The 72,089-nt window shown below is 37.7% G+C and overlaps 4 protein-coding genes across 6 annotated transcripts; 2 read left to right on the top strand and 2 right to left on the bottom strand.

The window, feature by feature from the left end:
• Positions 1-18,887: 18,887 nt before the first annotated feature.
• On the bottom strand, positions 18,888-22,490 carry LOC143636852 (leucine aminopeptidase-like). The gene is made up of 4 exons (XM_077104339.1): positions 21,461-22,490; positions 20,515-20,748; positions 20,113-20,439; positions 18,888-19,315 (listed from the first exon to the last, which is right to left on the bottom strand). The coding sequence occupies exons 1-4, from the start codon at positions 22,439-22,441 to the stop codon at positions 19,025-19,027; spliced, it is 1,833 nt and encodes a 610-aa protein (XP_076960454.1). The 5' UTR covers positions 22,442-22,490; the 3' UTR covers positions 18,888-19,024.
• Positions 22,491-27,440: 4,950 nt separating this feature from the next.
• Positions 27,441-31,247, top strand: LOC143636834 (protein TONNEAU 1b-like). 2 transcript variants are annotated; one of them, XM_077104327.1, is made up of 8 exons: positions 27,441-27,561; positions 28,817-28,949; positions 29,063-29,151; positions 29,480-29,602; positions 29,737-29,867; positions 30,735-30,760; positions 30,837-30,996; positions 31,104-31,247. In XM_077104327.1, the coding sequence occupies exons 1-8, from the start codon at positions 27,475-27,477 to the stop codon at positions 31,135-31,137; spliced, it is 783 nt and encodes a 260-aa protein (XP_076960442.1). In that variant the 5' UTR covers positions 27,441-27,474; the 3' UTR covers positions 31,138-31,247. The 2 variants fall into 2 exon arrangements, with proteins under 2 accessions (XP_076960442.1, XP_076960443.1); XM_077104328.1 differs by lacking the exons at positions 30,735-30,760; positions 31,104-31,247 and having other exon boundaries at positions 30,837-31,026.
• An 11,292-nt stretch (positions 31,248-42,539) lies between these two features.
• Positions 42,540-45,795, bottom strand: LOC143636851 (leucine aminopeptidase-like). The gene is made up of 4 exons (XM_077104338.1): positions 45,108-45,795; positions 44,162-44,395; positions 43,760-44,086; positions 42,540-42,962 (listed from the first exon to the last, which is right to left on the bottom strand). Exons 1-4 carry the CDS (start codon positions 45,597-45,599, stop codon positions 42,672-42,674), a joined length of 1,344 nt encoding a protein of 447 aa, XP_076960453.1. The 5' UTR covers positions 45,600-45,795; the 3' UTR covers positions 42,540-42,671.
• Positions 45,796-51,070: 5,275 nt separating this feature from the next.
• Positions 51,071-54,870, top strand: LOC143636833 (protein TONNEAU 1b-like). Of its 2 annotated transcripts, XM_077104325.1 has the most exons (8): positions 51,071-51,191; positions 52,448-52,580; positions 52,694-52,782; positions 53,111-53,233; positions 53,368-53,498; positions 54,356-54,381; positions 54,458-54,617; positions 54,725-54,870. In XM_077104325.1, exons 1-8 carry the CDS (start codon positions 51,105-51,107, stop codon positions 54,756-54,758), a joined length of 783 nt encoding a protein of 260 aa, XP_076960440.1. In that variant the 5' UTR covers positions 51,071-51,104; the 3' UTR covers positions 54,759-54,870. The 2 variants fall into 2 exon arrangements, with proteins under 2 accessions (XP_076960440.1, XP_076960441.1); XM_077104326.1 differs by lacking the exons at positions 54,356-54,381; positions 54,725-54,870 and having other exon boundaries at positions 54,458-54,647.
• Positions 54,871-72,089: the final 17,219 nt, after the last annotated feature.

The following is a 72,089-nucleotide window of genomic DNA, read 5'->3' as shown; positions in this document are numbered from 1 at the left end:
GGATAACTTTTAAACCAGGTTATAACATCTCTTTTATTTGTGAACTTTTTTATCATCAAATTATAAGTATATTATTAACTTTCTTACAATAAATAAATTAAAATCCAAAAAAATATATAAATATTATAAACGAATAATATAAAACAACTCCGTAACGCGAGAGATTAAAACTAGTAATATAATATTACATGTTGTTTAATGCTCCGTAAAAATTGAACACTTTTTTTGGTATGGGATTTCGAAATAAATGTCATTGGGGTCTACGCCTTGTTCAATGATCCAGAGTTTTGTGAATTCCATGTTATCTTTGAATCTCCCGAGTGTATCGACTAAACCTTTCCAACTTATTTCCTCCGTCCCATTATAATTGTCCTAGTTTGACTTTTCAAGTCTTTCTTTTGCAACCTTAACCGTAAATATTTTTGTTCGTGTCATATAATACTTGATGAAAATTATATCAATTTAAAATACATTTAATACCAATTCATTCATATATTTTACATCAAGTATTATATAACACAAACAAAAATATTGTTGGTCAAAGTTAAATAAGGAAGACTTAAAAAATCAAACTAGGACACTTATAATGGGACGGATGTAGTATAATGTTTAATGTGGCTATGTCTTCACCTTGTGCACCCTCAACTATTAAAAGCAAATAGTTTTTGTTGCAAAATTGACTATAAAAAGGTTTTACAAGCTCTTAAGCATGTCATGACAATAGGGTAATGCATAAATCATTTGCTCCATGGTGATATTTTGGTGTAACAAACAGACGTAAGCGTCATCTAGTGTTACGAGATTGTTCTTCCATCACTCCGACCTCCCATGAATTTCTACCCACGCTCTCAGCCTCTCACTCTCTCTGGGTCGTCTGTGATATATATACCGACATCAAGTGTTGCCGCTTTAGGCCTCGTCGTATTAGAATGAATTTCTTGAAGTAAAACAACAAAAGCTAAACAATCAAAGTTCACAATTTTCCACTAGGGGTGTTCAAAACTATCCGAATCCGAATCCGTATCCGAATTATCCGACTATCCGTATCCGAACTATCCGAAATTTCGGAATCCGAATCCGAATCCGTATCCGAATTATCCGACTATCCGTATCCGAACTATCCGAAATTTCGGATATCCGAAATTTCGGATATCCGAATCCCGGATATCCGAAAATTCGTATTCGGATTCGGATAGTAGTTTTCTGATTTTTCGGATATCCGAATTATCCGGTATTTTAATTTTAATATTTTATAATTTATTTTATATTATACACAAACCCTAACTTAATATATCACATAACATTAACATATCATCTCTCTCATTCAAACATAGCGGCACCTCATCTCTCTCACAAAAACATAGCAGTGGCGCCGGCCACCGTCTCCGGCCACCATCCCCGGCCTCTGTAACACAAACCCGTCACCATCAATCATCGTCACAGCCTCCCGTCCATCATCACAGCCTCCCGTCTCAGATTCTCAGTTCCACCCGTCGCCATCAATCATCATCACAGCTTCCCGTCCACTATCACAGGTTCACCCTCTCCACTCAGCGGCGCCACCATCTTCCACTCAGCTAGACAGCCACCATCACAGCCTCACAGTCAGACAGCCACCATCAAACTTGTTATTTGGTTGTATGTTTGGTTTGTTGGATTAGAAACTTGTTATTTGGTAGTTGTATTTTGGATTTGGAAACTTGAATTATGAAGATGATGTATGGTTTTTATTAGTAAATCAAGTTTTTTTTATTTCCTGATATTCGGATATCCGGTTTCGGATATCCGAAAATTTCGGATATCCGCATCCGGATATCCGAAATTTCGGATTCGGATTCGGATAGTGATTTTCACTATCCGAAATGTTCGGATATCCGGTTTTGAACAGCCCTACTTTCCACCCCTAATTTCATCGGCCAGCTAGACCTAATAAGCCCCAATATTCCAATTAAGGTTTGTATTGCCGCATTTGTTTTATCGAATCTAGCTCAATTTGTTTTAAAAAATTTATATTAATTTGTGCATGTATTGTTATATGCTTCCAGCATTATCGTTGGGTATTTGATGATCACCTCTCATATATTGGTCAAGCGAACCTATCGAACAAATTTTCCAAACTCATTGTGTGCAGTCGATGGTACCAAGCATCCCCGAAAAGCCATGTCTATCTTCATGTGGTTATATAATAGTGCAACGTATGTGGCTAGTTGATGCACTTCAAAACTCTCACTCGTATAAAATAATAGCCAAATTACAAAAACATTGATAGGTTTTATCTTAAGAACGTCTTGACAAACGTAGCTAGACGTTCATAGTATGCGTCAAGAACATTTCTGATTCCACGTTGTTTAATCATTGACATGCATTTCTGTTTTTCTATCTCACATCTATTCGGTTTCATAAAATACAAATAAATTTAAAAAAAAAATCTTCAGCCAATTTTCAACCAAAGTTATAGGAGGAATCCAAAGTATTTGAACAATTAACAAACAAAAGATAATGATAAAGACTTAACATCCTCATAGAATATTAACCAACTTTCAAAAGTGTTCTAATTAGGTCACTCATGCATATGTTTTTCAAATCGGGTCACTAAATCTTCAAATCGAGTCTCATTGATTTATTTGTGCGTCAAGAAAGAAATGGGGGTCAGAATTTGCAATATATGTATTTATATTTAAAAAAAATTAATAAACATTAATTATATTAAAATTCAAAAATAAAAAATAAAATTCAAGTCGTTACTCAACATCAACATAAAAAAAAAGATAAAAAGATTCATATGTGAAACAAAAAAGAAAAACACTAAAAAAACATGTTGAAACCTTTAATTTAATAAAATATAAATGTTGAGTGACCTAATTGAAACATTTTTTAAAGTTGAGTGACTTAATTGAAACAATTTCGAAACTAAATTCAAACTCAATATAGTACTTCTACACGAGATGCTAAAAGTTAATAGAGAGAAGGAAAGAAAAAAAAGTTAAGGATTTGATTTTTATGAAAATATATTTTGTTAATTTGTAGTAAATCCTAGTATAAAAATAGGACCCTTCTTCTCCAAGAAACAGGAGGATATAAAAACATCTTCTAATCGTGACTCCCTAACTTTACATTGATCCACTATGGCTTCCATGATCTGCCTCAGTACTTTCAACCTCGTCGTCGTTTCGTTCCACAGTTGTCTCCGCATCTCGTTGTCTTAGCATCCATGCTTGAAGAAACACTAAGTGACCCCGGGCAGATTATAGGTAATCTGGGGGCTAAGTAATGTTTCCCACGAAGGTTAGGTCCAGCAGAGTAAGTTGTACTTCAGGGAACCTGCAAAACAGACACCGTAAGCTCGTCACTGAGAAGGGGGGGGTTCCTCCTTGTGACCACCCTCCGGCGTGAGAATCAGTCTATATTGCTCTTTGAATATAAAAGTATGTGAATACTATTAGAGCAGTTATCAAGTAAGTTATACGAGATAGTAGATGATGAAATGATAATACCATTTGCTGTCTTTTATAGCCGAAGGTGGGTTTCCAAGGGGTTTAGCCGGCCCAACACGCTACCAACTGTAACCTATGCACGTGCCCTACCTGTGAGTGGTGGATAGGTAGCGGCTGACACAGAGCAGGCGTGCCGTGCACTCTTCGTCTTCTACCAACTGCAGGCTAGGCACGTGGTCTGGCAGGAGTTGGTGGGCAGGCGGCGGCTATTGGTCACAGTGCTGTGGCGTGCTGTCTGCCACGCTGCTGTCAGTGAGCTGTCGCATTCTTGGTCAGATCTTTTGTCTTTACCTCGTCAGGTATCACGCAAAAGATCCTCCATCATACGGACTGGCCCATTTTGGCGGGAGTTTTCCCCCTCCCGCCTTTGCTCATTCTTTCAGGTGACACTGAATATTAAGTGTTAAGCCTTATGCGTGTAGCTATGCTGTGCGGGTAGCCTTCCCTGATGGCTTGTATCCGCAACTGCGGGAACAGGCGGGTTACTTTACCATTGGGAGGCTTTTCCCTGCGTATGCAGCTTGCATACTGCGCGTAGGCTTCTCTGAGCATGGTGGGTCCTGCGGGAGTAGATGGTCTTTGCGCAGGCATCCCTGTTCAAGGTGAGTCATGCGGGACCAACTGAGCCCTGCTGGGACCTACCTCTTCAAGTCCCCCCAGTCCAATGTTCTTCTCACGAATGTCTAATAAAGTGAGGTGAACTTTTGGACTTAAGCAAAGGGTTTTGAAAAGGGGTTTTTGTAAGGTTTTCCATGGGGGTTCTTCCCGCGGAAGTCCTTGTCACTTGCAGAAATTCCCGAGTTTCCTGCTTGGTCTTTGGGTATGATGCGGGTAGGTCTGTAACCTCCTCGCAAGTCAGGAGCATTGAGTCTTAGTTGTGCGGATTCTCCCTGTGGTTCTGGTAGTTTTTGAACATAGTGATCAATTATGTTTAAACCACCAATTCCATCTTGGAGCCTCAAACAACGTAGTACTCGATGTTCCCGCAATGCGGGGATATTACTTCCGTTTTCACAAGCATTGCCCAGAAGATCCTTCCTGGTTTCAATTCTCAGCGGGTGCTAGGTATGTGAAGGGTTTTGCCTTTACACTGTACCTGCGTCCGTCTTACGGTTACTTTACTTCCAAGGTATTCCTGGCGTCCATTCCCTGCGGGTGCTAGGTATGTGAAGGGTTTTGCCTTTACACTGTACCCGCACCCGTCTTATGGTTACTTGGTTGCCAAATATTTTGGCTTCAATTCCCTGCGGGTGTTAGGTATGTGAAGGGTTTTGCCTTTACACTGTACCCACACCCGGCTTATGGTTACTTGTTTGCCAAGGTAAGGGATATTTTCCCGCTTACTTTTTTGAACCTTGGTCTTCAAATTTTTTTAAATTTTGAAATTTGAAGAGTTGGATGGATAACAACCCAATACCTCAAACGTCGTGCGACGGTTTCTTCTGACTGTGTCAGGACGTGCCAGAAGTTATGGCGACATGACATTATGTGGTCATTCCAGTTGCTTTTTCAGGCGCGTGGGCACGGGATTTCGGGCGCGTAGCCGCGAAATCTCTGGCACACGTCCTTTTTGACAGCTGTTGCCAGTTTGCTTTTGCCACGCGTCATAGTTTCATTGCACCTTTGATTTCTCTCTCTTCCGTATTAAATTCATCGCATTAATTGCGATTGCTATATAAAGGGGGAGAAGGTTATTTGCAATTCACACTTTCCACTTTCATCTCTTCTTCTCCAGTAATTTCCGGCGAATTTCTCTTTTTCAGTAAAGCATTGCTCTGAAATCTCTTCTTTCTTCCACCATGTCTTCTCACGATGCTGATGATCAGAAGACTGCTGGCGAATGCCAGTGTTATCTTCCTGTCGAGCTGTACCAGTATATCGTCAGGAAGTTCATGCTCGAGTCTCTCGAGCCTGAGTTTCCTGAGCCCCACCATACTGTGTACGATGCCCCTAGTGGCAAAATCGGGGTTTATGCTGCATTCTTTGTCTACGGCAAAATCGGCCGTGAGTGCAATTTTTACAGCATCTTTCACGGAGCCGGCGGTTACTGTTGCTGAGGAGACGGCGCCAACAATGGCTACCACGGCGGCTGCCACTATACCTGCGCCACCGGCACCGACGGCCGGACCATCAGGTACGCGCCGGGCTTCCCGCCGATCTACGCCACCTTCCCGTCTGCCTGACCTGTTGGATGGATTTCCTTTAGGTTCAGGTGATGGGTTTGGCGGCTATCGGCCTGTTATTGACCCTACAGGTACGTAGGGTTCTTTTTTCTTTGTATATTTTTGTCATCTTTTCCTAACTGCCTTTGTTTCTTTTGCAGTGTCGGATTCCAATGAAGTGTATGTTCCAAGATGGAACATACGCCGAGGAACAACCCTTCGCACCCCTGTGGAGTGCGTGGACTGGGCTCGCCACGCTGCTCCTCATGGTGCGTTGGGGGAAGCCATGGCTAGCTACCAAGAGGGTAGGCTAACCAATGAGCTTCGGGTTCTCCAGGCCCGAACGCAGCCCCGCGTCGAGCTGCTTTGTCGTGAAAACGACAAGTTAAAAGCAGCTCGCGCCAAAGATGTATCTGAAGCGCGGGCTCTTCGGGAGGAGAACCGGCAGTTGGCCGCTGCCGCAGCCGAGAAGGAGAAGGCATTCAAGGCCCTCGAGGTTGAAGTCCAGGCCGACTCGAGGCCCGCTCCAAGGCTGCCCAAGCTGTGAATGAACAGCTTCGGCTGGCCAAGGAGACTGCGCGAAACTCAACTGAGAGGGCTGCCAAGGCTGAAGCTGTTGCTGAGCCACTTCGCGAAGAGAATGAGCAGCTTAAATGCAAATTAAAGGCTCTTCAGCATGCTCATGACGCCTTGGCAATGGAAGATGCCAAGAAGCTGCAGGAGATCCTTGACCAGAGGGGGATGCTTGACCGTACTGAAAGGAAACTCAAAAGCGTCGAAGAAGCTGCCGCCAAGGAAGTTCAACTTGCCAACCTTGATAAAAGCGGAGCCGAACGTGCTTACAAAGAAAGTCAAGCTACCCTCCAATGGCTGCTTCGAGAAGCGTTGCCTGAGGTATCTTTATCTTTTTCTTTACGCTTTCCGCTCGTAATTAGAAAATGTTCTAACTTGTAATATTCTTTTGTAGGTTGTGCGTCGGGTCCTTTCAGAGACCTCTTACGACGATGCGATGAGCGCAGCCCTCAACGCTTCTCATGAGGATGGGCAGAAGACTGGCTTCCTGCTTGGTCTAGGGTTTGCTGAGAGAGGCTTTCCGCCCTCCAACTTCCCTTTATTCAATGTTAATACTGAAGCTGCTTATGACCAAGCTGTGAATCAGTACGCTGCCTTCCCGCATCCAGTGGTGGAGAAGGTGAATGAAGCTGCTGCTGCTGATGATGGGCTAAGCATCCTTAAGGCTTTCCTTGGGCAGCCGCGCTCTGACGGTGCTGGTCCAAGCGGAGGTGGCCCTGAAGCCTGATCTTGAAGATCCCTTCCCCCTGCTAGGATAGACAGCCTTGTATAGATTTCTTTTAGGCGGGTAGTTACCCAGCCATTCTTGTAATTGATTGTGAAATATTAATCTCTTTGCGTATAAGATTGTTATTTCCTTGGGTTCTTTGCTTTATAAACTTATGACTTGCATACTTAGTTTAAATTAGCAATTTCCCAAGTGTTTAGAATAAGAACCTTTGAACGTGGTTGATGATGGGTTAAAGTTTCGCCTCCTCCTTCGTGATTGTGCGGGTAAAACCGTCACTTGCACTTGGTAGGATGGCTAATCTTTACCCTCTATCTGACCTGCGTGTAGGTTTTCCTTTTCGAAATTTCTAAGGCATTAAGTTAAACCTTTGAACGTGGTTGATAATGGACTAAAGTTTTCGCTTCCTCTTTCGTGATTGTGCGGGTGTAACCGTCACTTGCACTTAGTAGGATGGCTTTAACTTTAGACCTATATCTGACCTGCGTGTAGGTTTTTCTTATCCTTTTAAGTGTTCATAAGTTAACCTTTTAACGTGGTAGACGGTAAGTTAAGTTTGGCTTCCTTGTTCGTGATTGTGCGGGTAAGACCGTCACTTGCACTTACAAGGATGGCTAAACTTTACCTACATCTGACCTGCGTGTAGGTTTTTCTTAGAACTTTTTAACATTTTGGCGTTGTGTTTATGCGGGTATTGCCGCCTTCCACACGCAACTACTTCTTCCCGTAAGGGAAGTTCATAGGTTACAAGCTATTAATACATCATGAAAGGAGAATCATTTCCATTAGAAGTGGCTCTAGGCCTTTTCTTTACAAGTTGGAATTGATCTACATATAACATTTGCGTAATTGAGCTCCATTCCATGTTCTAGGGATGGGAGTGCCATCGAGCCTTTCGAGCCGGTACGCGCCCTTTCCCAGAACTTCTTTGATAATGTATGGCCCTTCCCAAATCGGGGCCAACTTTCCTGGGCGTTGTTGGTTCGAAGCCTCGTTGTTACGCAGTATGTAGTCTCCTTCCTTGAAGTTGCAGAGTTTTACCCGCGTGTTGTAGTATTTTTGCATTTGTCGTTTGTAGTTTTCTTCACGCACGGCGGCTAAGTCTCTGCGCTCTTCGGTTAGCATAAGGTCTAACCGTCTTTCCGCATCATTGTCTTCTGGTTGGATTAAGACCCTTGGTGAGGGTAAACCGATTTCGACTGGGATCATGGCTTCAGTGCCATAAGTGAGACTGAACGGGGTTTCTCCCGTACTGGTCTTCTTCAGCGTTCTGTTTGCCCAAAGGACGTGTGGAAGCTCGTCCACCCAACCGGATCTATGTTCCAAGAGTCTTCTCTTTATGCCTTCGACGATGCTCTTATTTGCTCTTTCCACCTCACCGTTACCTTGCGGGTGTGCCACTGAGGTAAAGGTGTGGGTGATTTGAAGTTCTTTCAGCCAATGCTGTAGCTTCTTGTCAGCAAAGTTGGTGCCATTGTCGCTTACCAAATTCTGTGGAAGTCCAAAACGACAAATAATAAATTCCCAAATAAATTTTTTGATATGCTTTGCGGTTGTTTGGGCTAAAGGTTTCGCTTCTATCCATTTGGTGAAGTAGTCAATGGCTACCACTAGGAACTGAACATTCCCAGCTGCTGTTGGAAATGGGCCTGTCACATCAATGGCCCACTTCTGAAATGGCCACGAGGAAGTGACAGGAACAAGTTCATTTTTCGGGCGATGCGTGTTGGGTGCGTAAAGCTGGCAAGATCTGCATTTTCTGATGTATGCCAACGCGTCCATATGCATCCCCGGCCAGAAGTATCCCGCGTTGTTTAGCTTGGCTACCACAGCGCGGGGGCCTGCGTGTACTCCACAGATGCCTTCGTGAACCTCCCTTAGGAGGTAGTCAGCATCTTGGTTGTCCACGCATCTTAACAATGGGCCAAGAAAGTTACGTCTGTAAAGGGTGTCATTGACCAGCTGATAATTCAGTGCTTTACAGCGTAGTTTTCTTGCCTGTGACTTCGACTCTGGTAACGTTCCTGCTTCAAGGTATTTTATTATTGGGGTCATCCATGTTTCTGTACCGGTTTGGATGACACAAATTTCCTTGTGCGGGACTGATGGTGTTTCGAGGAGTTCCACGCGGATGTCCTTCCCCAAGTGGGTGAAGGCCAGTGATGCAAGCTTGCTTAACGCATCCGCAGATTTGTTTTCGCTGCGCTTGACGTGTATCACTTTACAATCATTAAAATCGCGCATGATGGCTTTGGCTTGGGCAAGGTACAGGGCCATTGTGTCGTTCACGGCCGTGTACGTCCCGTTTATTTGGTTTGCCACTAGCATGGAATCTACGTGGGCTTCCAAATTTTTTACACCCATCTTTCGCGCAATCCTCAATCCGGCCAGGAATGCTTCATATTCAGCTTCGTTATTCGTACTTGGAAAATCCAGCCGAATAGCATAAGTATATTCCTGGCCTGCTGGATTTGTTAATTTTAACCCTGCGCCTGAACCCTCGTTACTAGCTGCTCCATCAGTGTAGAGTCGCCAGACTTCATCGATTTCGTGTGCTGGGGAGGGTTGAACCTCCTCCTGGCACTCTTTCTCCCGTGAAGCGGGGACTTCTGCAATAAAATCAGCCAGGACCTGACCTTTAATGGCTGGTCTCGGCTTGTATTGAATCGCATATTCTCCCAATTCGATTGCCCATTTGGCTAGACGTCCCGATAACTCGGGTTTGCCTAGAACATTTGAGAGTTTGAAGTTGGTGAGAATAGTGATTGGGTGACCCTGGAAATATCGTCTCAACCTGCGTGAAGCGTGTATAAGTGCCAAGACCAGTTTTTCCAGGGTAGAGTACCGGGTTTCCGCGTCTGCCAGCACGCGGCTAACATAATAGATTGGCATCTGGATGCCTTTTCGTTCTACAAGCAGGACTGCCCCGGTTGCTCTATCTGTTGCGGAGAGGTATAAGATTAACTCCTCCCCCGCTTGTGGTGCCGTGAGTGTTGGGAGTTCGATCAGGCGTGATCGAATCTCCTGAAAAGCTGCTTCCGCTTCTGGTGTCCAGCGGAAGTGCGTTTTCTTTAAACAATTTCTTAGCGTTGACACAAAAGGGAACGACCTATCCGCATGGTTTGCCAAAAAGCGGTTAAGCGCGACTAGTCGTCCATTAAGTGTTTGAGCCTGTTTTATGGTGGTAGGTGATTCCATTTTGACAATGGCTTCGACCTTTTCAGGGTTCGCTCTGAAGCCATCTTTAGTAATAATGACTCCTAAGAACTTCCCTTCTTCCACCCCAAATGAACACTTGCTCGGGTTGAGCTTCATGTTTATCTTTCTGAGCGTGTTGAAAGTTTCCTCAATGTCTTTCAACATCGCCTCTGGCTCGGGGCTTTTGATGACCAAATCATCCATATAGACTTCCAAGTTTCTCCCAATTTGGGCGTGAAACTCTTTGTCCATTAGTCGTTGGTACGTGGACCCCGCGTTCTTAAGTCCGAACGGCATCATTTTATAACAAAATGTGCCATCGGGCGTCCGAAAGGCGGTTTTGTCCTGGTCATCTACAGCCATGTGGATTTGATGGTACCCCTTATACGCATCCAAGAAGCATTTAAGGCGAAATGGTGCCACCGAATCCACCTTGAGATCAATTTCTGGCAACGGATAACAATCTTTGGGGCATGCTTTATTCAAATCTTTGAAATCTATGCACATGCGCCATTGTTTGTTATTCTTCGGTACCATTACGGGATTTGCAACCCATGTTTGATATTTGCTGACGCGCACGATGCCCGCATCAAGGAGTTCCTTGACTTGGGTTCTGCACGCGTTGGTTTGCTCGGGCCCCATTACTCTTCGCTTTTGTACGATCGGCGTAACGGCCGGATCGCATTTGAGCTTATGCTCTGCCTTTCCCCGGGGTACACCAGTCATGTCGGCTGGTGTCCACGCGAAGATGTCTGCGTTTCGCTGCAGTAAGCGCTTGAGTAAGGTGCGTGTTGGATCAACAATTGTCGGGCCAATGGTAACGGCCTGATCGGGATATTTCCCATTGAATGCCCACTGTTCAGGTTCAGTGATGGTTTGTTTGGCCATCTTCGGTTTGGGTTTAGAGGAGACAGATGCGATGCATACCTGGGGAATGCCCGTGATCATCGCTACGCCTTCAGTTGTTGGCCATCCCATCATGCCGTGGACTGAGGATACCACGGCGTTGAATCTTGCCATCCCGTCTCTCCCGAATAGGATGTCATACGTATGATGTGGTTTTTTCATCACAACAAAATCCACATCCTCCGTGCGTGAATAATTCCCATCGGTGAGAGTGACGGGGAAAGATAGGATGCCCAAGGGAGTGTTCATGCTGCCGTCAAACCCTTCCATTGAAGCGTAGACCGTCTCCAGGCGTTCCTTGTCTTCATCATCGAGCTTGTCGAAGAACTGCCTGTACATCACTGTCGACGATGCGCCATTGTCAACGAGGGTGCGGGAGGTGATGTAGTGCCCCAGCTGGCTTTTAATGATAATGGGGCCTTCTTTGTTTGGGCCTCCCGGCACTCGCGGGAAGCGCACTTCTGCTTCCTTCCATGCGCATGGTTCGGTCATCGGTCTCTTTCTTCCTCTGACCTTACCATGGACCATGTTGATGCTGATGTCGACGGGCTTTCGTCCGTTACCCCTGTACCTGTTGTCGTTCCTTCCTCCCTTCTTGATAGATGCCACGAGGTGTGCGAGCCTCCCATCCTTGACGAATGTCTCGACGATGTCCCTCAAGGATGTGCACTCCTCAGTGCTATGGCCCTTTGTCCCATGGAAGTCACAAGACTTGCTCTGATCCGCATTGGGTTTCTGTCGGATCGCTGGGGCTTTTGGCCATGGCAGTTTTTCCGTGGCAAATATCTCCGTGACGCTCTTGGTGAGTGGCGTCCAACGGTTTTTCCGGTTCGAAGGGTGCGTGTTGTCCCTTCCACCAACCAGAGGGCGAGAGCTTGAGGGGGTGTCAAAGTTTATCCTTGACTGCCAAATACCTTGCCGCCTCTTTTTGTTTAGCCGGGCGGTTCTCACATTGTTCTCCCTTGTCCTCTGTGTGTAGAGGTTTGTATTCTGGGGGAGATCTCTTCCCAGCTGTTTCTCCGTTTCGGCGAAGCGCTTGGCTGCCGTCATTATGGCATCCCATGTGGATGGCATGCCGTCTTTACCCGTCAGAGTGCGGATAAGTTCTGGGTACTCAGCGCCCTGAATGAAAGCGGCGCGAACGAGGTCTTCGCTGATGTTGCCCAGACTCAGCTTCTTGGAGTTGAAGCGGGTGATGAAGTCCAGTAAGGATTCATCCTCTTCTCTCACACAGTTGAGGATCGTCCACTGCTCCTCAGTGTGCTTCCTCTGTTGACTAAACTGTTGACTGAACTTGTTCTGGAAGTCTGCCCAGTCATAAATGTGGTGGACCGGTAAACGGTCGAACCATGCTCTGGCTGCTCCTACCAGAGTCATCTGGAACATGTAGCACCACGTGGGTTCCGTCCAGTTACTGACGGTTGCCCCCGCAATGAACCTGTTCAGATGGTCATCTGGGTCGGATAGACCATCGTATGTGCCAATGTTGGACATTTGTTTGGCACTCCTCGGGGCGATTGCTTCTGCAATGTCCCTTGCAAATTTTGACCTTCCTGCGTTTGTAGCAGTAGGTCTAAAGGCCTTGGAGAAGTCACGCGAGCTTTTTTCCGTGACTGGTTGGAATGCTTCCCCGAAATTCCTTTTTGGCTGGGGATCCGTTTCCTTACGCTTCCCTTTCGCCTTATGGCGAGGGTTCGCGTCGGTGTCGGAGTCTTCCCTCTCGTCGTCCGAGTGCTCGTACTCACTACTCATGTTGAGGTGCTGGCGAGTACTACCGAATTCCTCAGCTTGTTGGACTGAACGCAAGCGTTCGTCCAACTCAGCCTGAAATTCTCGTTGACGTGCCTCGGCCCATGCCTTCACTTGATCAAGTGTTTGGCGAGGGGCTCGAGTTCGTTTTTCCAGCTGGGTATCAGTGAATCCCAGTGGAATATTTACTCCACTTGCCCCTACATGAGTGACTGGGGTAGTGTTCGTAAAATGTACTTCACTTGCCCCAGCTTGGGTGGCTGGGGTAGTGTTTGTAAACATTGTGTTGCCGGTGTTTACCCCAGTGGCTGGGGTTGTGGTTACCGGAATTTCTCTAGTCATCTTGGAAGTTTTTGAAAAACTGGAGAAAGATGTAGTTCTATTTTTGTCCCACGGATGGCGCCAATGAAGAAACACTAAGTGACCCCGGGCAGATTATAGGTAATCTGGGGGCTAAGTAATGTTTCCCACGAAGGTTAGGTCCAGCAGAGTAAGTTGTACTTCAGGGAACCTGCAAAACAGACACCGTAAGCTCGTCACTGAGAAGGGGGGGGTTCCTCCTTGTGACCACCCTCCGGCGTGAGAATCAGTCTATATTGCTCTTTGAATATAAAAGTATGTGAATACTATTAGAGCAGTTATCAAGTAAGTTATACGAGATAGTAGATGATGAAATGATAATACCATTTGCTGTCTTTTATAGCCGAAGGTGGGTTTCCAAGGGGTTTAGCCGGCCCAACACGCTACCAACTGTAACCTATGCACGTGCCCTACCTGTGAGTGGTGGATAGGTAGCGGCTGACACAGAGCAGGCGTGCCGTGCACTCTTCGTCTTCTACCAACTGCAGGCTAGGCACGTGGTCTGGCAGGAGTTGGTGGGCAGGCGGCGGCTATTGGTCACAGTGCTGTGGCGTGCTGTCTGCCACGCTGCTGTCAGTGAGCTGTCGCATTCTTGGTCAGATCTTTTGTCTTTACCTCGTCAGGTATCACGCAAAAGATCCTCCATCATACGGACTGGCCCATTTTGGCGGGAGTTTTCCCCCTCCCGCCTTTGCTCATTCTTTCAGGTGACACTGAATATTAAGTGTTAAGCCTTATGCGTGTAGCTATGCTGTGCGGGTAGCCTTCCCTGATGGCTTGTATCCGCAACTGCGGGAACAGGCGGGTTACTTTACCATTGGGAGGCTTTTCCCTGCGTATGCAGCTTGCATACTGCGCGTAGGCTTCTCTGAGCATGGTGGGTCCTGCGGGAGTAGATGGTCTTTGCGCAGGCATCCCTGTTCAAGGTGAGTCATGCGGGACCAACTGAGCCCTGCTGGGACCTACCTCTTCAATGCTGGTCACAGAGATTATACGACTATGCCAAAAGATGGTAGTTAGTTTCTTCAAAGCCTAGTAGTCTACATTTTATCATTTTTGTTTTTCTGTTTGCTTGATTAAGCCCTTAACAAATTAATGATCAAAGATGTATTTTCCAATGTTGTAAAAGTAAGTTTACAAACTCCGTCTAGTTACTAAGAATCTATCAAAGATGGTTAACTTCAGCTAGAAGCACATCTTCTCGGTGAACTTAGCTGATTTTGAATCAAAAATATTAAGCATAAATTTTTGTAGTATTAATGAACAAATATCATTTTTAAATAATGATTAGCAATTTTTAGAATATTTGATTATTTAAAAATGTATTTCTTTTATTTATAGTAATTTTCATCTATTTTGTTATATATATTAGTAAACTTATGATATTTGACATATATATAAGGGGATGGATCTTGCGAGAAGTGATATTACATTAATCTCTAATTTCACTCCCTTTCATATGATATTATAGGTTGGTTGTATGTATGTCTTAATTACACATTCAAAACTACCTACAAACATATAAATGTACCGAGCCACATTCAAACATATGTACCTACACACATGCATACACATATACAAGCATACGTACACATATACAAACAAACGTACCTACACACATACATATTCACCTACACAACGCACCTACACGTAAGAAAGGGAATGAAATTAGGGATTAATGGAGTTACACATTCACTTCTCGCACTTCTCGCTGTAAAAAAACTTCTGAAATGATCCAATACCATATATATAATATCTAAAAATTAATTTTCTCAGGTCTGATCCGCCTAACTACTTTTGCAACCTTAATATTTTCACTTAAACATATGACTTAACGGGGTTTTCCCGACAGCGATAAGTTTCTTCTTTCTTTAGAGGCTCGGTGTAGAGGTAGGGTACCAAAAAGACCCAAATACCCTTAAGTACCACCCGCGGGTCATAGAGAACCCTCTTGTAAACCACCCGCGGGACACTTGGGTCACCCGCATATCACGAGTGAGGAGGAACGTCCTCATAACACACGCGAAAGCATTCTGGCGTCCTCAAAAGTCATCCGCAGGATAGGACATCTGTCCGCTTAAACAACTGGAGGACAGTGCCAGTGGGACAGCTGTCATCACTCAAGTACTCTCTAGAAGAAGGCTTATGATTCTAACTTGGGGAATACGTAACATGTTAACCAATAAATAAAGGACACCTGGCCAGCTTGTTATAACCGTGCACATGGCCAGAGTGCAATCCGTCCTATCATTTGGTGACGCGTGTCCAGGTTGTTATACTCATGCACATGAGGCGTATAGCTCAACCTATCACAAGAGGACACGTGTCCAGACGGTTATCAGAGATCTTCTAGAAAAGGACAACTGCCCCAATCATCCTTCCTTCATCCTTCGGCTATAAATACCTTGTCAAATGGTATGAGGTATTCATTCACTCACCTACATTCTGACTACACTTAGTCTTTACATTTCAGTACTTTCTCCATTTACGAACGACACTGATTCTCACGCCGGAGGGTGGTTACAGGAAGACCCCCCCTCTTGTCCTTCCTGTAACGAGACTCACGGTGTCTGTTTTGCAGGTTCCGGTCATTGGACTTTAGGAAGTATTACTCATATCGTGGTTGTAGTTATCATATCTTACCTTGTGGACTCATTGGATCCAGGACCCATACCCGGGGAGTGGATCTGTGTTTCTTCACTCGGGTATTGGGGGTAGTTAACTTAAACATTTGGCAATTTATGTTGATTAGCTATATTTGATGAATCTTATTGGATTTCAGAATCTTATGAACAATCATGGCCAAGAATGTTGTCGCCAAAAATTTCTTCAATGTCATCACAAGTTGACATCAGTGTAGAATGGAGACACTTAGAAATGTATAAACCTGAATCGGAGGATCGGGATACTTATAAAGGTCTGCGTGTAAACCTGTATATGCCTGGCCTAAAACAGGAGGACATGAGGACATGTGCTCAACACAAGTTACCATACATGACCACTAGTGAAATCAAGAAAGATGATATCAAGAAAGATGATATCATGGCTAACCTAATGTGTAAACTCATCGCTAGTATCCGTGACATCACTATGGGTAAGTTGTATTTCAAACCATTTATTCATATCCCGCAAGGTGCATGTTTATTATATATAGACACTTACATATATTCTCAACCTAAAAAATTAATTACATATTTCCTCTACCTAAAACATATATATTAATTGTTAGGCCCTTCCTGATCGTATGGCTTCTGATCACGAAGTACGTTCTTGGACTTCGTGTTAATCACAACCACACTCACACAATAATTATTATATGCAAGTATGAACAACCCAACATGTAACTGAAATGAGAAACTTGAAAGTTAGTATGTTATGATTATAGACTTCTGTTTCAATTGACACTATTTAACGTACTGACTCGATAAAATAACAAAACCTATAAGATAAAACCATAATGAATTAGCGGGTAACATATACTATATATTTAGGGGAAAATTAACGTACAAATGAAATCAACGTGCTAATTAATTCTAATTGTGAGAATCAAGTAGAATAAGTAGAGTAATTATATCTTTATAATTGCTCTACTTGTTCTTGATTCTCACAATTAACATGTTAATTTCATTTGTATTTGATCTAAACGTTACATATTTATTCATTTCATCAAAACTAAACTATTAAATGGCCATTTCACTTTCATTCTTACTATATGATTTTTACACATTTTCCCTTCTAATATACATGTTTATCTATTTTATTAAAATTTACTTATTGAATATAATATTAAATATAATAAAAACTGCGTACACACAAACACATTTAACCTGTAAAGTAGCAATTATATTGTTGTTTGTGATTGGAATACTTATGAAACAAAATACATAAATTAGCTCAATAAAGACTAAAACCATGAAACCTTCCACTAGAAAAACAAGATTTAGAGCATCACCTGTGACATTTTATTGTATTATTTAGAAAGTTAGCACTATACATGATTTTCTTTGAGATAAATGAATCATTGCTACCTGATTCGTTCTCAATATGTACGACAGAGACCGATAAAAATCTAGAAACAACACTGAATATGCACGGGACTATTAAGTTAACCACGCACGGCTTATGCATGTCCTTATACATGTATGGTCCGTATGAAGTGAAGAGAAAGGACGTGAAGACATTTTTTGTTAACAACACTTTGTTCATTGAAGTAAAAACAAAAAGGGAACATCGTCTTGCATGCATATATTTACCAGAGCGCGTTCGCAAGAAGCATAATATAATCAAGAGACAGGTGAAAGGTAATGTATTTTATGCAATAATTGCTTGTTCTGTGAAAAAGGAGGAGGTCAGAGATTAATTGAAACACATCACCATATAACGGGTATGGTTTCTATATATGTTATTTCTTGATCAGAACAATGTCAAACTATGATAATAGAGTTAGGTTTCAATTATTCCAACTGTTAGATTATCATACTAATTCATTGATTACTTCAAAGTTTAAGTAGGGATAAAATAAATACCGAAACAAGACTGGAAAGCCACAACCTACCACTAACATAGCTAAAATTAGTAAAACATCTAATGGAACGGAATAAGATGAACCTCTAAGGCCATGTGTAGTGGGGCTACAAATATGGACGTCAAGGGCCAACGAGGGCGAGAACACCGCCCCCCTAGACGACAAAGGGGCGATAAGTTGGGGGAGGGGGATTTGTGGGCTACATATCGCCCATCTGTGCCACGTGTCAAAAATCGCCTCATTTTGTAGCATCTCTAATTCTCTACTTCACATGTCAAAATGATATATGTTATTTAATATTATAGAAATACGAATTACGTTTTATTTTTTAAGTTAAAATTTGCCCAAGTTCACGGACTAGATGTGAATCTGGTTGAGGTTGACCGCATTTGATCGATTCTTAGGAACTAGACGGAGTTAAAAAAAAATTCGTCTCGGTGACATACCTTGTAGTAAGTACTCGAAGATTACTTGGTCTTGTAAACATATTTTTACAACACTGCTAATAAGTAATACCATGTATATAAGTGTGTGCTTAAAGGATTACACATTTTTTTTCCCAACTAGCTCCATACTACCTGCATAAATAAAGGAATCATGTATGTTGGTCCATAACTAGCAATGAGGAAATGGGTAATTTAACTTGGATTACATCTTTGCCAAACACCTTTGGATTCTTGGCTTGTGTGGTTCGCATGTTGTATGTGAATCCTCATGTCATGAGTTCGAGGGTTTGGTGGCGGTGTCAAAGTGGTGGTGGTCAATTGATATCCTAAAAAAAAATCTAATCATTGCCAAACATTTCAAGATAAAATTGCTTCAATTGCCTATGTTTGGCACAAGTGTAAAAGGAAATATATCTGTTGGAGAACAGTAGTGTGAAAATAGATGCACAATCACCGTCAGTCACCATCAGCTTTGTTATCGATTAGACTGTCGTAGCACCGAGACACATTCTTCTGAGTTGCAGGCTTAATCAACATGCCACGTCAGTTTTATATCTATCTTTCCCACATGCATAATGATGTATAATTATATTAAGAAATTTTTATTTTTTAAACCAACCAATTTTAAAATTTCATGCATACCTTTGATTTTGTTTTTCAAGTTAATTACACAGATGATCTATGTGTTTACCCTGAGTAACACCTTTGAGAGTTGTATACATCATTTCAAGATCTCTTTTATCTAAATATTGTTGAAGTGACATGATATTGCCAAGAAAATCAGAAAACTATCCATGAAGATAAAGTTAAAACAGTTCACATAATTTCATCAAATTCAAACCCTAAATCAGCAAGTCTTTTTAATCAAACAGTTTGTCACAGAACTAGAGATGCTTTGAAAAAATCGACTCGACCACACCTTGAGCTATTGGATGATAAGTTTCACGCGTTTCTGCAAAAACCCGTTGAGCGAATATCTTTTCTTCTTCTTTCCCCTGCACCAGTGCTGTGTATAGCGGACGAAGGTACTTCATTCTCCCCACTTCCTTTAATGTTTTCTCAACAACGTTATAGTATTCATTGCATCTTGAACGAATTGCTAGTTGCAAGAATGCTACCTTCACTTCATAATCTTTGGATTCTGATAGCCTGTATCGCTGGTCCAGAGCTGTAACCTGCGCCATCAAAATTTTATGGTTAAAGAATCATGCGAAGTGAAAACACCCAGTTGACCACTATCACCCTGCGGTTTAATAATGGCAGGCTAATTATTTGACAAAGAGGTTCATGAAACTGAAATCACCGAACTGTAACCAAAATAACTAACATAACCGAACCGTAACTTAAATAACCAACGAAATCAAACTGAATAAAAAAAACAACGGTTTCGTTTATGTTTTTAAGAAACTGGTTTTTCGATTTAGTTTCGGTTTTGGATCAACCAAGAAAAAAAAGAAACCGTAACCAAAATACCGAATCAAACTGCAACCCAACCGAAATAACCAACATAACCGAACAGAAATAACAACCCAATTAAAAACCGACGGTTTGGTTTCAAGTTTTCGCAAAAGCCGGTTTTTCAGTTTAGAATCGATTTTGCTATCAACCAAAAACCGGAAAAAATTAAATAAAAGAACAAACCCCAACCAAAATAATAATTAACGTAACCAAAGCAAACTAACTAACGGAGATAACGCAACCCAAATTCATTATTTTGAGCAATTTCTAGCCCAAATTGTAAAATTAAAAAAAACGAACCTAACCAAACCCAACCCTGTGGAAACCGAAAACTAAATGGTTTTCAAACACCCAAAAACCAAATTTTTGGTTATTAGTTTGATCCAAAACCAACCCATGCTCACAGAGCACCCCTAATTTGACCCGTAGATAGTCTTCATCTTTTTGGACATTATTACATATACCCCCTATCTTTGACCAATTTTGACCTGCATGTACGAGGAAAGAACCAAACCTGTAAAGCTTCAACAGATTTTGGAAGATTTTCCAAATAAAGCTCCCACTGCTGCCCGTGCCAGTTGGCAACTTCTTCCTCACTTGGCATCCTACCTTGTTTAAACTCATGTGCAAGCGACACAATCTTCGTATATATATTAGAAACCGGTTCCATGGCATCTGGAGGAATACCAGTACCCTCGGTCCACGTTTTCAAATCAATATCGTTCTCTATTCCCGGAACATTCGCTCTCAAAAATTCAAGAAACGTTTGCGTATCAATCGACTGAAACTTGAACGCGGCAATGTATTTCTTAACAAACTCATCAAAAGCCGCCCTCCCAATCTAGATAAAAACACGTTTTGTTAAAGTTCGTTACGACTGTTTGCTTTTAGACATGTGGAATAATATAATGATTACCTGCCGTTCAATGCGCCATAGAAATTGAAAACCTTTTTCGTAAGGGATTTCAGAATAAATGTCATCAGGGTCTACGCCTTCTTGATTGGTTAAGAGTTTTGTGAACTCAATGTTATCTTTGAATCTCTCAACTGTATCAACTAAACCTTTCCAACCGATTCCAATGTTTAATGCGGCTATTTCTTCACCTTGTACAGCCTCAACTATTCTCCTTTCGGCATAAGTTGTAAATCCCTACAACAATACTTGATTACATAACTAATATGCTCGTTTAGGCTAGCAAACCAGCTCGAGCTCTGGCTCGTCTAAGCTTGGTTCGGGTAGGCTCAATTCAAGCTTTAAACGAGACGAACTCAAGTAGCTCACGAGCAGCATGGCTCGATTGTACACCCCTATTTCCACTAAAATCACTAAGTTTTTTTGTTACTCTAAAATTGGTCAACTTTCATTAGTTGTTCAAAACTTCCAATCCTATGTAACTTTTTTAAATGTTAAAAAGAATCAAATTAAGTGAGACAAATGAAACATATATGAATCGTAGTTACTACCATTTACTGATTATTATTTTTCCAATTTGACTTAAATTTAACAATTATATAACTTGATTGTTGTTTAATAATTGAGACAAGTGAAACATACATGAATCATGGTTACTATTTAGTGATTTTCTTCCCAATTTGATTTAAATTTGACAATTATAGAACTTGTGTTTATTTAGGTAAAAAAAAATTCTTACCTTAATTGAAAAGAAAAACTATCACTTATTAGGTAACAAAGATTCATATATTTTCATTTGCATAACTTATTTCTAAAAAATTAAACATTTATGAAAAAAGTTAGTGACTTTAAATGGAACACTTCAAAAGATATCAGTAACACATCAAAAGATATCAACAATTATGTTATCAACTGATATATAAGTGATCAAAGTATCAAGATTACTCACCTCATTCAACCAAAAATGATCATTAGTCTTATTAGTAATCAAATTCCCAGTCCAACTATGAGCAAGCTCATGAGCCACAACCTGGGCCCCAGTAGCATCCCCTTTGATCACAGTAGGAGTCAAAAACACCATCCTCGGGTTCTCCATCCCACCATACGGAAAACTCGGCGGCAACACCAACAAATCAAACCTCTCCCAATCATACTCCCCAAACAGCCTCTCCCCAACCCGAATCATCTCCTCCGTCCCCGCAAACTCCTTCGCCGCAGCATCCAGCACCGAACCCACCGCCTCCGCATACACCCTCGTCCTCGGCCCCACCTCCCGACACCCGATTTCCCCAACCGCAAACGCAAACAAGTAAGGCGGAATCGGCTGCTCCATCACAAACTCTTCCACTATTCTCCCTTCACCACACCATAAACTCTCGTCACACGACAAACCCGCCTCGCCCGAAACAGGTCCCCTCCGTTCGACGTGTCTGGCGCTCATAACGGCCGATAACTGGTGCGGGATGTTCAGCTTGGCATTATATCGAACACGTGATGTGGGCGTGTCTTGACACGGGAAAATCGCCCTCGCGTGGATCGCCTGGCACTGGGTATACACAAACGGGTACTTTTTGTTAAACGTTTGAGGTGGGTTAAGCCATTGGAGTGCAGAGCTTGAGACAGAGGTAACAAAACCAATCAAGATTTTCGAATTATTTGTTAACGAAACGGTTAAAGGTTGACCCTTTATGGGATCGGCAACCGGGTTGAGGTGAAACGGGATGTGGGTGTTGGTAATTGGGTCGATTACTAAGGTAATTGTGAGGTTACGGGTGTCTAATACAAGGTCGCCTGTGTGGGGTGATGCGAGGGTTAATACGGCGGAAGAAGTGATGGTGGAGGTTGAGAAATTGAAGTAGAGGGTGAGTGAGATGTCGGTTGTTAATGGGTGAGTTGAATCGGTGAATGAGTGTGGGTCGATTGGTGCCATTGATCAAGAATTAGGGTTTGCAGGTGATGATTGATGAAGGTGAAATTTGGGGGTTTATGATTGTAGGGGAGTGGGAATATATTGATGAAGGTTTTTTTTTTTATTGGGTTTGGTTTATAAAGTGGATTATTCGATTTAATTGTGGGTTTAAAACGTGGTATTGTTTTATTGGTCAAATGTGTTATGAAGCAAGGGATATGAGGAATATTGGTAATGTTATGTTGAAATGAAGTCAACGTGAACCAAATTGATTCGAAAATCGAATCGAAACGAATTAATTTGAAATCGATTAGGTGAAAACTGGTTTTAAACCGATTGAAACCGTAGGTTTGGAACTGTTTTGTAATTTACTCTATCGAAACCGGTTTAATCGAACCAAAACCAGCCAAAACAGACCAAAAACGGTCAAAACCCAAACCGGAACCAATCGTAACCCAGTCAAGAAACCGGTTTCAACCCGAATCAAAACCGATCATAAGCCGGTTTGACTTTTGTTAACCAAACCGAAGTGTTTTCAACCCGAACCGGTTTTAGGTTTAAAACAGGTGTGTGCACCTTCAGTTCAAAATGTCAAATTAACAAAATAATCGTTATTTAGTTTAAAACGCTTGTGATTGTCTGTTTTGGTCGGGGAGGCTTTGAGGGTGGGCAATGTGGGCGTCCGGCTCGGGCACGAAAAACTTTAAAAAATTCCAATATTATATATATTTAGAATACCCGAACTTATATAAGCATGCTATTTAATACTACCCGAACACTTTATAGTCTATTTAAGTCATAATCTAATTCTAGTATAATGATTTTGTTAATTGTTATGTTTATTGTTATAACTTTAATCGTCATTTAAAAATAATCGTTTACATTATTTAGTTCGTTAAAGTTTAAAAGGACACATCTTTTCAGCTCGGCCGAGGTACGTGAATTCTCAGGGCCGGCTCTGGTTTTGATTTTTCCTAGTCCATGTATCTCGCGCTCTTCTACATTACGATGGTAGCGTAAATCACCATCTCTACATTGTCCACTTATGGCTCCTTCTAATGTCATGCCTCTTCAGATGCTCACCATCAAGTTTTTTCCATCATGTTATTTTCTATGACGAAATCAGATTATCTCCATTTCTTTCAAATTGGAAGCTTCTCGGGAATGTTGATGGCACGCTTGAACCGCTATCTAAAACCGTTGATTTCATTTTTCACAATCTTAAGAAACTTTTACAATCCTAGATGAAATTGTAATCTTGAAGAAAATCCGTAATTTGTTGTAATTTCAAAAGAAAGGTTAACACGTTATGAAAAAGATCAATCATGTTTCTTGTGACTTTAATAAATATAGATATATATTTGTATTCTACAAGTTATAATGTGTGCCATAAAGAGTAAAGACAATTAGACTTGTGATCTTTATTTCTGAAAGCAAATCCTATCTTATACCAACATTTCCGTTATGAACAAAGTACTAATAGATTTGTGTAACATAACTCGAATAAGACACTTTGGTGTTACATAATCCATCATTTATTCTATGATGCGCAATTTAACTTAAAATAAATTTATGTTAGTAATATCGCTTTCATACGTGTCCTTATCAATTTCGTTTTATGAACATGATATATAGTAGTTAAAGAGTTCCACAATGTGTCAATATGATCAGACATACAACATGCACACGTCAAATTAAACATAACTTGTTACATATAAAGGTCATAATGTTCTTTACATAAACATTATTGTCACAATTAACTTTATACACTACCTTGATCTTTTGATTTGCATAAGGGAACATGATCTGCACCATGGAAGTTATGCTTGCATGTGGACTGTCTGGGTTAATTTGAATTCTTTAGTTAACATTGATATTAGTTGTTGCAATATTTATGGGTCACGGTAGTGAGTAGTTCTATGCATCTTTCTAGGAAGTTATGGGTTGCTTGTGTAGTGCCTAGTTGTTTTCTTTGTTGTTTTATTTCATCGAGTCAATACTTGCTTTGAGGTTTATTCAGGTTTGTTAGGTATTCTCTAATTCAGGTTTTTGTGGCTTCAGGTCGGGTGTGGTATTCGGATACGATTTAAAAACACACCCCTAAACCACATAATCGAGCCAAGATAAACTAGACTTAGAAACTATGTTAATCATAGGGACTTCCAGCGCCAAAGGTGTAGCAGGGGAAGCATCTACTTTTACCTCCACCACACTATTTCTTTCGTCTCCTTTAGACTCGGTAATTATAATTTTAACCATACCCTCATCATTCGCTTCAAGCCTTCAATAGAAAATGAATTTACCTTATTGTAATTATTTTCCAACTCCTCGATAACAATATAATTAGAACACACGTAATCTTAATCCACATTTAATCGTCAATCTAAACTTTTCCTACATAAGGATTCAATTCACCCGTTCCAGACCCATACACAGACTCACTGCTATTAGCCAAAGCCGAGTCACCCTCATCATCCGATGGTCTGCATACGGTTGGCACCCATGTCAAAAATTCTTTAGCCCGTACCTCGTAAATTTTCCCTTCAGCTACTCCATCAACGTCATAACTGGCGTATCTTCTTTCGTCATGATACACATAGCCATTGGTTCATCACGATCATCGTAAAAAAGTATACATTCACCCCAGAAAATTGACTTTATCAATGAACATTCACAAAACTTTTCACAACTATCACAAGAAGAGAGACACAATTAATGCTAAACAAACTAAAATTTGAACCTTTATATTAGTTGATAATTTGAAATGATAGATTACATTACTCTTAGAAGGTGTTTGGGTGAGCTTTTAAGCTTGTTTATTTGCCTTTTGAAAAACTCCAATTTTAAACTTTTGAAAAAGTTTTGCCAAACACATTTTGCTTTTCAATAAATAAATAAGCAAATTTTAAAAGTTCACCCAAACACCCCCTCAATGCATGTCATAATAAGTTATATTAAAGTTAAATATTAGGATCACATATTACATTAGGGTGTGTATTTTACTCCGAGAGACTTTTCTAAACCATTTCTCTTCCATACACAGAGACAAGTTTTTTTCGTATTTTTTCCTTGAACTTCTCTAAAATGTATCTTTCAATTTTCCTAAACCATTTTTATGTAAATAGACGTCGTTTTACATGGACTAGACTTTGCTTAATTTTACAAGATCATGGGAACTAAAAGCCCAAAAAAGTGGAAATGCCATGAAATTGCTCTTGGAGTGCAAATCTATTCGTAAAGGTGGTTCCCATGGCCTGGAGATGAAGAGACCATCGTCATCCCATGATTTCATTCCCAATGGGACTAGTTTCGTTCGATCTTTTTGTTTTGATTATGAAATATTATCAAGAAGTTATGTATGCTCCGATTGAGTGTTTGGATATATCATGATATTAATAAGACGTCTTATGATATTTTGATGCTAGATATTAACTTTTTAACGCAAAGGATCTTTCAATGAAACACGAATGCCTCTCAAATATATTAGGTTCATTTTGGAAACACAATTAGTCTATGCATTGCATTAATTTATTTCTAATTGCTTTGAGGGAATGATAGGTTAGTCCAATGAGCAATGAAAGTAGAGAATCGGAAACCCACAAAGGAAAAGGAAACAGGAATCAGAAACCTACATAGGAAAATGCAAAACATGCTATTGGCATAGTTGTGTGAAAGGACATGCTAATTCCATCACGTTACTTTTGTTTTAGTTCCAAATAAATATTCATGTTCTCATTCTTGTGAGAGAATAAAGTTCCTCATGATTTATTGATTTTGTCCTTGATTGTAAAACAAGATAAAAATAAATTTTAGTATGATTTTATATGATATTGTTGGTTGTTAGTTTGAAATGGTGGAGTGACAGTGGTGGTGGAGTAGTGGCGGCGATGGCGATAACGACAGCAAGAGTAAGTGGAGGATCACAAAATGATTATGGATAGTGTTAACACATTTGCAACTGTTTTATAGCAGTTACTCGTTTTCACTTGTTTTAAGGTTGGCGGTCTAGAGAAAAAATATCTAAACCACCTAAATGTCTTGGGTTCGAGTCCCATGGAATCAAAGAAATTTACCGTACAGAAAGAAAAAAAAACTAGTTTTCACCCGTTGACTGGTTTGAGTACAGTCAAGACAAATGATAGTATGCATTATGTAACTGAAGAATATATACAATAATGCATATATATGTACAAATAAAAAAGAAGATGAAAAGAAAAGTTAACTAGAGAAAGACCGCTAAAAAAAGTTAGTTGGATAGAATAAGTGATCCACATCAATCGTCATAGTTTTCAATTTCGACTTGATTCTCATATAGTTCTTACCCTATAATATATGTTACTTGATTTTATTGAAAGTGTAAAGTAATAATAATTACTCATACATTAGTTGGTTAATTTTAATTGAACATTAAAACCATCCTCAGTGGGTGAGTTTAGGGGTAGCATAGGGGCGGTACCCCCTCGGAACATCCCCGAGGGGAGGTATGGGACGGGTGGTAACGGGTTGGGCGGTGGTGTGAAGACCCGACGACTTTGGGTGGGACTGTAGTTTAAAAAATAAATTAAGTAGTTAATCTATTTAAACCCTAAAAAATCCATCTTCACCAACACACATTTTTTCATCCAAAACAAACATTCTTTTCCAAAAAATTCTCACCATTTCATAACGACGACAACGAGTATTATTTTTATTTTAATTAATTAAGTAGGTTGTTATGTTTTTAATTGGCTTTGTTGCCCCCTCCATAAAGAATAATCTAATAGGTTCGAAAGTCTAGCTGAATTTGGTATATAAGAATTAGCATTAAACGAGCATACTTTTAACCTCAAACTCGAGCTTGTTGAGTCAGCCTCCATTTAAACTTTTAACAAACCGATCTTGACTACTTGTCGGTTGTCAGCCAACCCGTATTGTGCCCGTATTCCCAACCCGACTGAGTCTCGGATGGCGCATTGAATAACTGCTAGCACACACAAAGTCACATTTGTACTAGTTACAACAAACACACAGAGTCTGAGAAACATACATACAAGTAACAGAATAAGAAGAAGAAGATGGATGATTATGCTAGAGAAATGATGGACCTGAAGACTCTCGTCACTCGATCTCTTGAAAAGAAAGGGGTTCTCGCCAAGATCCGAGTTAACTATTCTTCTTTTCTTTTGTTTATTTATACGCTTCAATTTCTCATTTATTTGTTCAAATGGTTAGGGTTTCTATTGCTGCTGTAACTGTACCTTATTTATAAAAAAAAAAATTCAAATTTTAACATATTAGTTCATGGACTGGGTCAGGCACTCGGGTTAAAAGCTTAAAACTAAGGTCCAATTTGCCGCGATTTTGACTGATTACCGATTTGTTGGTCCGAGTAGGAGGAATTGCATTGCTAGCGTATCTATTAATCGGCGCCTAATTGTGATTTTTATAAGTGTAATTGTTTATGTATGAAGTTTGAACTATAATACTATGCACACATAAATACTTCAAAATTAATGCAATTTTACTTTGAAGTATTTATGTGAAACCTATTAATCGGCGTCTAATTGTGATTTTTTACAACACCGAGTCAACGTTTAATGGTTTTTTTAAAGAATGATTTGACCAAAAAACAAGATTTTTCATTCATGTTTTGTAACATTGCTAGGCGCTAGTAGGGTGGTGGGGTACCGATAGCGATCAATAGGGATTAATCAGATTGGAATTTTTTATGTAATCGGATTAATATGTTTCACATAAATACTTCAAAGTTCACATAGTATTATAGTTCAAACTTCATACATAAAAAAATTTTAAACTTTAACATATTAGTTCATGGATTGGGTCGGGCACTCGGTTAACAGGTTAAAACCAAGGTCCAATTTGCAGCGATTTTGACTGATTACTGACTTGTTGGTTAGATTAGGAACCCTGTTGTTAGTAGCGCTCATAGCGGGCGGAATAGCGTAGCGAAGTGTTGATCTATCACTATCTGAATTTGGTGCCTCCATAGCATGACAAATTACCAAATTTCAGTTTATTCTGTTTATTTTTGTTTTTAATATAGATAGCGATAAATCATAAAATATACTTATAAAATAGCTGCATTTTAGTTTTTTTTGGGTTAAATATATGTATAAAAACAGTTTATTTGGATATAATCTGCATATGAAATATTTCTAAAAAAAGTTTCTATTGTATCGCTAAACATAAAATAGCGCCTGCTATTTAATAGCTATCGCCACATAGCGTATCGGTAGCTTGCCACTATTGTCCGTTATTCGCTATTAACAACAATGATTAGGAGAAATTGTATCGGTAGCGTACCGATTAATCGGCGCCTAATCGTGATTTTTACAATACCGAGCATCATTTAATCGTTAACTTAAAGCGTTATATTTCATTATTGATTAATGATAGGCTGAGCTTAGAGCAAGTGTGTTTGAGGCAATAGAGGACGGCGATAAGGTGATTGAACAAGATGAAGGTTTGCCTCCTGCACTTTTGGGTAGTTGTAATGAACGCGCAAGACAACTTCACGCTTCACCTTTAGGTATACATCTTCAACTACTAGATTATCGGGTTAAAGTTCGTTTTTGAATAATTAGTGTTTCACATATAATTTAAAGTTATTGACCCATTCATATTGGTTCGATATGTTTTCAGGTCGACTGATGTCAGCTCTAATATGTGAATACTTGGATTGGGCACAACTTAACCACACACTAAAAGTTTATTTGCCAGAGTGTAATTTGGTAATCACATGAAAAGTTACAAGCTTTATTGTATATGTTTGTTTCAGTTTATTTGATAACAAGCTTTCAGTAGTGATTAAATTATGAAATTGTGAAGAACAATATTGGTTTTTCATTACAAACAATCAGTCTGATAAAAGTGAATAGATTATTCTTCATATAATATAGGTTTTGTGATCATATTGATATATTTATAAGTTACAAAATTTAAATTTTATGGATTAAATTTTGCTGAAACTTGTAGGTCAACCAAACCCGTTTGACCTGCATCTAGAAATGAACCATTTGAATAACCCATTTTATCTTTTGTCTAAAACTTGCATTGCAGCAAAAGGATGCATGGAAAACCGAATTAAAAGACTTGAATATTAAGAGTGGGTATGAGATGAACCGAAATGGAGATAGTGGTCCAATGCTATTGGATGTACTTGAAGGATTCTTAAAAGTTGAGGTTTGTTATTATTTTTTTCTCGTTACAAACTTAGCAATATATGAATCATACTTATTTTACTTTATCTCTGCTATCTGTAATATGTATACATAGCATATAAACATCCAATTGTTAATAAAGATATGCACTTGTAGAATCAACCACAAGTGAGAAGTGGTGGAAGGAGATTAGTCATACCTGAGCAAGACTCTTTGACTAGTCTTGATTCACGAAATCGAAGGTCGTCTTCGTCGTCTGTTATTGGGGGCTTGCCTCCTCTCGTAAGGTGCGATTGTTAAGCCCGTTTGCCTCAAACACGTCAAGTAATATAATTTAGTAAGAAGCTCAAAAGGTGAAAGTTCCAAAGTCTATTTTTGATGCATCTAAACATGCCGTCTTTTTAATCGTTCTTATTCAAAGATTTAAATTATAATCCTAATAGTTTCTCTATTTGTAATTATCACATCAATGATTTAAGAACGAATTTAAAAAGCAAACAAAAAAGTGATTGTGAAACAAGTTTAAGCTTGAGTTCGGCTTAAACCCACACCAAAAATGACCAGTTTCAACTCAAACCTGTTTCCACTCCTTACCACTTGGAATGTAAGCGAAACGAGTTGAGCCAAGCTCGAGCTTGGCTCGTCAATAGTTGATTAAGACTTTAAGCTCGAGTTCCGCTCGTTTATAATTTTTTAATTAATTTACTTACATGTAAGGTTATTTTTGTATATATTTTAACTATAATATTTCCCTAAAACATATATTAGTTAGTTTTTCTGATCTTGAATTTATACATAATAATAATTATTTATATATATATATATTTAATGTATTATATAAAAATTATTATATAATAATAGGCTCGTTTGTACTTGCAAACCAGCTCGAGCTCCATATAAGTGAAGCTTAGGCTTGGGCTCATTTATTAAACAAGTTTAGTTTTAGCTCATGCTTGAGCTCGTTTATGTTTGGCTTGATCGAGCTTTTAGTGAGCCAAACTTGAGTACCTAACGAGCGGTTTGACTCGTTTACTCCCCTACTACCACATCTATATACACTTGTAGAAATGTAGGAATCATGGAAATTTGTCAAATATAAATGCTTCACCTATTTTTAGTTTGGTAATAATGCTTATATATATCTCATATTGCAGGCAAATCCCTGCTTCTCAGGCTTCTGGTAAGTACTTAAATCTCTTAAGTAGGCATATACATGTCAAGTCATAACATTTAACTTTCTATTAATAATTACTCAGACAGAAGAGTGGGCTCCTCGAATTCAGGCTACAGAAAAGACGACTACAATCGAAGATACGAAACTGATGATATCCAAGTGGATATAATGCTGCGAACCTCATCTGCCTTAGAAAACCTTCAATTGGATAGAAAGGCGCGTCATTTAACAAGCTCTAGGAGGTTAGTAAAATTAAAACCGGATCATCCTTGACGGACCGTTACAATGAAACCCTGTTTATAATTTTTAAATTATAGCATGTTAACAAATTTTAAAAAAATTGATTCAGGCATGGAGGGGATGGCAGCAGTGAAGATATGTAGCTTCAATGACTTGTTGAGAGCTTGTAGTTAAACCTTTGTGCTAGTGTTTGTGTGTTTATAAGGTAAATTAGGATGACCCATTTTGCCCTTTTTGGGCATGAATGTTAATGTTTGTTTTAATTTATTTTGATGAATATTATTTTTATTATTATTATTATTATTATAAGTTATTTGTATTGCCATTAAATTATATGATTATTATTATCAGAGTTAATTAAAACTTCACGCGGAATATAACTTCAACCATAACATATTACAAAACTGTCAAATCTTGTCTTAACAACATTCATATTTATTTAAACATAAAACATAGTCTTTGAAAACATCATAACATTTTCTTGAGATGCCAGTATCTTCGATTCTATGCCATGTGTCTTCAGTCATGCGAGCTGCTTCAACCTATTTGCCTGCGTGCATACTAAAAGTCAGCTACGCTGAGTGAGTTCTAGTTAATCACATAACTTACTTTACATACACATATACGTGCCCGTAGGTACGCATTACATACTTAACCTGTCCATCAATCTTTCATACACATACATATCTAACCTTACGTTATAAAGAGCATTCTCCCTACATACCTCGGATATTATTAGGGTCCGGTGCCCTCCATCCTCGGATATTATTAGGGTCCGGTGCCCTTCATCCTCGGATATTATTAGGGTCCGGTAACATTCATCCTCAGATATTATTAGGGTCTGGTACCCTTTCTTCCATACCTTTTTAACATACTTTTCTATATACATAATCGTAAGTTTCATACATACATCATTCATTCTTCATCTTACAACATACATATAACATCAACATTTCTTGGCAATACATGCAATTCCGAAGATCGTTCATGTATCGACAAGAAACCATTCATACATTTCACATAATACATATATGGCATACACTTATCACTTAGGATAAGTGTATTAACTAATCACATCGAGTATGCACACAGCCCCGAAAACATAACAAGGAATGGGGCTAGAAACTCACCTGAAGTCGGTTACGTTCACCGTTAATAGTTATTCCTTTCTTCAGTTGGGCACGGCTAACTGTATAACAATTACTCGTATCAATTATCTATCACTAGCCATATCACGTTTCTATTCTAATTATAACCCTCAACGGACGGGGGTCCGGGGGCAGCGCCCCTGGCAGCGGGGTCTAGGGGCTGCCGCCCCTAGCAGGGTCCAAGGGGCAGAGCCCCTGGCTGGGGTCGAGCTGCCAGGTCAGCTTGAAAAATTTTTATTTCTATTAACTGTCGTAACACATTTTCCATTAGGATTTTAAAACTAGTAATATAATATTACATGTCGTTTAATGCTCCGTAAAAATTGAACACTTTTTTTGGTATGGGATTTCGAAATAAATGTCATTGGGGTCTACGCCTTGTTCAATGATCCAGAGTTTTGTGAATTCCATGTTATCTTTGAATCTCCCGAGTGTATCGACTAAACCTTTCCAACTTATTTCCTCCGTCCCATTATAATTGTCCTAGTTTGACTTTTCAAGTCTTTCTTTTGCAACCTTAACCGTAAATATTTTTGTTCGTGTCATATAATACTTGATGAAAATTATATCAATTTAAAATACATTTAATACCAATTCATTCATATATTTTACATCAAGTATTATATAACACAAAAAAAAATATTGTTGGTCAAAGTTAAATAAGGAAGACTTAAAAAATCAAACTAGGACACTTATAATGGGACGGATGTAGTATAATGTTTAATGTGGCTATGTCTTCACCTTGTGCACCCTCAACTATTAAAAGCAGACAGTTTTTGTTGCAAAATTGACTATAAAAAGGTTTTACAAGCTCTTAAGCATGTCATGACAATAGGGTAATGCATAAATCATTTGCTCCATGGTGATATTTTGGTGTAACAAACAGACGTAAGCGTCATCTAGTGTTACGAGATTGTTCTTCCATCACTCCGACCTCCCATGAATTTCTACCCACGCTCTCAGCCTCTCACTCTCTCTGGGTCGTCTGTGATATATATACCGACATCAAGTGTCGCCGCTTTAGGCCTCGTCGTATTAGAATGAATTTCTTGAAGTAAAACAACAAAAGCTAAACAATCAAAGTTCACAATTTTCCACTAGGGGTGTTCAAAAGTATCCGAATCCGAATCCGAATCCGTATCCGAATTATCCGACTATCCGTATCCGAACTATCCGAAATTTCGGAATCCGAATCCGAATCCGTATCCGAATTATCCGACTATCCGTATCCGAACTATCCGAAATTTCGGATATCCGAAATTTCGGATATCCGAATCCCGGATATCCGAAAATTCGTATTCGGATTCGGATAGTAGTTTTCTGATTTTTCGGATATCCGAATTATCCGGTATTTTAATTTTAATATTTTATAATTTATTTTATATTATACACAAACCCTAACTTAATATATCACATAACATTAACATATCATCTCTCTCATTCAAACATAGCGGCACCTCATCTCTCTCACAAAAACATAGCAGTGGCGCCGGCCACCGTCTCCGGCCACCATCCCCGGCCTCTGTAACACAAACCCGTCACCATCAATCATCGTCACAGCCTCCCGTCCATCATCACAGCCTCCCGTCTCAGATTCTCAGTTCCACCCGTCGCCATCAATCATCATCACAGCTTCCCGTCCACTATCACAGGTTCACCCTCTCCACTCAGCGGCGCCACCATCTTCCACTCAGCTAGACAGCCACCATCACAGCCTCACAGTCAGACAGCCACCATCAAACTTGTTATTTGGTTGTATGTTTGGTTTGTTGGATTAGAAACTTGTTATTTGGTAGTTGTATTTTGGATTTGGAAACTTGAATTATGAAGATGATGTATGGTTTTTATTAGTAAATCAAGTTTTTTTTATTTCCTGATATTCGGATATCCGGTTTCGGATATCCGAAAATTTCGGATATCCGCATCCGGATATCCGAAATTTCGGATTCGGATTCGGATAGTGATTTTCACTATCCGAAATGTTCGGATATCCGGTTTCGGATATCCGAAATTTCGGATATCCGGTTTTGAACAGCCCTACTTTCCACCCCTAATTTCATCGGCCAGCTAGACCTAATAAGCCCCAATATTCCAATTAAGGTTTGTATTGCCGCATTTGTTTTATCGAATCTAGCTCAATTTGTTTTAAAAAGTTTATATTAATTTGTGCATGTATTGTTATATGCTTCCAGCATTATCGTTGGGTATTTGATGATCACCTCTCATATATTGGTCAAGCGAACCTATCGAACAAATTTTCCAAACTCATTGTGTGCAGTCGATGGTACCAAGCATCCCCGAAAAGCCATGTCTATCTTCATGTGGTTATATAAAAGTGCAATGTATGTGGCTAGTTGATGCACTTAAAAACTCTCACTCGTATAAAATAATAGCCAAATTACAAAAACATTGATAGGTTTTATCTTAAGAACGTCTTGACAAACGTAGCTAGACGTTCATAGTATGCGTTAAGAACATTTCTGATTCCACGTTGTTTAATCATTGACATGCATTTCTGTTTTTCTATCTCACATCTATTCGGTTTCATAAAATACAAATAAATTTAAAAAAAAAATCTTCAGCCAATTTTCAACCAAAGTTATCGGAGGAATCCAAAGTATTTGAACAATTAACAAACAAAAGATAATGATAAAGACTTAACATCCTCATAGAATATTAACCAACTTTCAAAAGTGTTCTAATTAGGTCACTCATGCATATGTTTTTCAAATCGGGTCACTAAATCTTCAAATCGAGTCTCATTGATTTATTTGTGCGTCAAGAAAGAAATGGGGGTCAGAATTTGCAATATATGTATTTATATTTAAAAAAAATTAATAAACATTAATTATATTAAAATTCAAAAATAAAAAATAAAATCCACGTCGTCACTCAACATCAACATAAAAAAAAGATAAAAAGATTCATATGTGAAACAAAAAAGAAAAACACTAAAAAAACATGTTGAAACCTTTAATTTAATAAAATATAAATGTTGAATGACTTAATTGAAACATTTTTTAAAGTTGAATGACTTAATTGAAACAATTTCGAAACTAAATTCAAACTCAATATAGTAATTCTACACGAGATGCTAAAAGTTAATAGAGAGAAGGAAAGAAAAAAAAGTTAAGGATTTGATTTTTATGAAAATGTATTTTGTTAATTTGTAGTAAATCCTAGTATAAAAATAGGACCCTTCTTCTCCAAGAAACAGGAGGATATAAAAACATCTTCTAATCGTGACTCCCTAACTTTACATTGATCCACTATGGCTTCCATGATCTGCCTCAGTACTTTCAACCTCGTCGTCGTTTCGTTCCACAGTTGTCTCCGCATCTCGTTGTCTTAGCATCCATGCTGGTCACAGAGATTATACGACTATGCCAAAAGATGGTAGTTAGTTTCTTCAAAGCCTAGTAGCCTACATTTTATCATTTTTGTTTTTCTGTTTGCTTGATTAAGCCCTTAACAAATTAATGATCAAAGATGTATTTTCCAATGTTGTAAAAGTAAGTTTACAAACTCCGTCTAGTTACTAAGAATCTATCAAAGATGGTTAACTTCAGCTAGAAGCACATCTTCTCGGTGAACTTAGCTGATTTTGAATCAAAAATATTAAGCATAAATTTTTGTAGTATTAATGAACAAATATCATTTTTAAATAATGATTAGCAATTTTTAGAATATTTGATTATTTAAAAATGTATTTCTTTTATTTATAGTAATTTTCATCTATTTTGTTATATATATTAGTAAACTTATGATATTTGACATATATATAAGGGGATGGATCTTGCGAGAAGTGATATTACATTAATCTCTAATTTCACTCCCTTTCATATGATATTATAGGTTGGTTGTATGTATGTCTTAATTACACATTCAAAACTACCTACAAACATATAAATGTACCGAGCCACATTCAAACATATGTACCTACACACATGCATACACATATACAAGCATACGTACACATATACAAACAAACGTACCTACACACATACATATTCACCTACACAACGCACCTACACGTAAGAAAGGGAATGAAATTAGGGATTAATGGAGTTACACCTTCACTTCTCGCTGTAAAAAAACTTCTGAAATGATCCAATACCATATATATAATATCTAAAAATTAATTTTCTCAGGTCTGATCCGCCTAACTACTTTTGCAACCTTAATATTTTCACTTAAACATATGACTTAACGGGGTTTTCCCGACAGCGATAAGTTTCTTCTTTCTTTAGAGGCTCGGTGTAGAGGTAGGGTACCAAAAAGACCCAAATACCCTTAAGTACCACCCGCGGGTCATAGAGAACCCTCTTGTAAACCACCCGCGGGACACTTGGGTCACCCGCATATCACGAGTGAGGAGGAACGTCCTCATAACACACGCGAAAGCATTCTGGCGTCCTCAAAAGTCATCCGCAGGATAGGACATCTGTCCGCTTAAACAACTGGATGACAGTGCCAGTGGGACAGCTGTCATCACTCAAGTACTCTCTAGAAGAAGGCTTATGATTCTAACTTGGGGAATACGTAACATGTTAACCAATAAATAAAGGACACCTGGCCAGCTTGTTATAACCGTGCACATGGCCAGAGTGCAATCCGTCCTATCATTTGGTGACGCGTGTCCAGGTTGTTATACTCATGCACATGAGGCGTATAGCTCAACCTATCACAAGAGGACACGTGTCCAGACGGTTATCAGAGATCTTCTAGAAAAGGACAACTGCCCCAATCATCCTTCCTTCATCCTTCGGCTATAAATACCTTGTCAAATGGTATGAGGTATTCATTCACTCACCTACATTCTGACTACACTTAGTCTTTACATTTCAGTACTTTCTCCATTTACGAACGTCACTGATTCTCACGCCGGAGGGTGGTTACAGGAAGACCCCCCCTCTTGTCCTTCCTGTAACAAGACTCACGGTGTCTGTTTTGCAGGTTCCGGTCATTGGACTTTAGGAAGTATTACTCATATCGTGGTTGTAGTTATCATATCTTACCTTGTGGACTCATTGGATCCAGGACCCATACCCGGGGAGTGGATCTGTGTTTCTTCACTCGGGTATTGGGGGTAGTTAACTTAAACATTTGGCAATTTATGTTGATTAGCTATATTTGATGAATCTTATTGGATTTCAGAATCTTATGAACAATCATGGCCAGGAATGTTGTCGCCAAAAATTTCTTCAATGTCATCACAAGTTGACATCAGTGCAGAATGGAGACACTTAGAAATGTATAAACCTGAATCGGAGGATCGGGATACTTATAAAGGTCTGCGTGTAAACCTGTATATGCCTGGCCTAAAACAGGAGGACATGAGGACATGTGCTCAACACAAGTTACCATACATGACCACTAGTGAAATCAAGAAAGACGATATCAAGAAAGATGATATCATGGCTAACCTAATGTGTAAACTCATCGCTAGTATCCGTGACATCACTATGGGTAAGTTGTATTTCAAACCATTTATTCATATCCCGCAAGGTGCATGTTTATTATATATAGACACTTACATATATTCTCAACCTAAAAAATTAATTACATATTTCCTCTACCTAAAACATATATATTAATTGTTAGGCCCTTCCTGATCGTATGGCTTCTGATCACGAAGTACGTTCTTGGACTTCATGTTAATCACAACCACACTCACACAATAATTATTATATGCAAGTATGAACAACCCAACATGTAACTGAAATGAGAAACTTGAAAGTTAGTATGTTATGATTATAGACTTCTGTTTCAATTGACACTATTTAACGTACTGACTCGATAAAATAACAAAACCTATAAGATAAAACCATAATGAATTAGCGGTTAACATATACTATATATTTAGGGGAAAATTAACGTACAAATGAAATCAACGTGCTAATTAATTCTAATTGTGAGAATCAAGCAGAATAAGTAGAGTAATTATATCTTTATAATTGCTCTACTTGTTCTTGATTCTCACAATTAACATGTTAATTTCATTTGTATTTGATCTAAACGCTACATATTTATTCATTTCATCAAAACTAAACTATTAAATGGCCATTTTACTTTCATTCTTACTATATGATTTTTACACATTTTCCCTTCTAATGTACATGTTTATCTATTTTATTAAAATTTACTTATTGAATATAATATTAAATATAATAAAAACTGCGTACACACAAACACATTTAACCTGTAAAGTGGCAATTATATTGTTGTTTTGTGATTGGAATACTTATGAAACAAAATACATAAATTAGCTCAATAAAGACTAAAACCATGAAACCTTCCACTAGAAAAACAAGATTTAGAGCATCACCTGTGACATTTTATTGTATTATTTAGAAAGTTAGCACTATACATGATTTTCTTTGAGATAAATGAATAAATGTACATGATTTCTGACGTCATCTTGATCAGATCTCCCGCCGAACAAAACACAATATATCAGAGTCGCTTGGTTCTAAAGTTCGTTTGATTATGTGATTAGTGTAAATTGAACAGGGTAAATGGGTAATTTAATATGAAAAAGAAGAAATATGTAATTAATTTTTGTTGGCTGGGGAAATATACTAGTTTTTATCTCCCGTATTACGGAGGGTTGTTTTATATTGTTTGTTATAATATTTATTTATTTTTTGAATTTATATTTTTTATTGTATGAAAGTTAATAATATACCTATGGTTTGATGATAAATTGTTTCACAAATAAATGAGATGTTATAACCCGGTTTAACAGCTATATGGTTTTGATGAGACCCAAGACCCGTTAATTTTTTTACTATAAAATTGGTTTTTTAATTATAAATAATATTTATGAAAGTTAATAATATACTTATGGTTTAATAAGACCCAAGACCCGTTTATAGTTTTACTATCAAATTGCTTTTTAAATTTAAATAATATATATATATATATATATATATCTTTTTTAAAATAAATAAGATATTGATTTTTATTATATCCTATTTTATAGGATTTTTACATCAATAATTTGGTGAGAATAATTTTTAAGTTAATGAGATGTTATAACCCGTTTAAGAAATATTTGGATTTGCTAAGACTCATACCCATGAATTCGGGTGAAATGCATGAGAAGTCTCCATTTAAAAATCAAGCAAATCTGGCGACTCCAAAAAAGGGGGGATCGACCACATCGTGACACATATGATTTTTATGTCTTCGTTTATATATATTATAGATATATATATATAGGGGATGGTTCAAGAGAGAAATGTTATTATTGCAAGAAATGTAAAAAATGAATATGAACCACTAGTTTTGTTTTAAGTTTTAAATGCTTAAAGCTAAATAAAGAAACTATTAATTATTCTCTTTCTTCAATTAATATAATTAATAAACCATAATATTTATTTATTTAATTAATATAAATAATGAAATTATAATAGTTAGAAAATATTAAGAACTCATTTATTTTTATAACTTACTTTTTGTTTTTTAAACTTTATCCTACACAAGTATAATTTATTCATACATTAAAATTTCTTTCTATCCAAAACTAATTTCTTCCAACTCAATATATTAATATCCATCAACACATACTTACATTATGATGAATAATACCAAAAAACAATTTTACATGTGTTTGCATTAGATATCAACAAAAAAACATACAACCTACACAAAAACATATAACCGACACTTGTGCTAAGAATAAGACAACATATAACCTACACACGAAAAACATTTAACCTACACACAAAATTCATCATCAATAAAATACACACGCACATGAAAACATATAACCTACACACAAAAAACATATAACCTACACACGAAAATTTTATCTTACACAAATACAATTTATTCATACATTAATTTCTTTTCAAAACCAATTTCTTCAAACTCAACATATCAATCTCCATCAACACGTAGTTACATTGTGATAAATAATACAAAAAACTATCTTACACATGCTTGCATTAAATGTTAATAAAAAATATACAACTTACACAAAAACATATAACCTACACTTGTTCTAAGAATAAGAAAACATATAGCTTACATACGAAAAACATATGACCTAAGCATGTGTAGGGTATGTGTATCTTTGTGTAGTTTATATAATTGTTGATGTCGAATTACATATGTAAGTTATATGTTTTTTTATGTTGTACGTTTTTATTGCTCAAAACAAGTGTAGGTTATATAACTTTGTGTAGGTTGTATATTTAATGAACTTAAATACGTTGATATATGCTAATATATTGAGTGGAAATTATTTTTTTAATATAAAGAAATAGTATTATATGAATAAATTGTATTTATGTTGAATAAAATAAAGAATGTGTAAATAAAAAATAAAACTAAAGTAGTGTTTTTATCTTTTTAATTATTATAGTTAAATTAGTTAGAAATATTAATTAGAGATATTTATTATGGTTATATTAGTTGTATTAATTGAAGAGAGAGAGAGAGTGAGAGTACATTTATTTTTGCATTTACATCTTTTTTATTTATTTTTAAATATTTAAAACCTAAATAAAACTAGTGGTTCATATTCATTTCTCTCATTTCTTGCAATAATTTGATTTCTTTCTTGAATTTAAACATATATATATATGTGTGTGTGTGTGTAACTTGTTTGTTCTTGTTACTTCAGATTCGTTTTATGATAGACCAGTTCTAGGCAAGGGATCATGCCCTCTCGTGGCAAGGCCATTGCTACCTGATTCGTTCTCAATATGTACGACAGAGACCGATAAAAATCTAGAAACAACACTGAATATGCACGGGACTATTAAGTTAACCACGCACGGCTTATGCATGTCCTTATACATGTATGGTCCGTATGAAGTGAAGAGAAAGGACGTGAAGACATTTTTTGTTAACAACACTTTGTTCATTGAAGTAAAAACAAAAAGGGAACATCGTCTTGCATGCATATATTTACCAGAGCGCGTTCGCAAGAAGCATAATATAATCAAGAGACAGGTGAAAGGTAATGTATTTTATGCAATAATTGCTTGTTCTGTGAAAAAGGAGGAGGTCAGAGATTAATTGAAACACATCACCATATAACGGGTATGGTTTCTATATATGTTATTTCTTGATCAGAACAATGTCAAACTATGATAATAGAGTTAGGTTTCAATTATTCCAACTGTTAGATTATCATACTAATTCATTGATTACTTCAAAGTTTAAGTAGGGATAAAATAAATACCGAAACAAGCTATACTGGAAAGCCACAACCTACCACTAACATAGCTAAAATTAGTAAAACATCTAATGGAACGGAATAAGATGAACCTCTAAGGCCATGTGTAGTGGGGCTACAAATATGGACGTCAAGGGCCAACGAGGGCGAGAACACCGCCCCCCTAGACGACAAAGGGGCGATAAGTTGGGGGAGGGGGATTTGTGGGCTACATATCGCCCATCTGTGCCACGTGTCAAAAATCGCCTCATTTTGTAGCATCTCTAATTCTCTACTTCACATGTCAAAATGATATATGTTATTTAATATTATAGAAATACGAATTACGTTTTATTTTTTAAGTTAAAATTTGCCCAAGTTCACGGACTAGATGTGAATCTGGTTGAGGTTGACCGCATTTGATCGATTCTTAGGAACTAGACGGAGTTAAAAAAAAATTCGTCTCGGTGACATACCTTGTAGTAAGTACTCGAAGATTACTTGGTCTTGTAAACATATTTTTACAACATTGCTAATAAGTAATACCATGTATATAAGTGTGTGCTTAAAGGATTACACATTTTTTTTCCCAACTAGCTCCATACTACCTGCATAAATAAAGGAATCATGTATGTTGGTCCATAACTAGCAATGAGGAAATGGGTAATTTAACTTGGATTACATCTTTGCCAAACACCTTTGGATTCTTGGCTTGTGTGGTTCGCATGTTGTATGTGAATCCTCATGTCATGAGTTCGAGGGTTTGGTGGCGGTGTCAAAGTGGTGGTGGTCAATTGATATCCTAAAAAAAAATCTAATCATTGCCAAACATTTCAAGATAAAATTGCTTCAATTGCCTATGTTTGGCACAAGTGTAAAAGGAAATATATCTGTTGGAGAACAGTAGTGTGAAAATAGATGCACAATCACCGTCAGTCACCATCAGCTTTGTTATCGATTAGACTGTCGTAGCACCGAGACACATTCTTCTGAGTTGCAGGCTTAATCAACATGCCACGTCAGTTTTATATCTATCTTTCCCACATGCATAATGATGTATAATTATATTAAGAAATTTTTATTTTTTAAACCAACCAATTTTAAAATTTCATGCATACCTTTGATTTTGTTTTTCAAGTTAATTACACAGATGATCTATGTGTTTACCCTGAGTAACACCTTTGAGAGTTGTATACATCATTTCAAGATCTCTTTTATCTAAATATTGTTGAAGTGACATGATATTGCCAAGAAAATCAGAAAACTATCCATGAAGATAAAGTTAAAACAGTTCACATAATTTCATCAAATTCAAACCCTAAATCAGCAAGTCTTTTTAATCAAACAGTTTGTCACAGAACTAGAGATGCTTTGAAAAAATCGACTCGACCACACCTTGAGCTATTGGATGATAAGTTTCACGCGTTTCTGCAAAAACCCGTTGAGCGAATATCTTTTCTTCTTCTTTCCCCTGCACCAGTGCTGTGTATAGCGGACGAAGGTACTTCATTCTCCCCACTTCCTTTAATGTTTTCTCAACAACGTTATAGTATTCATTGCATCTTGAACGAATTGCTAGTTGCAAGAATGCTACCTTCACTTCATAATCTTTGGATTCTGATAGCCTGTATCGCTGGTCCAGAGCTGTAACCTGCGCCATCAAAATTTTATGGTTAAAGAATCATGTGAAGTGAAAACACCCAGTTGACCACTATCACCCTGCGGTTTAATAATGGCAGGCTAATTATTTGACAAAGAGGTTCATGAAACTGAAATCACCGAACTGTAACCAAAATAACTAACATAACCGAACCGTAACTTAAATAACCAACGAAATCAAACTGAATAAAAAAAACAACGGTTTCGTTTATGTTTTTAAGAAACTGGTTTTTCGATTTAGTTTCGGTTTTGGATCAACCAAGAAAAAAAAGAAACCGTAACCAAAATACCGAATCAAACTGCAACCCAACCGAAATAACCAACATAACCGAACAGAAATAACAACCCAATTAAAAACCGACGGTTTGGTTTCAAGTTTTCGCAAAAGCCGGTTTTTCAGTTTAGAATCGATTTTGCTATCAACCAAAAACCGGAAAAAATTAAATAAAAGAACAAACCCCAACCAAAATAATAATTAACGTAACCAAAGCAAACTAACTAACGGAGATAACGCAACCCAAATTCATTATTTTGAGCAATTTCTAGCCCAAATTGTAAAATTAAAAAAAACGAACCTAACCAAACCCAACCCTGTGGAAACCGAAAACTAAATGGTTTTCAAACACCCAAAAACCAAATTTTTGGTTATTAGTTTGATCCAAAACCAACCCATGCTCACAGAGCACCCCTAATTTGACCCGTAGATAGTCTTCATCTTTTTGGACATTATTACATATACCCCCTATCTTTGACCAATTTTGACCTGCATGTACGAGGAAAGAACCAAACCTGTAAAGCTTCAACAGATTTTGGAAGATTTTCCAAATAAAGCTCCCACTGCTGCCCGTGCCAGTTGGCAACTTCTTCCTCACTTGGCATCCTACCTTGTTTAAACTCATGTGCAAGCGACACAATCTTCGTATATATATTAGAAACCGGTTCCATGGCATCTGGAGGAATACCAGTACCCTCGGTCCACGTTTTCAAATCAATATCGTTCTCTATTCCCGGAACATTCGCTCTCAAAAATTCAAGAAACGTTTGCGTATCAATCGACTGAAACTTGAACGCGGCAATGTATTTCTTAACAAACTCATCAAAAGCCACCCTCCCAATCTAGATAAAAACACGTTTTGTTAAAGTTCGTTACGACTGTTTGCTTTTAGACATGTGGAATAATATAATGATTACCTGCCGTTCAATGCGCCATAGAAATTGAAAACCTTTTTCGTAAGGGATTTCAGAATAAATGTCATCAGGGTCTACGCCTTCTTGATTGGTTAAGAGTTTTGTGAACTCAATGTTATCTTTGAATCTCTCAACTGTATCAACTAAACCTTTCCAACCGATTCCAATGTTTAATGCGGCTATTTCTTCACCTTGTACAGCCTCAACTATTCTCCTTTCGGCATAAGTTGTAAATCCCTACAACAATACTTGATTACATAACTAATATGCTCGTTTAGGCTAGCAAACCAGCTCGAGCTCTGGCTCGTCTAAGCTTGGTTCGGGTAGGCTCAATTCAAGCTTTAAACGAGACGAACTCAAGTAGCTCACGAGCAGCATGGCTCGATTGTACACCCCTATTTCCACTAAAATCACTAAGTTTTTTTGTTACTCTAAAATTGGTCAACTTTCATTAGTTGTTCAAAACTTCCAATCCTATGTAACTTTTTTAAATGTTAAAAAGAATCAAATTAAGTGAGACAAATGAAACATATATGAATCGTAGTTACTACCATTTACTGATTATTATTTTTCCAATTTGACTTAAATTTAACAATTATATAACTTGATTGTTGTTTAATAATTGAGACAAGTGAAACATACATGAATCATGGTTACTATTTAGTGATTTTCTTCCCAATTTGATTTAAATTTGACAATTATAGAACTTGTGTTTATTTAGGTAAAAAAAAATTCTTACCTTAATTGAAAAGAAAAACTATCACTTATTAGGTAACAAAGATTCATATATTTTCATTTGCATAACTTATTTCTAAAAAATTAAACATTTATGAAAAAAGTTAGTGACTTTAAATGGAACACTTCAAAAGATATCAGTAACACATCAAAAGATATCAACAATTATGTTATCAACTGATATATAAGTGATCAAAGTATCAAGATTACTCACCTCATTCAACCAAAAATGATCATTAGTCTTATTAGTAATCAAATTCCCAGTCCAACTATGAGCAAGCTCATGAGCCACAACCTGGGCCCCAGTAGCATCCCCTTTGATCACAGTAGGAGTCAAAAACACCATCCTCGGGTTCTCCATCCCACCATACGGAAAACTCGGCGGCAACACCAACAAATCAAACCTCTCCCAATCATACTCCCCAAACAGCCTCTCCCCAACCCGAATCATCTCCTCCGTCCCCGCAAACTCCTTCGCCGCAGCATCCAGCACCGAACCCACCGCCTCCGCATACACCCTCGTCCTCGGCCCCACCTCCCGACACCCGATTTCCCCAACCGCAAACGCAAACAAGTAAGGCGGAATCGGCTGCTCCATCACAAACTCTTCCACTATTCTCCCTTCACCACACCATAAACTCTCGTCACACGACAAACCCGCCTCGCCCGAAACAGGTCCCCTCCGTTCGACGTGTCTGGCGCTCATAACGGCCGATAACTGGTGCGGGATGTTCAGCTTGGCATTATATCGAACACGTGATGTGGGCGTGTCTTGACACGGGAAAATCGCCCTCGCGTGGATCGCCTGGCACTGGGTATACACAAACGGGTACTTTTTGTTAAACGTTTGAGGTGGGTTAAGCCATTGGAGTGCAGAGCTTGAGACAGAGGTAACAAAACCAATCAAGATTTTCGAATTATTTGTTAACGAAACGGTTAAAGGTTGACCCTTTATGGGATCGGCAACCGGGTTGAGGTGAAACGGGATGTGGGTGTTGGTAATTGGGTCGATTACTAAGGTAATTGTGAGGTTACGGGTGTCTAATACAAGGTCGCCTGTGTGGGGTGATGCGAGGGTTAATACGGCGGAAGAAGTGATGGTGGAGGTTGAGAAATTGAAGTAGAGGGTGAGTGAGATGTCGGTTGTTAATGGGTGAGTTGAATCGGTGAATGAGTGTGGGTCGAGAATTAGGGTTTGCAGGTGATGATTGATGAAGGTGAAATTTGGGGGTTTATGATTGTAGGGGAGTGGGAATATACTGATGAAGGTTTTTTTTTTTATTGGGTTTGGTTTATAAAGTGGATTATTCGATTTAATTGTGGGTTTAAAACGTGGTATTGTTTTATTGGTCAAATGTGTTATGAAGCAAGGGATATGAGGAATATTGGTAATGTTATGTTGAAATGAAGTCAACGTGAACCAAATTGATTCGAAAATCGAATCGAAACGAATTAATTTGAAATCGATTAGGTGAAAACTGGTTTTAAACCGATTGAAACCGTAGGTTTGGAACTGTTTTGTAATTTACTCTATCGAAACCGGTTTAATCGAACCAAAACCAGCCAAAACAGACCAAAAACGGTCAAAACCCAAACCGGAACCAATCGTAACCCAGTCAAGAAACCGGTTTCAACCCGAATCAAAACCGATCATAAGCCGGTTTGACTTTTGTTAACCAAACCGAAGTGTTTTCAACCCGAACCGGTTTTAGGTTTAAAACAGGTGTGTGCACCTTCAGTTCAAAATGTCAAATTAACAAAATAATCGTTATTTAGTTTAAAACGCTTGTGATTGTCTGTTTTGGTCGGGGAGGCTTTGAGGGTGGGCAATGTGGGCGTCCGGTTCGGGCACGAAAAACTTTAAAAAATTCCAATATTATATATATTTAGAATACCCGAACTTATATAAGCATGCTATTTAATACTACCCGAACACTTTATAGTCTATTTAAGTCATAATCTAATTCTAGTATAATGATTTTGTTAATTGTTATGTTTATTGTTATAACTTTAATCGTCATTTAAAAATAATCGTTTACATTATTTAGTTCGTTAAAGTTTAAAAGGACACATCTTTTCAGCTCGGCCGAGGTACGTGAATTCTCAGGGCCGGCTCTGGTTTTGATTTTTCCTAGTCCATGTATCTCGCGCTCTTCTACATTACGATGGTAGCGTAAATCACCATCTCTACATTGTCCACTTATGGCTCCTTCTAATGTCATGCCTCTTCAGATGCTCACCATCAAGTTTTTTCCATCATGTTATTTTCTATGACGAAATCAGATTATCTCCATTTCTTTCAAATTGGAAGCTTCTCGGGAATGTTGATGGCACGCTTGAACCGCTATCTAAAACCGTTGATTTCATTTTTCACAATCTTAAGAAACTTTTACAATCCTAGATGAAATTGTAATCTTGAAGAAAATCCGTAATTTGTTGTAATTTCAAAAGAAAGGTTAACACGTTATGAAAAAGATCAATCATGTTTCTTGTGACTTTAATAAATATAGATATATATTTGTATTCTACAAGTTATAATGTGTGCCATAAAGAGTAAAGACAATTAGACTTGTGATCTTTATTTCTGAAAGCAAATCCTATCTTATACCAACATTTCCGTTATGAACAAAGTACTAATAGATTTGTGTAACATAACTCGAATAAGACACTTTGGTGTTACATAATCCATCATTTATTCTATGATGCGCAATTTAACTTAAAATAAATTTATGTTAGTAATATCGCTTTCATACGTGTCCTTATCAATTTCGTTTTATGAACATGATATATAGTAGTTAAAGAGTTCCACAATGTGTCAATATGATCAGACATACAACATGCACACGTCAAATTAAACATAACTTGTTACATATAAAGGTCATAATGTTCTTTACATAAACATTATTGTCACAATTAACTTTATACAGTACCTTGATCTTTTGATTTGCATAAGGGAACATGATCTGCACCATGGAAGTTATGCTTGCATGTGGACTGTCTGGGTTAATTTGAATTCTTTAGTTAACATTGATATTAGTTGTTGCAATATTTATGGGTCACGGTAGTGAGTAGTTCTATGCATCTTTCTAGGAAGTTATGGGTTGCTTGTGTAGTGCCTCGTTGTTTTCTTTGTTGTTTTATTTCATCGAGTCAATACTTGCTTTGAGGTTTATTCAGGTTTGTTGGGTATTCTCTAATTCAGGTTTTTGTGGCTTCAGGTCGGGTGTGGTATTCGGATACGATTTAAAAACACACCCCTAAACCACATAATCGAGCCAAGATAAACTAGACTTAGAAACTATGTTAATCATAGGGACTTCCAGCGCCAAAGGTGTAGCAGGGGAAGCATCTACTTTTACCTCCACCACACTATTTCTTTCGTCTCCTTTAGACTCGGTAATTATAATTTTAACCATACCCTCATCATTCGCTTCAAGCCTTCAATAGAAAATGAATTTACCTTATTGTAATTATTTTCCAACTCCTCGATAACAATATAATTAGAACACACGTAATCTTAATCCACATTTAATCGTCAATCTAAACTTTTCCTACATAAGGATTCAATTCACCCGTTCCAGACCCATACACAGACTCACTGCTATTAGCCAAAGCCGAGTCACCCTCATCATCCGATGGTCTGCATACGGTTGGCACCCATGTCAAAAATTCTTTAGCCCGTACCTCGTAAATTTTCCCTTCAGCTACTCCATCAACGTCATAACTGGCGTATCTTCTTTCGTCATGATACACATAGCCATTGGTTCATCACGATCATCGTAAAAAAGTATACATTCACCCCAGAAAATTGACTTTATCAATGAACATTCACAAAACTTTTCACAACTATCACAAGAAGAGAGACACAATTAATGCTAAACAAACTAAAATTTGAACCTTTATATTAGTTGATAATTTGAAATGATAGATTACATTACTCTTAGAAGGTGTTTGGGTGAGCTTTTAAGCTTGTTTATTTGCCTTTTGAAAAACTCCAATTTTAAACTTTTGAAAAAGTTTTGCCAAACACATTTTGCTTTTCAATAAATAAATAAGCAAATTTTAAAAGTTCACCCAAACACCCCCTCAATGCATGTCATAATAAGTTATATTAAAGTTAAATATTAGGATCACATATTACATTAGGGTGTGTATTTTACTCCGAGAGACTTTTCTAAACCATTTCTCTTCCATACACAGAGACAAGTTTTTTTCGTATTTTTTCCTTGAACTTCTCTAAAATGTATCTTTCAATTTTCCTAAACCATTTTTATGTAAATAGACGTCGTTTTACATGGACTAGACTTTGCTTAATTTTACAAGATCATGGGAACTAAAAGCCCAAAAAAGTGGAAATGCCATGAAATTGCTCTTGGAGCGCAAATCTATTCGTAAAGGTGGTTCCCATGGCCTGGAGATGAAGAGACCATCGTCATCCCATGATTTCATTCCCAATGGGACTAGTTTCGTTCGATCTTTTTGTTTTGATTATGAAATATTATCAAGAAGTTATGTATGCTCCGATTGAGTGTTTGGATATATCATGATATTAATAAGACGTCTTATGATATTTTGATGCTAGATATTAACTTTTTAACGCAAAGGATCTTTCAATGAAACACGAATGCCTCTCAAATATATTAGGTTCATTTTGGAAACACAATTAGTCTATGCATTGCATTAATTTATTTCTAATTGCTTTGAGGGAATGATAGGTTAGTCCAATGAGCAATGAAAGTAGAGAATCGGAAACCCACAAAGGAAAAGGAAACAGGAATCAGAAACCTACATAGGAAAATGCAAAACATGCTATTGGCATAGTTGTGTGAAAGGACATGCTAATTCCATCACGTTACTTTTGTTTTAGTTCCAAATAAATATTCATGTTCTCATTCTTGTGAGAGAATAAAGTTCCTCATGATTTATTGATTTTGTCCTTGATTGTAAAACAAGATAAAAATAAATTTTAGTATGATTTTATATGATATTGTTGGTTGTTAGTTTGAAATGGTGGAGTGACAGTGGTGGTGGAGTAGTGGCGGCGATGGCGATAACGACAGCAAGAGTAAGTGGAGGATCACAAAATGATTATGGATAGTGTTAACACATTTGCAACTGTTTTATAGCAGTTACTCGTTTTCACTTGTTTTAAGGTTGGCGGTCTAGAGAAAAAATATCTAAACCACCTAAATGTCTTGGGTTCGAGTCCCATGGAATCAAAGAAATTTACCGTACAGAAAGAAAAAAAAACTAGTTTTCACCCGTTGACTGGTTTGAGTACAGTCAAGACAAATGATAGTATGCATTATGTAACTGAAGAATATATACAATAATGCATATATATGTACAAATAAAAAAGAAGATGAAAAGAAAAGTTAACTAGAGAAAGACCGCTAAAAAAAGTTAGTTGGATAGAATAAGTGATCCACATCAATCGTCATAGTTTTCAATTTCGACTTGATTCTCATATAGTTCTTACCCTATAATATATGTTACTTGATTTTATTGAAAGTGTAAAGTAATAATAATTACTCATACATTAGTTGGTTAATTTTAATTGAACATTAAAACCATCCTCAGTGGGTGAGTTTAGGGGTAGCATAGGGGCGGTACCCCCTCGGAACATCCCCGAGGGGAGGTATGGGACGGGTGGTAACGGGTTGGGCGGTGGTGTGAAGACCCGACGACTTTGGGTGGGACTGTAGTTTAAAAAATAAATTAAGTAGTTAATCTATTTAAACCCTAAAAAATCCATCTTCACCAACACACATTTTTTCATCCAAAACAAACATTCTTTTCCAAAAAATTCTCACCATTTCATAACGACGACAACGAGTATTATTTTTATTTTAATTAATTAAGTAGGTTGTTATGTTTTTAATTGGCTTTGTTGCCCCCTCCATAAAGAATAATCTAATAGGTTCGAAAGTCTAGCTGAATTTGGTATATAAGAATTAGCATTAAACGAGCATACTTTTAACCTCAAACTCGAGCTTGTTGAGTCAGCCTCCATTTAAACTTTTAACAAACCGATCTTGACTACTTGTCGGTTGTCAGCCAACCCGTATTGTGCCCGTATTCCCAACCCGACTGAGTCTCGGATGGCGCATTGAATAACTGCTAGCACACACAAAGTCACATTTGTACTAGTTACAACAAACACACAGAGTCTGAGAAACATACATACAAGTAACAGAATAAGAAGAAGAAGATGGATGATTATGCTAGAGAAATGATGGACCTGAAGACTCTCGTCACTCGATCTCTTGAAAAGAAAGGGGTTCTCGCCAAGATCCGAGTTAACTATTCTTCTTTTCTTTTGTTTATTTATACGCTTCAATTTCTCATTTATTTGTTCAAATGGTTAGGGTTTCTATTGCTGCTGTAACTGTACCTTATTTATAAAAAAAAAAATTCAAATTTTAACATATTAGTTCATGGACTGGGTCAGGCACTCGGGTTAAAAGCTTAAAACTAAGGTCCAATTTGCCGCGATTTTGACTGATTACCGATTTGTTGGTCCGAGTAGGAGGAATTGCATTGCTAGCGTATCTATTAATCGGCGCCTAATTGTGATTTTTATAAGTGTAATTGTTTATGTATGAAGTTTGAACTATAATACTATGCACACATAAATACTTCAAAATTAATGCAATTTTACTTTGAAGTATTTATGTGAAACCTATTAATCGGCGTCTAATTGTGATTTTTTACAACACCGAGTCAACGTTTAATGGTTTTTTTAAAGAATGATTTGACCAAAAAACAAGATTTTTCATTCATGTTTTGTAACATTGCTAGGCGCTAGTAGGGTGGTGGGGTACCGATAGCGATCAATAGGGATTAATCAGATTGGAATTTTTTATGTAATCGGATTAATATGTTTCACATAAATACTTCAAAGTTCACATAGTATTATAGTTCAAACTTCATACATAAAAAAATTTTAAACTTTAACATATTAGTTCATGGATTGGGTCGGGCACTCGGTTAACAGGTTAAAACCAAGGTCCAATTTGCAGCGATTTTGACTGATTACTGACTTGTTGGTTAGATTAGGAACCCTGTTGTTAGTAGCGCTCATAGCGGGCGGAATAGCGTAGCGAAGTGTTGATCTATCACTATCTGAATTTGGTGCCTCCATAGCATGACAAATTACCAAATTTCAGTTTATTCTGTTTATTTTTGTTTTTAATATAGATAGCGATAAATCATAAAATATACTTATAAAATAGCTGCATTTTAGTTTTTTTTTGGGTTAAATATATGTATAAAAACAGTTTATTTGGATATAATCTGCATATGAAATATTTCTAAAAAAAGTTTCTATTGTATCGCTAAACATAAAATAGCGCCTGCTATTTAATAGCTATCGCCACATAGCGTATCGGTAGCTTGCCACTATTGTCCGTTATTCGCTATTAACAACAATGATTAGGAGAAATTGTATCGGTAGCGTACCGATTAATCGGCGCCTAATCGTGATTTTTACAATACCGAGCATCATTTAATCGTTAACTTAAAGCGTTATATTTCATTATTGATTAATGATAGGCTGAGCTTAGAGCAAGTGTGTTTGAGGCAATAGAGGACGGCGATAAGGTGATTGAACAAGATGAAGGTTTGCCTCCTGCACTTTTGGGTAGTTGTAATGAACGTGCAAGACAACTTCACGCTTCACCTTTAGGTATACATCTTCAACTACTAGATTATCGGGTTAAAGTTCGTTTTTGAATAATTAGTGTTTCACATATAATTTAAAGTTATTGACCCATTCATATTGGTTCGATATGTTTTCAGGTCGACTGATGTCAGCTCTAATATGTGAATACTTGGATTGGGCACAACTTAACCACACACTAAAAGTTTATTTGCCAGAGTGTAATTTGGTAATCACATGAAAAGTTACAAGCTTTATTGTATATGTTTGTTTCAGTTTATTTGATAACAAGCTTTCAGTAGTGATTAAATTATGAAATTGTGAAGAACAATATTGGTTTTTCATTACAAACAATCAGTCTGATAAAAGTGAATAGATTATTCTTCATATAATATAGGTTTTGTGATCATATTGATATATTTATAAGTTACAAAATTTAAATTTTATGGATTAAATTTTGCTGAAACTTGTAGGTCAACCAAACCCGTTTGACCTGCATCTAGAAATGAACCATTTGAATAACCCATTTTATCTTTTGTCTAAAACTTGCATTGCAGCAAAAGGATGCATGGAAAACCGAATTAAAAGACTTGAATATTAAGAGTGGGTATGAGATGAACCGAAATGGAGATAGTGGTCCAATGCTATTGGATGTACTTGAAGGATTCTTAAAAGTTGAGGTTTGTTATTATTTTTTTCTCGTTACAAACTTAGCAATATATGAATCATACTTATTTTACTTTATCTCTGCTATCTGTAATATGTATACATAGCATATAAACATCCAATTGTTAATAAAGATATGCACTTGTAGAATCAACCACAAGTGAGAAGTGGTGGAAGGAGATTAGTCATACCTGAGCAAGACTCTTTGACTAGTCTTGATTCACGAAATCGAAGGTCGTCTTCGTCGTCTGTTATTGGGGGCTTGCCTCCTCTCGTAAGGTGCGATTGTTAAGCCCGTTTGCCTCAAACACGTCAAGTAATATAATTTAGTAAGAAGCTCAAAAGGTGAAAGTTCCAAAGTCTATTTTTGATGCATCTAAACATGCCGTCTTTTTAATCGTTCTTATTCAAAGATTTAAATTATAATCCTAATAGTTTCTCTATTTGTAATTATCACATCAATGATTTAAGAACGAATTTAAAAAGCAAACAAAAAAGTGATTGTGAAACAAGTTTAAGCTTGAGTTCGGCTTAAACCCACACCAAAAATGACCAGTTTCAACTCAAACCTGTTTCCACTCCTTACCACTTGGAATGTAAGCGAAACGAGTTGAGCCAAGCTCGAGCTTGGCTCGTCAATAGTTGATTAAGACTTTAAGCTCGAGTTCCGCTCGTTTATAATTTTTTAATTAATTTACTTACATGTAAGGTTATTTTTGTATATATTTTAACTATAATATTTCCCTAAAACATATATTAGTTAGTTTTTCTGATCTTGAATTTATACATAATAATAATTATTTATATATATATATATATATTTAATGTATTATATAATAATAGGCTCGTTTGTACTTGCAAACCAGCTCGAGCTCCATATAAGTGAAGCTTAGGCTTGGGCTCATTTATTAAACAAGTTTAGTTTTAGCTCATGCTTGAGCTCGTTTATGTTTGGCTTGATCGAGCTTTTAGTGAGCCAAACTTGAGTACCTAACGAGCGGTTTGACTCGTTTACTCCCCTACTACCACATCTATATACACTTGTAGAAATGTAGGAATCATGGAAATTTGTCAAATATAAATGCTTCACCTATTTTTAGTTTGGTAATAATGCTTATATATATCTCATATTGCAGGCAAATCCCTGCTTCTCAGGCTTCTGGTAAGTACTTAAATCTCTTAAGTAGGCATATACATGTCAAGTCATAACATTTAACTTTCTATTAATAATTACTCAGACAGAAGAGTGGGCTCCTCGAATTCAGGCTACAGAAAAGACGACTACAATCGAAGATACGAAACTGATGATATCCAAGTGGATATAATGCTGCGAACCTCATCTGCCTTAGAAAACCTTCAATTGGATAGAAAGGCGCGTCATTTAACAAGCTCTAGGAGGTTAGTAAAATTAAAACCGGATCATCCTTGACGGACCGTTACAATGAAACCCTGTTTATAATTTTTAAATTATAGCATGTTAACAAATTTTAAAAAAATTGATTCAGGCATGGAGGGGATGGCAGCAGTGAAGATATGTAGCTTCAATGACTTGTTGAGAGCTTGTAGTTAAACCTTTGTGCTAGTGTTTGTGTGTTTATAAGGTAAATTAGGATGACCCATTTTGCCCTTTTTGGGCATGAATGTTAATGTTTGTTTTAATTTATTTTGATGAATATTATTTTTATTATTATTATTATTATTATTATAAGTTATTTGTATTGCCATTAAATTATATGATTATTTTGTAGTTAACATAAAAAGTGTGCAAACTAGTTAAAAAATATAAATAAATAAAATAAAAATAAAAATTTAACAATGTTAAGACCTATAATTTTGTAGATTGGCTAATTGACAACATAACTGTTTTATGTATATAGTTAAAGTGAAAACAAATGCATATATTTATTTAAAATATACATAGGTTTAAATGTGTAGAGAAAATGCAATCTGCCTTTATAAAATAAAGAAGGGCCAACTGTTCAGGCCCAGCCCAGCCCATTTTGTGATTTGGAAGTGTAAAATGTATTAATCAAGAAGAAAATCCAAGCTAGTCACTGTAGAGGTACACAAATCGGGTTTTTCAAATACGTGGGTTCGGGTATGGTTTCGGGTATGACCGGGTATTGGAAAATCGGTAACTGGTAATACCCAAGTCAGGTTCGGGTTCGGGTCCGGGTATTTTCTCTAAAAGCCATACCCTATGCATCAGGTTCGGGTCGGGTATAGAACCGGGTATTCTAAAACCGAGTATTTGAATACCCTATTTTTGGGTAATGAAAAAAACCTTATTTTCGGTTTTTTTCGTGGGTATATTCGGGTATAGATTAGATTTTTTAAAATGTTGCACTTTTAGGGGTATTTTTTGGGTAATTTTAAGGTATTTTTCGAGTATACATCGGGTATTTGAAATACCCGGTTCTGGTATTGGAAAAACCCGGTTCCGGGTATGGAACCGGTTCGGGTTTTTAACGGGTACAAATCAGTTCGGGTTCGGGTTTTACTACTAAAATGCATACCCTATCAGTACCCTATGGGTAGGTACGGGTTCGGGTATTAAAAATCGGGTATTAAAAAAACCGGTTCCGAGATTTTATTTTGAGTCCGGTTCCGGGTTCGGGATTTTTTTTGCACCTCAACTAGTCATCAATCATCATTTACTTACTAATAATTAGTTATAGTAAATAGTTATAATCTAACTATATTATTAAAAGAAGACATATTGTTCACATGCATTCAACTAGGCCCTCTACAATGTCAAGTGTATAAGTTTTCAATTTAACAAATTATGCTTCATTTAACTATTTTGGTTTAGTTAAAATTGTTATTATTTTATTGTTTTTAATTAAAATGATAAAATGATATATGTTGTTGGTGAGATCAAACTCATTACATTGCTTTTAAGATGTGACTTACCTACTAAACTAAAATGAATTGACATTAACTTTCTCCTTTCTTTAATATCACGTTCCATTTTGATTTCTTTTAAAATACAAATACAAATTATTTTTACTAATCTATGTGTTTTTAGAAAATATGCAATTACCACTCTTAATATTCATTATATAATACCTTATAATTTATAAATATTATAATGTTCATTATATAATTCATATATGTATATTTAATGTTTTTTTTATATTTTTCACTCGTACGTTATACGGGACACTACCCTAGTCTTATATATATTAAACCATTCCTAATTTACTTCTACAAAATATAGTTTATTATCTGATCATTTTTCTCGAAAAATAATTTTAGAGCTTGTAAGAAATGTGCGAGATAACCAACCATTAAATGTTGCATAAAACATGTTTCAACAACGTTAACAAGTAAATATCAAACGCATATGTGATGATAATCCTTTCTTTATAAGAAAAACGATAAACGCTTATAACCAATGTTTTCAAAATGCGTTTGATATTTACTTGTCAAAACATGTTTCCACGACAAACATACATAATTCAGTGTCATTCTATTTTTTTTAGATCTTGCCGTCCATTTTGGAGAGATCAAGTGGCTGGGGTTGGTTTGTGCAATAAATCACATCATATTGAAAGCCCGGGACATATTCCCTCATTTTCCAACTTTTTCGTCCACATCATACCACGCAGCTGACCTGGACATCAAGAACTCACGCACGCAGCTGACCTGGGGTTGTTCGGATCTCTCCTCACTCTGCCACCGTGTACGTAGCTGCACCACCGTCACTACCGGAGCTGCACCACTGTTGTTCGCTGAGTACTACCGAAGCTGCACCACCGTTGTTGTTCGTTGAGCACTACCGGAACTGCACCACCGTTGTCCGTTGAGCACTGCCGGAGCTGCACCGTGAATCCGTGTCATTATAGTTTTGTAAGTATTTTTTGTTCTTATTACTTATGTTTCAGTATGCTTGATTAATTAGGTCTAAATTAGGGGAAAGTTAGTTTGATTTTGTTTAAGTATGGATTTTGTTTCTTAGGTCTAAGTTAGGGGGAAAATAGTTTGGTTATCAGTTGAAATTTGAGTTATGTTGCAGTGTGTTTAATTCTGCCCGATTTGTATGGAGTAGCTTGATTTGATGGTGATTTTTGATTTGTATGGTTGTGTATGTATGTGTGTTAGCTCGTTTAATAAGCAAGCCCGAGCTCGAGCCTAAAAGTAACATTGTTTAGTAATCGGGCCTTAGTCCGTTGTGTGTATATAAATTAATATAAGTCTGAACGAGCTGAACCCGAGCAATGGTTGGTTCAGCTCGTGACTCGCTCGTGACTTGGCTCAGCTCGTGGCTCGGTTTGTGCAGAGGCGGCCCTTATCGAGAGTTAGAAAGATGTACTTACAAATTAATCTTTATTTTTAGAATTTATTTATCGGTGTTTCGAAATTACATCAAGTTTTCGTTTTGAAAAAGAAGTTTTGATTTATATAATTAACTAGCGTACATCAAATTTTCGTTTAAAAGGAACAAAAAAAGCCATTTTAGTTTTAGAAAGAGTCGAACTTGGGTGGGGCTGCCCGCTAATATGTAAGGCCCGTTACCGGTAGCCCTACTTTGGTGTTGGATTTACTCATAAACACAGTTCTAAATATCAGAGTTAATTAAAACTTCACGCGGAATATAACTTCAACCATAACATATTACAAAACTGTCAAATCTTGTCTTAACAACATTCAAATTTATTTAAACATAAAACATAGTCTTTGAAAACATCATAACATTTTCTTGAGATGCCAGTATCTTCGATTCTATGCCATGTGTCTTCAGTCATGCGAGCTGCTTCAACCTATTTGCCTGCGTGCATACTAAAAGTCAGCTACGCCGAGTGAGTTCTAGTTAATCACATAACTTACTTTACATACACATATACGTGCCCGTAGGTACGCATTACATACTTAACCTGTCCATCAATCTTTCATACACATACATATCTAACCTTACGTTATAAAGAGCATTCTCCCTACATACCTCGGATATTATTAGGGTCCGGTGCCCTCCATCCTCGGATATTATTAGGGTCCGGTGCCCTTCATCCTCGGATATTATTAGGGTCCGGTAACATTCATCATCGGATATTATTAGGGTCTGGTACCCTTTCTTCCATACCTTTTTAACATACTTTTCTATATACATAATCGTAAGTTTCATACATACATCATTCATTCTTCATCTTACAACATACATATAACATCAACATTTGTTGGCAATACATGCAATTCCGAAGATCGTTCATGTATCGACAAGAAACCATTCATACATTTCACATAATACATATATGGCATACACTTATCACTTAGGATAAGTGTATTAACTAATCACATCGAGTATGCACACAGCCCCGAAAACATAACAAGGAATGGGGCTAGAAACTCACCTGAAGTCGGTTACGTTCACCGTTAATAGTTATTCCTTTCTTCAGTTGGGCACGGCTAACTGTATAACAATTACTCGTATCAATTATCTATCACTAGCCATATCACGTTTCTATTCTAATTATAACCCTCAACGGACGGGGGTCCGGGGGCAGCGCCCCTGGCAGCGGGGTCTAGGGGCTGCCGCCCCTAGCAGGGTCCAAGGGGCAGAGCCCCTGGCTGGGGTCGAGCTGCCAGGTCAGCTTGAAAAATTTTTATTTCTATTAACTGTCGTAACACATTTTCCATTAGGATTTTAACCCATTATTTAATTTGCTAACTTGAAAGTCCAAGGGTTTCATTGTAATTAATTCAATCTTTTTCTAAGTCCAGGGACTGTTCTGACATTATATTAAACTTCCAGTTCGTTACTTGGTTCTTAACGAATTGGTTTGTCTTAACGAACTGGTCATTTGTAACGAACTGAACCCTCTAACGAACTGGACCTCTGACGAATCCATCCATGTAACGAACCAGTCCACATAGCGAGTCAGTTCAGGTAACGAAATGGACCTTCTAATTCGTCATCTCCTTTAACGAATGACTATAACGAAATGGGGGTTAATTCGTTATCTTTTCCTTAACGAATCTAGACACGAACTAAGGCTAGTTCGTTATCTTTCCTCAGCGAATCAACTTAACGAATTACCCCTAGTTTGTTAACTCTCCGTTAACGAATTAGGGTTAGGTAAGAGAATGTCAGAAACATTCTCTGACATCATTAAATGTTCAGCCGCCTTTCCGGCGCCGCCGTGCCGGAAAATCGCAGATTCCACCGGAAAAGCGTATTTTCACTGTTTTACACCGTTTTCATCGTTTTTCGTCCCGTTCGATCCAGATCTGAGCTAGGGTGATCCCTCAACTCATCTTTGGTTCGGTTTATACCCGATTCCACCCGGATCTCGTGACTTAAACGGTTTAACGGTGTTGGCTCGTCGTTTCGAGACTATATCTAACGGGTTAAGCTTAAACTATCATTACCTCGGGTCGGTGCTCGGATTCTTTCTTGGTTTCGGCTAGAGAAGGAGGGAACTAGAGAGAAAGCTTAAGTGTGTGTTTTGGGTGGTGTATGGAATATGTGTGAATGAGGATTAAATGGGTGATTAATGGTTTATATATTTAGAAATCATGGGCTCAAGCCCATGGACTCTCCTTCTTTCTTTCATAACCCAAGTCCATAACCCACACCCATTTACCCAACACTAGCCCAACTCATATTCTATTTATCTAAACCGATAACGACCCACTATAAAATAGACGAAATTTATTTTATTATTATAACCGAAAGTAGGATGTTACATAATATAAAACAACAGATACCTTTTTTAGTAAACGGGCCTTATTCCGTTGTGTGTATATAAATTAATATTAGTCTGAACGAGCTGAACCCGAGCAATGGTTGGTTCGGCTCGTGGCTCGCTCGTGACTTGGCGCAGCTCGTAATTTTCTGCACATATATAAACTCAGCTCGTGACCACTGAACTAACATTTAATATTGTTTTAACTTTTAGTTAATATTTTTTAACATGAATTTTTGCACATATATAAATACTTAAATATTTTAAACGGGCACTGGTATGGTTCAGTTGTAGCCAACCAGTAATATTTTTTATACTGTTAATTGTTTACAAACTGAAAGGATAACTAACATGACAGTACGTTTCTTCATATTACTCCATTCTTATCTTTTGTTGTTTTGATTTTCTGACTTTTCTAAAAACAAGTTTGCATAAATACATGCCATGATGCAGACCGTTTAGACCACGGGCCAAGTCTCAGATTCGGTTCGTTTAAACCATTTTTATTTTATATATGCACACCGAGCTCAGGCTCATTTATTAAACGGGCTTACTTTTAGGCTCGAGCTCGTCCCATGATTGTTTATTAAACGAGAGAACACACATACATAGACAATCATACACACATATCATCATTATACCGAATAAAACATAAATCAAATAAGGACTTAAGAAAATCCTCATACGTGGGTTTTTGTAACATGACAGGGTGTAAGAAAATCAAATTCTACATCATGCCTCCTGTCGATAGAAGTTGGATTACCGAAATGGACTGTAGCTCACCTGAGTACAAGCAAGGACTTAACTCTTTTATTGAAATGTGTAGAGAACTAGTCAATAGCAAAGGCAACATTAGATGTGCGTGTGCAAAGTATTATAATACCGAGTTAGTACCGTTTAACACAATGAAGTATCATATGTATTCATTTGGTTTCTGCCGATCGTACACGAAATGGGTCTATCACAGTGAAAGAACAGTTCCTCCGATTGTAGTTGTAGATGACGTTCAGCCAAGAAACGATATGGCTGGTGTTATTGATGACGTTATGGAGGAACATATTGAAGAGGATACCAATTTCGACGGAGGAAACTCGTGAACAGAGACTAGCGGTGTACGTGATGATTTTCAAGAATTGTTAAAGGAAGTCGAATCGGAATTATACCCGGGTTGTACTAAGTTTTCTTCCCTTGACTTTCTAGCAAAGATTATGCATGTGAAGGTGAAGAACAAATGGACTAATAGTTCATTTGATGAGCTTCTTGAGTTGTTGCAATCTTCATATCCCGAAGGCAACAAGATTCCCCATTCGCATTATGTAGCCAAAAAGACATTAAAGAAGATTGGTTTGGGATATGAGTCGATAGATGTGTGCAAAAATGATTGTGCCCTCTTTTGGAAAGAACATCGATTGTTGCATAATTGTCCTGTTTGTAATGAAAGTCGTTGGGTCAATACAAACACAAAGGGAAAAAAAGCTACCTCACAAGGTGTTACGATACTTTCCTATAACCCCCAGACTATGGCGTTTGTATTGTTCAAGGCAAACAACAAAAGATATGATCTGGTACTGACAGTACCGGACAGGCAGAAGAGGGTACGATGCGTCATCCTGTTGATGGATCTTCGTGGAAAGAATTTGATAAAAAGTTCCCTAACTTCTCGAGTGAACCTCGAAATGTTCGCCTAGGGCTTGCAGCTGATGGTTTTAATCCATTTGGTAATATGAGTTTGACTCATAGCACGTGGCCTGTTATACTCACCACGTATAATTTGCCTCCATGGCTATGCATGAAAGAGTCCTCATTCATGTTGACTTTGTTAATTCCTGGCCCTAAATCACCCGGGAAGGACATGGACGTTTTCCTTAGGCCGTTGGTTGATGGCTATCATTACAGGGTTGGAGAACTACTAGGGGTATCTCACCTCCCTTACTATTCCCGCTTGTAGTAACTTCCATGTTTCTACTAGTGTGGCTCGACTTCTCTATGGACCTAGACTTCTTCTCTTTTGCTTGATTGGTTCCATCCATTGGAACTCCTTGAGACTATGTTGCACCTGGGCTCGAGGAACCACGGTCATCTCTTCGTGCTTCCATGCAAAAATGTCTGTGTTACGTAGCAGCATTTCCTTCAAATCCGCTTTACCCTTGTCAATCAGTTGTGCTCCAATCTTTATTGTCTGTTCTGGATACTCCCCATTAAGAATCCACTCCTCAACGTTCTTTCTGTTTTCCTCTGATTTGCCTCTGGATCCACTCCAGCAACGATTTTGGCCGAGGATCGAACGGTGGCTACCCTTTGGTGTAGGTAGGGCTGTCACTTTTACCCAAAACCTGAAACCCAACCCGAGAAAACACATACCCGAACCCGAACTTACCAGACCCGAAAAACCCGAACCTGAGAAAAGACTAACCCGAACCCGAACCGAAGTAATTCGGGTTGGTTCTCGGGTTTGATTTATAAGTTTCGGGTCAACCCGAATAACCCGAATAAACTTTTAGTTTTAAAATTAAATATATTTTTAGATATAATAGATTTAGTCTTAGTCACTAACGTTATCAAAATTTGGTCATAATCCATTGTTGTCATTACAACTATTATAGATCCACTGATTATTGTTAATTTATATTTTTAGTTTATTACTAATAGCAACCGTAATTGAACAACCAAATCACGCCCGATAGAAGACGATTATGGTTCGAGTTAGTTTTACCTTTCTTTTGGATTGTTTTATCAAATTATGTTGGTTTATTATTTGATTATTTGCTAAAGAGCAAAAAATAATATGTTGTTTTAATTTTAGCATTGTAATTTGTTAAATTTTTTTGTTTAATGTTTTGTTTTCTAGGATACTCGAAACCCGATTAACCCAACCCGAAAAAACTCGAACCCGAAAAACCTGTGAGAGATTCGGGTCGGGTTTCGGGTCAAGATTTAAAACTTTGAAACCCGAAGAACCCGACCCGGAAAACCCGAAACCCGGAAAACGAACCCGAAGAACACCCCTAGGTGTAGGGAACTGGAGGTAACCATGGACCGTTGATGCTACAATTCTGAGTGCTTTCATCCTAGGTCTCCGCAAGATAATGTTGTACTTTGATGAGGCCCTTACCACAAAGAACCGCAAATGAACTATTCTGATCTGATCTCCATCCTTGAGGGTTAGAGGGAGGGTAAGAGAGCCAAGTGGCTCTACCACTTCTCCCGAAAACCCCATGAGGGGACATACATCCTCTTCCAATTTACTTCGTATCTCCTTTTGAAGTCGGGTGAAACAATGCTCATACATTACTTCCACACCGCTTCCTCCGTCGACATGGACCCGAGCGATGCGATGTCCAATTACGTTGGCTGAGATATTTAAAGGCATTTCCCGGGCTTCCTTGTCATCTAGACCAGGGAATGAAATGGGTGCCTTTATCCATGGTTGGCTCATTAGACTTTGAGTTATTCTCCCCATCTTTACCAATCTCCCGTGGTTTTTGTCTTCACTTTCCCTTCTACGTATCATGTTCACATAGTGTTTGTCTTCATCTTCGTTTTTGACCTTAAACGCAGCTCCTTTAGGCAAGGACAATTGGCCAGACTACAACGCGACTTCCTATAATTTTTTCAACCGGAGACAGTTTTCGGTGGTATGCTCGGAGCTTTTATGATTGTTACAGTATCCCTGGGGATTAGTTTTGTAAGCTTGTTCGAATGGACTAGACGGCCTGGGAGCATACTACATCTTGTCGACGACGAGCACATCACCGGCTCTCAGTGTATGGGGGCCTTCAGCGTGTCCCTTCAGGTCGAGGACCCAATGATAACCTGGGTAGGAAATACTGTGGAGCTGAAGAATAAGATGGAATGTGCGCCGGAGGCCGATAGGGTACGAAGCGTCCTTTCTCGAACGGAGCTTTTCCCTTGCCCAACATGTGCGCCAGTGCCCCCCCCCCCCCCACATTCTTACTTCTGTTCCCCTATTAAGGAACTAATTTCTTACTCTCCCATTCCCTAAGTTTGGACCATGTGACTTTTCCTCGAACAAATGCTCTTACCCGATCCACGAGCTGATCAAATGTAGTGGGAAAATCTTCCCCTGGCTTCTTAGTGAGCTGAGAGAACCTCACCCGGTTTATAAACCCACTGATCTTCATAACCTCAGGAACCCCCTTGATGTTCATGCTTTCCATTACGTAGCGTTCCATGAACTGCTCCACCTTCTCTTCGTCCTCTCGCCGGATGTGTAAGATTTTGTTAAGTTTTTCATGGCCTTACGTTGGTGATTGAAATTTCGTAAAAACTTTCCCCGTAGTTCTTCATAGCTGTCAAGACTTCCAGGTTCCAAACTGTCGAACCAGATCTGAGCACCTCCCGTCAAGGTTTGCGGGAACATGAGACACCAAGCGCGCATGGCCCAGCCATTGAATAGCCCGACTCCCCGAAAGGCGTGTAAGTGTTATTAGGGTCTTGAGTCCCATCATATTTTTCAACAATGGTTGGGTACTGGAGTTTGGGAGGAAACGATGCTTCGGCAATGCGTTTTATGAATTTGGAGACGTCGGAAGTGTCTGACGGACAGTACGGGATGTCTAAAGTACTTGAGGTAATTTTCACATTAACCTTGGCCGTTGACAAAAGGTTGCCAACAAATCGAGTAACAAATTTGATTCTTTGTCAGGAGCATCTTCAGGTTTACTTTCTTTGGCTTGATTTGGGATTTCGAAAGAGAGTCGTGTTTTGATTGCCATTAGTTTGTCTTTCTTTATTGTTCTTTTAAACATGCTTTTATTGTTTACTTCCATCGTTCCTCCACGCCATCTTGAACATCCGTGCCATTCTTCTCTTCCTGATCTTTTTTCGTTTCGTCTTCAATCAACACCGGACCTTCGTTTCTTTGATCGTCTGAGGAAACCCAGGACTACGCTTGCTTCTGTATTTTTAGTTATCGAACCAACGCCACCCCAGCCAGAAGGGAACGGCAACAACGTCTCCTTCAGGCTATGATCATCCATTTTTTCAAGGTTTCGGTGAGACCTTCAATCAAGAAAGTCTCACGGATGGCGCCAATGTTGGTACCCTAGATGAATTCTTAGGTTATGGAATACTTGGAGAATGATTGATCAAGTGCAATGGGTGAATTAGTGAGTATATGGTTATATGAATGTGTGAATGTATTATTGATTTCAATTTGCCTATTACAAATATTGATCATTCTCTCTTATAGGAGAAGAGAAGAGGAGGATTACATAGAGTATAATACTGAGGTTCTGGGGTGCAAGCGATTTACCCCCGGTCCCATATCGTTTCCGCTGAACCCTCCTATCCCCCTTATATCCATAGTGTCTTCCATTGAGCCTGAGAGACCATGCTTCTTGGGCCGTTCACCTGGACCAGGCAACATTGCCTTCCTGTAGCCACGATGTGACCATTTACTGATTTGTTCTTCATTCCACTAAATCTTTATTGGGCATGGGCTTTCCTCTAGTATGGGCTGTTCTTATGAGCTCGTATCCCATGTAAGCTCTTCAATCACTTTTTTATTCTCCCGCATTTATGGGGCTTCCGTATATGCGGGAGGTTCCATACTCTTTAGGATAGCCATTTGGACTTCTATCTTTTGGTGTGTACCCTCCGCGTATGAATGTATGATGCTGGCATTGTAGATGATTCGCGAGTGTCTTTTGAGGGGATCCTGAATGACCCGCATGTGTTACTTTATGGGTTTAATTATAAGGCTTTTTGCTACCCTACCTCTAAAAAGGTGCTATAAATAGAAAATTTTGAAAATGGGTCAAGAATATGTCTAATTTTTGCCTTGACCAGAAATTGGTCGTTATAACTAGAAGATTTTAAATGTAGTTTGGTGATTTCGGTCTAGTCTAATATTGTAAAAAAATATTATATTTTTTATGAAAAACTCTTTTAACTTAATTTTGATGCATCAATGTCTATAAACTTGTTAAAAAATCGCATATATATCTGAAACTAACAAGTGATTGCTACTAGCGCATTGCTTATGTATCGGTTATGCAAGCCGTTTTTGTTGACGTCATGACGTGGATGTCGTAGACTAGTTTTTTATTTTTGTGAAACACTATCTTATCAGTTTAGAACAATTATATAATGGACTGGTCGTGGAATTGGTGAATTGATGTGTGATGTGCTCAAAGAAGCACACACAATTTAGGGTTGGGTTGACTATTTGGTGGTCAACTGAACTAAGACAAGGATTTGTATGCCAGGTGCTTTAGCTTGACAAGATAAGTACACAAAGTTACTTAAGACAAAAATGCACATTGCCAACTAAAGGATAACATATTTATAATTTACCATTTCTGCAATTGATCTTCTGGTCCGATGATATGGGGTAATGGTTAAGGCTTGGGATCCTTTTGGTCTCAGGTTCAAAACCTAACTCAAGGTGGTTTTCCCACAGTGATGAGTTTCCTGCTTGATGGTATTGTTGAGTGAGTTAGGTTTGGAGCGTCAAAATCATCATCGAAGGTACTCAGATATTAGAGGTAGTTCCAAACGCTGTTAAAAACAAGAATTTACCATCTCTTTTTCGTGATTTATATATAACTAATATATAATTTGGTGTATGATCCTCACATGCATGAGTGTGGTTTTAATTATGGTTGTAAAGATCGCATCTAGGCACCGATTCCTGGCTAGTCGGTACCCCCACGAACTAGCCGCCAAATTTATCGCTATCTAGTAAAGTCGGTCAAAATTGAAAATTTTATATATAAAATTTGGTGTGTGTGTGTGTGTGAAAATTTACATATAAGTTTCAGTCTGATTAATCTTGATCAATCCTTATTAATCTAGATTAATTGCAAGTTCCTGCCCTACCACCCGACTAGCTTTTAACAAATTCTACAACGTTGGTTTTATGTTTTGTGTGTGGTTTTAGATTGAAGATCTAGATCTTTACATAAAATACTCGGAGATCTATATTCTGATGTTCATAATCAATGATTTTTACCACATTGTTAATGATAATTACAACTACACATTCTAAAAGTGATTAAGAAAAAAAGGAGTACGTGTTTAATTTAGTAGCAACCACATAATAATGAGAATTTGGGGTGAGTAATAATCGAATAGTTAATCAAAACCGAACCGAAAATCGATGAAACCGAACCAAAAAAACCGAAAACCAAATTAACTGAATCGCACTGAACTTTTCATTTTTTTTTCATATTTTCAAGCATTTTTTCCACTATTCATGTATTATATGTATTAATTGTTTAATACTATTTTCATGTATTTATATCTCAATTTCATGTACTGCTATCGCAATTTCACATATTTATACCTTTATTGCATGTAGTTATACATTCTTTCATGTATTTAGGCATTCATTTCATGTATTGTTAAGCAAAATATTAGTTCAATTTTGATATTAGTTATTAACCGAACCGTACACCTCCCTAATGAGAATAAAGGAGCCAACTCTCAATGCCCTAAAAGGCACATGGGCTTGTGACTTGTTATCTAAGTTTTTAAAAATACTTTAGAATGGGCTTTGGCCTTGTCCTCTATGCAAACACATGATGTACTCATTTAGCAATGCTAATGACTGTGTGGCATATACTTTCGTGTAAACGGTCTAAGACACGAATAAGCGAATGTAAAGGCAACGGGGATAGAGGGGATCTTTTTTATATACGTAAGTTTATTGATCTTTTTAAACCATATTTTGGCTTTAACTTCAAATTTTTATTTTTAAAAATTTGGGAATAATTTTGTCAGAGGTTATAAAAACAGTAAATAATATCGTAAAAGGTTTTACAAACTATGGGTGCTATGGTGAAAGTGAGAGGTGTTATTCTCACATTTAATTACCAAAGCAAGTTTATATCACATATTTACTAATTAATTGTTAAACCAAGTTAAGAGAAGCTAAAACCAAGATGGTACATTTTTATCCTTAATCATCTCTCTCTCTCTCTATATATATATATATATATATATATATATATATATCTAAAAATATTGTCTTTACTTTGTGCTTTTAAATTAACCAAAACCGCTATGATGTTTACTCCCGGTTAAAATACGTACAACGATTTAATAGTAAAAATTCCAACAAGTGTGTCCGTGGATCGATACTTGGTTTTTACCCATACTATACTTTTTCTACCGCTCCACTATCGCATCAAGTTTTTTGCGCCGTTGCCAGGGACACACGGTGAATTTTACAAACAATTCAAGTATTTACAAAACCATTGTTTATATTGTATATATTTAAAAACTTATGAAAATGAACAAAAAGGATTTTTATTTTCAGTTATATCTCTCTAGTTTTACAAACTGCTTACTTTAGCTTAATTTTAGTTGTGTCATTAGACCTTTTTACTTTTCTAGGTAGTGTATGTCCACTCCATATGCACACGGGCACGTAAAGCACTCGGGCGCCACTTACTGAACCCGAGCGCCACTTTCGCTGAGGAACACGCACTCGGGCACGTAAAGCAACCAAAGGAGTTAAAGACGAACCAGGAGGTGATACAACAACCAAGGAAAACCAAGAGGAACCTATGATGGTGGAACTAGAAAACAAGCTAAACATGAGCCAATATGACAAGCCAACACTCGACGGATATGGAAATAGCCTTGCACCACCCAAAATTCTTGCAAACTTCAAAACCAAATCTCACACCATTCATATGATTGAAAACCCTGTCTAGTTTCATGGACTTCTCAAATAAGATCCTTTGTCTTATATTTCTGGATTCCTTCGAATCTGTAGAACTTTCAAAATTCAAAATTTCTCCGATGACCAAGTTAGACTTAAAATATTCCCATTTTCGCTCTGAGGCCACACCTTGGAATTTCTTGAATCCCTACCATCTATACCATCTGGAACCATCACCACTTGGAATCAAATCCTTCTAAAATACTTTCCACCAGAAAAAACTGCCAAGTATCGCGCCAACATCACCGAATTATGGACTAAAAAGGACGAGTCACTACACACAGCATGTGAGATACAAGAGCCTTATTCAATGATGTCCATACCGTGGATTGAACAAGTGGCTTCAATTCCAAACTTTCTTCGACTCTCAAACTAGCCAGTACAAACAAGCAATCTATCAAATCGTTGGTGGAGATCTCGGAACCAAATTTCCGAATGAGGCATTCGAGATCCTGGAGAGAGATGCCAAGTCGACAATAGTATCTTTATCTCTACACAATTCGAGGCCCTCTCGAAGAAATTTGAACAGCTCCCGTCCGAGCTGGTAAAAGCAAAGGTGAAGTGTGGCAGGTGTGAGGGGGGGGGGGGGATCAAAAGGTCAAATATTGCCTAAGTATTACCATCGAAGAATGTGATTTCATAAGTCGACTGAATAACATGTATGGCAAGACTTACAACCCTAGTTGGAGAAACCATCCTAACTTCAGGGATGGAACCAACAATCAGACTCCACCTGGCATTGATAAACGACCTTTCAATCAAAACCAACCCTCTTAATCTAAACTCCCATACCATATGTAAGGTGCAAGTTCCAGCCAACAACCAAAAGGTGGATCTACATTGGAGACCCTTCTGATGCAACTTATTGCAAGTACTGAAGCTTCAAACAAATTGACTAAAGAACGATTCCCGAAGAATGAAGTGGAGCTAAGGAACAACAACGCTTCCTTGCAAAACATCGAAAACCAAGTAGGTTAGTTAGCCAATCAACTTTTCGAGAGACAACCTGGAGGACTCTTTAGTAACATGGTTACTAACCCAAACACTCAAAGATAATGCCATAACCCTAAGAAGTGGAAGTACTGCTACAAACAACTCACAAGTCACACATATCCAATCCGAAGGTTAGACTGAGGTTCTTGACACACCCAAAGATCATCTGACTGATGTGCGAAAATATATATATAAATAAAACACAAGTCACAACTAAGCTTTAAAAACCAAACAATCTATCCTAGTTCACACAAACGACAAGTGTACCGATCGCGTATAGCACAGATAAGAAAAGTCCGGATATCGAACTCGAAGACACGTGAAAACGTTTATAATTACTAAACTCTAATCAAGACTCACTAAAATATTTAACTAATTTTTTTTAGAATTTATTTTAACTACTTAACTTAACTGAATGAAAACTTTTGACAAAACTTTGAACACTTTGGTTTAAATTCAATGAATAAAAACGTCTACCTAGGAATGAATCATGTTGATAGAAATAACAAGACAATGGATTGAAAATATTCACGACACCGATTATAAAAGATGACACAACTAAAACTTGTTTGAGAAAGTCAAATTACCTCTCAGTCTCTCTAACAAACTCTAACTTGTTCTAGTTGATTTTTAAGAATAAACCGGAAAAACAATTATTAACGTATTCAAATGTCGACTCACCTCTCGGTCTCACCGACACACTATCCTAATGGAGACAAATACTATGTCACCAAGGATAGAGGAACAATTCAACTTAACCCAAATTAAACCAACTAATTGCACATAAACACTCAAACTTGACAAGACAAAAACCCGCTCTCGCGCGGTCTTAATTCTAACAAGTAAAAGCAATGAGACAATATTACTTCTTATCACCTCTCGGTCTCAAAGAAGGTGTATTTTAACTGATTTTAGATGATTATATTACCCACTTATCCCTACGGTTGTACACCCCGCAAATAAACCCGAAACACCAAGTTAAGAGTCTAACAAGCAATCAATTAATCAAAACCAATTCAATTAACTAATGCAAGAGGATTATAAGTAATCAAACATAAAACACAGCCATCACACACAATCTAATTTATGGTTTAGTTAAACTTTACATCAATAATTTAAGTCTTGAACATTAACAATCCATTAAACAAGTCAAAACCACTCAACAATCATCTATCCTAGGTAGAACAAGCAAGATTAGCTACTCATTAATTTTGGACAGCAACAAACACTTAAAATAACAGCCATAATACTCATCCAAATCATAATAAAACTCAATCCAAAATCAAGTATAATCAAACACACATCAATCCTCAACTTAATGGAAAAACAATTAACTTTAAAGATCAAAATCAATATAGTTAAGAACATAAACAAGAAAGCAAAGTTTGTGAGTGTTATACTATCAAATATGGCTGAGATTTGTGATGAATATTGCTCCCTAGTTGCTGGCCCGATGTCCTCCTTCTTCTCCAGCCGCCACAATAGCCTCAGCCGCCGGTTTTCTTCTCTTTTTTTCTTTTTTCCCTTGCCGGCTGCAGTCCGATCGGAAGTAGGCTACGGTTTTTGGTTTAATTTCGGGTTTCTTGAATGATTAATGGCTGGAAACTTGAATAAAATCGTTCATAGGGTTTTAGGGTTTATATATATGTTTAATCACCTCCTTCCTAATATAAAATAGGTTAAAACAAGCCCACTAGGCCCACTAGAAGACAAAATAGACGTGGCAGCTAATTCTTGAACATTCTTGGCAGCCTTGGGACATGTTGGACTCTACCACATGCTTCTTGAATGGTATGACCTGGTCGCGTAGCTCGAACATGACATTTTCTGACGTTTTTCGACTTTCAGCTCGTTTATCTTCGTTTTTGCGTACCGGCTTCATCCGAGCTCCGTTTTAGCTGATTCTTTTTCCATTTGACTCGTTTTCTCGCTCTCTTCAACATGGGACCTATCACATACACAAACATGTAATTTCATGCAAGAAAAATTTATATTCGTTAACGTTTTACGCACAAAACAACCTAAAAACGGGATAAAAACGCTATGTGTTTTGCAACACATCAAATATCCCCACACTTGAACCTTTTTCGTCCCTGAAAAAGAAATCTACACAGGATCATAACCAAGTGAAAAACAACAAACTCCCAGATTATTTAACATTACTAAAGCACAAGAAACAGCTCGACATATTGACCGCGATTGCCGATATTGGTGTCCACTTAAACCCAGCCACCAGCCAATCAAGCCCCCCTTTTGCATTTAACATTTAAAGGCCAAAAATTAAGGCTACACCTACCCCATCTCAGACAAAGAGAGCTAGAAAAAATAGAGTCAAAGCAAACTGGCTCAACAAATCACCATAAGCCAAGGTTTATTTATATATATATTTTTTTAGAATTTATTTTAACTACTGAACTTAACTGAATGAAAACTTTTGACAAAACTTTGAACGCTTTGGTTTAAATTCAATTAATAAAAACGTCTACCTAGGAATGAATC

This window comes from Bidens hawaiensis, unplaced genomic scaffold (genome assembly GCF_021521415.1).
Source record: "Bidens hawaiensis isolate Kalapana, Puna unplaced genomic scaffold, B.hawaiensis_p1.1 tig00008064_1, whole genome shotgun sequence".
Taxonomy (NCBI): domain Eukaryota; kingdom Viridiplantae; phylum Streptophyta; class Magnoliopsida; order Asterales; family Asteraceae; genus Bidens; species Bidens hawaiensis.
Note: the sequence above shows the minus strand (reverse complement) of the source record. Positions and strands in the feature narration are given on the sequence as shown.

What these genes read in the sequence shown, in the direction of transcription:
- LOC143636834 (XM_077104327.1), top strand. Translation starts at nt 27,475, where the DNA reads ATGGATGATTATGCTAGAGAAATGATGGACCTGAAGACTCTCGTCACT. An exon ending in AAGGATTCTTAAAAGTTGAG is followed by an intron (nt 29,603 to 29,736) that starts GTTTGTTATTAT and finishes ATGCACTTGTAG; the next exon opens with AATCAACCACAAGTGAGAAG. An exon ending in CCCTGCTTCTCAGGCTTCTG is followed by an intron (nt 30,761 to 30,836) that starts GTAAGTACTTAA and finishes ATAATTACTCAG; the next exon opens with ACAGAAGAGTGGGCTCCTCG.
- LOC143636851 (XM_077104338.1), bottom strand. Translation starts at nt 45,599, where the DNA reads ATGAGCGCCAGACACGTCGAACGGAGGGGACCTGTTTCGGGCGAGGCG. An exon ending in TATGGCGCATTGAACGGCAG is followed by an intron (nt 44,087 to 44,161) that starts GTAATCATTATA and finishes GTTTTTATCTAG; the next exon opens with ATTGGGAGGGTGGCTTTTGA. An exon ending in AATCTGTTGAAGCTTTACAG is followed by an intron (nt 42,963 to 43,759) that starts GTTTGGTTCTTT and finishes TTGATGGCGCAG; the next exon opens with GTTACAGCTCTGGACCAGCG.
- LOC143636833 (XM_077104325.1), top strand. Translation starts at nt 51,105, where the DNA reads ATGGATGATTATGCTAGAGAAATGATGGACCTGAAGACTCTCGTCACT. An exon ending in ACTTCACGCTTCACCTTTAG is followed by an intron (nt 52,581 to 52,693) that starts GTATACATCTTC and finishes ATATGTTTTCAG; the next exon opens with GTCGACTGATGTCAGCTCTA. An exon ending in CCCTGCTTCTCAGGCTTCTG is followed by an intron (nt 54,382 to 54,457) that starts GTAAGTACTTAA and finishes ATAATTACTCAG; the next exon opens with ACAGAAGAGTGGGCTCCTCG.
- LOC143636852 (XM_077104339.1), bottom strand. Translation starts at nt 22,441, where the DNA reads ATGGCACCAATCGACCCACACTCATTCACCGATTCAACTCACCCATTA. An exon ending in TATGGCGCATTGAACGGCAG is followed by an intron (nt 20,440 to 20,514) that starts GTAATCATTATA and finishes GTTTTTATCTAG; the next exon opens with ATTGGGAGGGCGGCTTTTGA. An exon ending in AATCTGTTGAAGCTTTACAG is followed by an intron (nt 19,316 to 20,112) that starts GTTTGGTTCTTT and finishes TTGATGGCGCAG; the next exon opens with GTTACAGCTCTGGACCAGCG.